The sequence below is a fragment of the Pteronotus mesoamericanus genome, unplaced genomic scaffold, assembly GCF_021234165.1.
Source record: "Pteronotus mesoamericanus isolate MK-2021 breed Mesoamerican mustached bat unplaced genomic scaffold, CSHL_Meso_final scaffold_54, whole genome shotgun sequence".
Classification (NCBI taxonomy): Eukaryota; Metazoa; Chordata; class Mammalia; order Chiroptera; family Mormoopidae; genus Pteronotus; species Pteronotus mesoamericanus.
This window is the reverse complement of record NW_026555321.1, coordinates 71,203,310-71,275,398: the sequence shown is the minus strand read 5'-3', so window position 1 is coordinate 71,275,398 and position 72,089 is coordinate 71,203,310. Positions and strand designations below refer to the sequence as shown.

The 72,089-nt window shown below is 34.6% G+C and overlaps 1 protein-coding gene across 2 annotated transcripts; it reads left to right on the top strand.

Moving 5' to 3' along the window:
• Positions 1–28,591: 28,591 nt before the first annotated feature.
• Positions 28,592–59,446, top strand: CRISPLD1 (cysteine rich secretory protein LCCL domain containing 1). Of its 2 annotated transcripts, XM_054595907.1 has the most exons (14): positions 28,592–28,852; positions 43,983–44,101; positions 44,452–44,584; positions 45,578–45,693; positions 46,396–46,496; positions 48,169–48,309; positions 48,477–48,537; positions 48,647–48,713; positions 48,915–49,045; positions 50,937–50,980; positions 51,075–51,147; positions 54,593–54,668; positions 56,831–56,961; positions 59,395–59,446. In XM_054595907.1, exons 1-14 carry the CDS (start codon positions 28,592–28,594, stop codon positions 59,444–59,446), a joined length of 1,506 nt encoding a protein of 501 aa, XP_054451882.1. The 2 variants fall into 2 exon arrangements, with proteins under 2 accessions (XP_054451882.1, XP_054451883.1); XM_054595908.1 differs by lacking the exons at positions 28,592–28,852; positions 43,983–44,101; positions 45,578–45,693 and having other exon boundaries at positions 44,517–44,584.
• Positions 59,447–72,089: the final 12,643 nt, after the last annotated feature.

Here is a 72,089-nt window from a genome sequence, read left to right as displayed (position 1 = left end):
AACGTGTATAAAGGACTCAGGTACAAAGCCAAAGTGGGGATGGATTAAGGGTGGGGGAGGTGGGGATGGGGGAGGTAGGGGAAAGTGGTGGGGGGGAAATGGTGACAAATGTATTGGAACAATGTAAACAAACAAACAAATATGACAGATTGGGATAAAATATTTGCTGTATTTCTTTAATCAGTCAAAGTATTACCATTTTAATATACACAACAAATTCCTAAACATCATTCAGGAGGGCGTAAGCCTCAATAGAACAATGCCAAAAGTCATATATACATATATGCTTAACCTTACTAATAATTAAATTTTCAAAAATAAGGAACCAAGAGTTTGGCAATTCTAAATGTTGGTATTCTTGTGAGGAAAGAAAGCCATTACTGCTGATGGGTGTGTAAATTGCTAAAGCTTTTCAGAAATTAATTTGTTCAATTATAGAAGTGTTGAACACTCTAAAATGAAGCTATTCCACTTGTAGAGTTTATCTTGGAAAATCCATGCTCATGCTCAGAAGACATGTGAAAGAATGGTCATTGTTTTATGCCTTATAAGAAAAAAATCTGGAAAGAATATAAATGTCTATCAAGAGAATAAGGAAGAAGTATATGGATATTCCTGAAATGGGAAGCAATATATCAATTAAAATGAGTGACATAGAGCAGCAGATGTTAGTATGGAGAGATGTTAAAATACAATACATGAGGAGAGTTGATTGTTAAAAGATATGTGCACTGAAGTCTTACTTATGAAAAATTTTATATAATGAAACAATTATTTAAATGCATTGATAAGTGTCAAAAATCTTGGATTTGAGGGTTATGCGTTAGAATATGGTTGCCCTTGAGGAATGAAGGAGGGCAACAGAGTTAGTGAGACTAAGAAGAGAACTTCATAAAAGTTCTGTTTAATTTTTCCAATAAAAAAGAAGAAAGGAATTCTTATTTTAATAAAAGTGATTTTAATTGCCTAGTGAAGCAGTGCTCTTTTATTTTTCACTGGAACAGAGTAAACAGTGAAATCAGAGGCAAAACTGCTAATAAGAAATCTCACAAGGCAAACTAAGGTCATGTATGTCTTTTGATAATTTGAGCAACACAAGCAGATCACTATGAGGAGTTGAGAGCTCTGATTTAACATAATCATTACTAAATGAAGGGGAAAAATAAACGTTATGAGTCATGTATAGCCTCCTGGTGTTTAAAGTTGAAATGGGAACTCAAATTTCTGCCCAAGAAAATAACATTGGCATAAATGATGTTTTTACACTTATGCCATTAGATAAATGTTCTATAGTTTTCAGATACAAAATCTTTGTAAGAGGCTAAAGAGTTCAGTGAATTATTAAATGTTTGCAGTTTGTTACATCTGTAGCAAAATCCTGTAGATTATTTGAGATTATCTTCAATTGGTTAGTGTCAGCCAATGACATGCTATCGTCTTTATTCTCCCCTCTCCTTTTAGAGGGCCCCGGCCAAGATCTCCCAGCCGGCTCAAGATTCTCCTTTTGGGATCAGCCTTGGTAGTAATGATTCAAAATTAGACTGTTTACTCCTTTACAGGTAAGAATCACACCCTGGAGCCATTTATTATATAATCCTATTGTGTTAACTCAGCATGCTGTCTAGATTACATTTACTACTGTAAGATTATCTTTGAGTAATGTGCCCATGTAGCTTAATTTTTGGTAACCTCTTTTCTGTATCCATGGAGACAGAATGGTATCCACACTTTCTGCCTTGATGATCTCATCACATACAGATAGAAAGAAATATCATCTATATTCTAATAGACTCAAAATCTACATATATCTTAATCTTAGAATGTTTTCCTGAACTCTTATTTATCCAGCTACCTTCACTTGGATGTGACATCTGATCTTTAATATTTCTATAACTGAACTCTAATATGTCCCCCCAACTGCCCCACTTTTCTCCTTTCTAGTCTTAGTGGACTCCCCATCATCAAAGCTGTTCAGAACAGAAAACTTGGGATTCTTTTGGACTCCTCTTTCTCATACATCCTACATCCAAACTGCCACGGTCATCTCATGATTCTGCCATTAAAATACAGGGTGGGGCAAAAGTAGATTTCAATTGCTCATAATGGATAATACAATAATTAATAAATCAAAATACAGGAATAAACTGTTTTTTGCATACTCACAACCATATATATACACACATATATGTGTATATATAGTTACTTACAGGTATATTTGCCACTTTTTTGAGGAAGCTATTATCTAGCCATGTCATGTAATGAAAGAAGAAAATCAACGACAACACCTGTGGCATGACAGGTGTTTTGGCACATTATTTCTCACCACAAATCATGGAGATTTGATTTATTTTACCTGTTTTATAAGAGGGACATGAGGTACAGAAAACCCAGGTCGTTAATCTCACAGGGTGCAGCGGTCTTAGGTCAAAAGTCCTGACCCCGAGACCAGTGTCAGAGATGCTCCACCGCCATCCCCCCATCAGGCCCCTAGTTCTTCTCGCACCCCCACTAGAATGGTACCACAGTAGAAAGGAATAAATGCTTACTCTGCTCTTTTGTTATCCCTTGTCAACCTTACTAACAATAAAACCTTTCATGAAATGTTAAATCTGTTAACTTTGGGACTTTTGGGTTTCCCACTATAATTAACAAATCACCCTCTAAGGGAATTTGCACTGAAATAAATATTAGCTCATGCATAATTTAAAAACATACCAGAGAATATGATAAAGAAAGTAATATAATATCTAAGATGGAAATGACGTTCCTTCAAGTTTTGGGATACATTTCTAAATAAACACCAGCAAGTCTTGAACTGAGAAAAAAGAACCAAAGCCAAGTAAAATTTGTGATCAAAATAGAAATGTAGAATGATAATTTCAAGGGGAAAATCCTGCTCTTTTGTTATTCACTAATAACACAGTTTTCCTAGAAATAATTTTTGGATGATACTCTTCAAAATTTAAGTTATAAAAAGGTAAATTAGAGAGCTTATTATCTTAATCAGTTTCCAGAAATTTCCTCAGTCATATCTGAATGACAATGAATTTCTGCCTCACTCTCTTGGATGAAGCAAAAAATAAATAAACGATCTGCCTTGCTTACTGAACTTGAAGACATTTCAAAACATCTATTAAGTATTTTACACTTTGTCTAAACAAATCTTCCATACAGTTTCCCTGAGTCCTGCCCACTATCTTCCAAGGTTCTGACCAGTCATTCAGATCATTTTAGAGCTTTCTTTAAACACTTCTGGTTTTTAATTTTTAACATTAGCATAAGTCTAAAAATTAATAAGATAATTTTTCTAATATTTAGAATCATTTGATAATTAAAAATATAGTTTAGAGTATATTATCAAAGAATTTATCAAACATCATTTACTCAGGTGATCCTAAAAAATTAAGTTCAACAGTTTTTTAAATGAATTTAAAGACATTTTTAAACATACTAGGATTGGCAGGGTCTTTTTGACTGAAAAGCTGATCTGTCAGAGGTTCAACCTAAAATTACCATACAATCCAGTACATACCTGACATTAGGTATCAAAAACCCAAGAAAAAGAAACATGTTCCCTAGAAGATGTGTACATAAATATTCATAGTAGCATAATTCACAATCACCAAAAACTAGAAACAGCCTACATGCCCATCAGCTAATGAATAGATAAAAGTTGATATATGTATTGTATGATCTCTAATAGATTTTCAGTTGACTTTTAGTCTTTTCATATGTTATCAGTAAATAATTATAATTTTTTCTACCTCTTACCAATATGTTTATCATTCTGTAAGTGTACGAGATGGTTGTATTAGCTAACGTTTCTTGAATGATGGTTCAAAAAAAGTGACAGGCGGCAGCCTTGGCTTGCTTATCCTAAGGGCTGAGACTTCTATGTATTTACCAAGGCCAATTTCCTTATCTTTTTCTGTATATAAACTGTATTTTCCATCCTTCTTGACCATCAAGTGAGACCATATAATTGGATGGGGGATGGGCAGAAGTAACATACATCACTCCCAAGCTTGTTCCCTAAAATCTTCCAAATTATCTTCCTACTTTTTGTCTTTTCTCATCTGAGGCTAAAGACCAAAAGTAAAGATTCCTTGGTGGATGGTGGATGTTGTGACCAAAAAAGGGAGGAGCCTGACTTTTTTATTGGGAAAGCCACTTCAATTTGAGGGCTGTTCATTTCAGTAATGACCTTACCCTGATTCCTACACTTACTTCAATGGGAATGATGCTAATCTGAACTCCCAAAAAATCTTGGCTATTAGTCTGAAGTGAATAGAATTTTCAAAACCGTCCTCTGATTCCTATTACATTAATAACTTTAAGTCTAAAGTCAATCTGAAAACTTATTAAATAACTTTTGAATTGTATAAGATTATCAAACAATTTTAGCTGTCTTTTTTTGTAATGAATTATAACCATAGATTACCCAATGTTCAATCACACTGGGTTCTTAGAATAACACTCTCCTGATCACACTGAATGATTTCATGTTAGCATATTGCCGAATTCCATTTGCCGAATTTCATTTTTGATTTTGAGTCTTAACCAGTGATATTGACCTGTTGTTTTTAATTTTGCCATTATTTTTCTTTATTTTCATTATACTTTTTTGAGGTAATTCAATAATACTTTTCAGAGTTTTAACTTTGTATATATCTTCAGGGAAATATATTTTCTGTGGATCACTTTCAATAGTATAGGTACATTTATTGCTGGAAAGTTTGAACAAATTTTACGTTAAAGTCATCCTGGCTTAGTGTCTTTTGTGGGATTATTTGGTAACTATTTCAGTTTCTTCCATGGTCACTTGACATTTAAATATTCTAACTCTGGTCAATTTTAGACATTGTGATTCTTTTGAAAATTACCCATTTTTATAATTAATATATTTATCAATTCTACCTTTTTCTTCCATATTTTAAGTTATGATTTGAAATCAAAACAATTCCATTGCCAGGTCCCAACCACATGCACAAAGTCATAAAAAACAACACATTCTAAACTAAACATGTTTAGACCTCTTTTTCCTAAATGAGACAATCGTAAATAGTATTCATTTGGACATTCCTCCTAACAAGCTGACTCCTATTCTCTAAGGTGAGGCAATAATAAACAAGACTTGGAAATATTCTTAAACACTTTTGGAGCAGAAACTAACTGGAATTACACTCACATGAATATGAGAGAATAGGTGTCGACAGATCAGTTGACACCAAATCTGAAAATCAAGTACTCATCAGCTGAGTATATAGATGCTCAATAATTATCTGCGGAATAAATAAATGAATGAGAGCCCATTCACTATTGCCCATACTCTTTTGGATATTTCTGCCCACTGGTTGGAAATTGGAAAAAAAGCAGTTTTAGTTTTTAAACTTAAATATATTAAAAAGTGACAAAACATGGTTCTTATAGAATATGTAAGTTCTACAGGAGAAGATTAGCTCAAATGGAGAGGGTCAACTGTTTAATTCTGCCCCAAACTTAGGATTTGTTTTAAAAGGTTCTACTTGTTTAACTTTTATCAAATTATCAAATGTGATCTATATATATTTACTAATATTTCATTAGAAAATACAGCTTTTCAAAATACCTCTATCCTAGTAAAATGTCCTTTTATATGAAAAAAAAAATGGATTCCCATCTGTCCAGTGACCTAAGGGGAGAAAAAATTTCCTAAAATATCCCCTAGATATCCCTGATGCAATTTGGGAAAATAAAATCTTACTTAAACATACTTTGGAAAATTAAGCAATTAGAGATATTGACATGAAGAATGAATCACAATCTTCAAAGCTTTCTAGCAATACAAGCTTTTCATTCACACCATTCCATCATTTAACATCCATGAGCTAAGCAGATGGTGGCAATTATAACAAAGGAAATGTAATATTTGTAACACAAAGAAATCTGTTGTCTCAACTTTTCTTGCTAAGGACATCCCTTTGTAATACTTTTAACATGTGTACCAATTCTGATTGGGATCACAGTGGTGAAAGATTGGGTCCTGTTGATTTACTATATGCCCCAGTTTCAACTGTTCCCATTACTATCCCTCAGCCTAGAATTAGCAAGTCAGCCTTTTATTGACAAAACAGAGTGCATCAGGGCTGACTTTCCTTGCACCCTCTGAGTAAAGGCAGGCCAACCACCTCCTGTTATGCACGGGAGGCAATTCTCCACACTCATAGGTCAAGGTGTGTTTGATCCTTTCCTGACGAAGACACAATGAGAGAGAGAATATGCCACACATATCTGTAAGTTAATGTCCAATTTTAATACATGGTTCAGCAGTGGCAAGATAGCATTAGGTTTCCATCTTTCTGAAAAAAATATTCAACATATGTCCTGCTACAAATTTCTTGCTTTCTCTGTAAAAAGGTAAAGCTTTATTCCAGTGGTTGCCTATAAATTTGTGGGTCTAATTTCATATTTCACATCTTTTAAGTTTTCTCTAAGTGATCCTGTCAAAACAATTCCCTAAAGTGATGATTAATTTAGGAAAGGACAACAAATGGGATTTGGAAATATGTACTATTTGAAAAGCAGTGATAAGACAATTATGCATGAGAGCATATGACCTGGCTTGAGGCTGTGGGTGTTTGTACAATGCATAAAAGATATTGAAATCTGTATTTATACTAACTGTGAATGAACAGGAAATCTTACATGTTCTTTGTTCATACTCTTTGATAGCTAAGTACATCTAAGTGTAGAATTGATTAGTCTACTGGAAAATTAAAACTATACTAACTTTTTGAGGTAATAATATATAGAGTGTTCTAGAAATCATATTTTGTTGTTATTATTTTTAGAAGAAAGTGCTTCCTTACATTCTGGAAAAACAAATACTCCAAAGTCATGCTACATTTACCTTCTTAGAGCCTTTGATATGACATTTTTCCAAGCCCTGATTCTTCTTACTGGATTATGTTACTTGAAAAGCAAGATCTATGATTTAATATCTTTCAAAGTACACATTTTAGCCCAGGCTGGTGTGGCTCAGTGGATTGAGTGCTGGCTTGAGAACCAAAATATTACTGGTTTGATTACCAGTCAGGATATGTGCCTGGGTTGCAGGCCAGGTCCTTAGTAAGGGGTTCGTGAGAGACAACAACACATTGATGTTTCCCTCTCTCTCATTCTCCTTCCCCACTCGCCCTCTAAAAATAAATAAGTAAAATATTTTTTAAAAATAAAATACACATTGTATTTATGAATAGTTTGAGATTTTTTTAAAATTGTAAAAGTAGTACCAAGTTACCATATACACCATAGTTTCTAATATTTTTAACATTTTATATTAACATGAGACACTTGTTAAAATCAGTAAACAAATATTTATACACTACAATTAATTAAATCAGCACTTAATTCTGATTTTCTGAGTTTTGACATAATGTCCTTTCTCTGTTCTGAAATCCCATCTGAGATACCACATTGCATTCAGCATTATGTCTTCTTAGGCTCCTACTTAGGCTGTGATATTTTCTCAGACTTCCTTTATTTTTAGTGACCTTGAGAGATTTGAAGAGTACTGGTCAAGTCTTTTTTAGAATGTTCTTATTTAATATTTGTCTGATATTTTTATTATGATTAGACAGGGGTCAGACAATTTGGGGTGGAAGACCACAGAGGAAATGTGCCATTTTTATCACATCATATCAAGGATACATACTCTCAACATGATTTATCAGTGTTGATGTTGCCATTGATTACCTGACTGAAGTAGTATTTGTCAAGTTTGTCCACTGAAGAGTCACTCTGTTTATGCTTCTTTCCACACTTGTGCATATTGGAAGATGACCACTATGCATGAACTGACATGAAAGGAATGGGGAGTTCTGTCCCGCCTCCCTGAAGGAGTATTATCTACAGACATTATTTAGAATTCTTCTACATGAGACATCTGTCTACTCGCACCCATTTATTTATTTATTCAAGCAATTCTATCAGTATAGACTCAAGGATACTTACTTTATATGTTGAGTTACAGTCAAATCTACTTTATTTCCTTGCTCAAACAGTTCTGGCTTTGGGCAAATAAAAAATTATTTCACTCAACATGTCAATAGAGTTTAAAAATAAATCCTCTAAAATGAATTGTCATAATAATTAGCTACTATCGATTGTGTCTTTCTATAAGTCGGTCACTGTAATTAATATTTTAAGCATAGTTTATTCCTCAAAACACTGCAGGGCACCTTAAAATAAGCAAATAAGGCTCTTGCTGACTCATCTCTAACGGTTTATGTACATGTGCAGGTTCACCCAGCTATGTAAGGCATGTTTCAAAAGGAAGTGTGAAAAAGGAAAAAAGAAAAAATATTAGCTTTTATAGATTTTTTTGTATGAAACCAAACTGATAGCCAGGGAATTTCACAACAATTTTTTTTTGGTAATATTGCTAGTATTTTAGTTCTGAAGATAATAACTACAACTTTAAGTTACTATATCATAATTATATCAAATATAGACCCTTTAAATTAAGCATAACAAGTATAAAAATTAATTATAAAGTGGAAAAAAGTTTGATGTAATTTAGCAGTTTACTAGGCCAATTTGCAGGATCTTCCACCACATTAAAGAATTTTTCCAGATCATGCATATCTTTCAAATATACATGATCTGAAATATAGACTTTTAGAGAGGTAAGCAATCCATTTATATTTATGTGAACTAGAGACTTTCTTTTTTATGAAAACACAGAATACTTGTGCACAGTTTAGTATAACTGAATTTTCCAGAAATGTGACTACTATATAAAATGAGGAAAAGTTTGGTCTGAATTTAAAGAAGAGTTGTTTACATGTTACTTTTAAACCATGTTTTTGCTATTATTTTCATTGTTGCTTAGTATCCCACATCATTTAACTAACTATTTAATGACTAAAAGCTAAATAAGGTATCCTCATTATAACAGTAAGAAGTAATAAAAGGAAAGTAATTTATAATAAAACTGTGTTATCTGTCTGTCAGTCTGCCAACCTATGTATCAATCTAAAGGAAGAAGGTCACAACTAGTGTTAAGTTTCTTAATCCAGGTTTAAAAGTATAATTCACATGTAGAGGTAGTAAATGTAGCTGATTGAAGAAATCAATATTGTAGCACCTGGAAAAAGAGGTATATTTTGTTTAGAAAAGTACTTTGAGAACTCAGTTTGAATAAGGGCATTCATGGCTGTCTAGCAACCCTGGCCATTGGCCACACCAGGAGCTTCTTCCCCACCCCCAAATAAGCCGTGGAAACTAAATTCTCAAACTCCAAGCCCTAACAAATTTCAAGAACAGTCCTCTAGAGGGTGCCAGCTACCTCACTACTTCAGAACAAAGCTAGAGAAGTCAAAGGGGTTTTACAAAATAAGATTAGCCAAAGAACATAAAGTACACAACCCATAGACACAGAGAACAATGTGGTGATGGCCAGAGGGAAGGGGGAGGGGGAGGGGGAGGGGGAGGGGGGCAGGCAAGGGAAGGGTGGAGGTGGGCGGGGGGGGGGGGGGGGGGAATGGCAACAATGTAATAGTGTAACAACAAAAGCAAAGTTAAAAAAATCAATTAAAAAAAGAAAAAGAAAGAAATCACTTTCTTTGAAGTCCCTTATTCTGCTGACTCTGGGGCAGTTGCTTTCATCAACCTTTCTCCAAGGCTATGTCTGGTCTTCTGCTATGTAGCATGGGCTAGCACACAGCACACAGCACACAGCACACTTCTGATCTGGTGCTTTTTCACACACTCAATTCTCAGGACCACAGCTTTTCCTCCTGCAAAGAAGCTTCTCAAGGTACTTTCCTATCTCCATACCAGGTGGCAAAATAATAATTTCTCTTTTCTTTTGCATTTCCTGTTCTTCAGATTTTTAACCAGCTAAACTCAACCAACTAGTTGAGACCCTAACCATCATTTACAGCCTTGATTATCTAGGGGTGGGGGAAATTTACAAATTCTAAATCAATGATTTATACAAATTGACTTTAGGCTCAACCCACATAAATAAATGCCTCTCTGTAATGATAATGACCAAGAGTCAAACTAAACAGAGAAAGAAAAAGATAACAAAAAGCTCACTTTCATAGTTTGTTCCAAAGTGCTGGGTTTGCTTTATTTTAATTTTAAACTTGTTCTGTCACATGATCCTCATTCCCTAATTTGTCCTGCTGAGCAAGAGTCAAAATTAAATGAATAAGACCTCCAGCAAGAGTGAGTCCTGGTAATAACTTCTTTGGGGCCTCTTTGTAAAGGAGCCAAAAAGCACATTTCTGCTTCAGCGGGTTCTCTCTCATCCACCTCAAGAGAGTCTCACCAGATATCTCGAGTTTAATCTGAATCAACATTATATACAAGAGTAATGGTCAGAGAATACTTCAATGTGCTTTTAGGGTAAAATTTTTTCATGGATTATCAAAGATTAAAAAAAAAACACCTTACTGTTAGCCCTCAGATATCCTATCTTAAAGCACCCTTGAAAGTCTCAGTTTGGGGGCTCTTCTAATTAATTCTAATCTATTTTAAATAATTTATTATAACATCTATTTCTTTGAATGATTAAAACTTCTCTAACCTAAATAGCACATTCTATTTTTGTTTGAAATTTATTGATTTACCAGAAGAGGGAGCAATCTATCTAGTATCTAAATACTTGATCAGTCTGCACTTCTATAATTTGTATAACATAAAATCTTTGAATACTAGCCACTCTTATGTGAATGTGTTTTGGAACTTTAAATGTATTCTGTTTTGAAATAAAAAGGTAAAAAAAAATTAAAGTTTCTAATTACATTAAGAAACTGTAATAAATTTTGAGTAACAAGTCACTTTTTAATTACCTCCCTTTCCTGAAGAAATTAAACAAGCTATTGATATAGTTAGAATGGAATCAAAGAAAAAAGAGAATGTCAAAAGATAGTTTAATTACCCCTTGGTAGTTATTGCTACTCATTTCTTTATTCCATTGCTCTGATGACATTTTTACCAATTAACTGCTAACAGATTAAGTGATGTTGGATGATGTTTTCAATTTACTTCTTGTTGTTACAATACCTTAATAAATTTAACAGGTGGAAATGGATTAATAGCTGACACAAAATTATTATGAACTACTCAAAAGATTGGAAGGAAGGGATAATATTAGATATAAGTATTTCTTATGTTTTTGCCTTTCATTGCCAATTATAATGTTCAACATATTATCTCAGCTGACATTGTTAAAAATGTGTCAATGATTATTTTTTTAGCTAAAATGATAAAAATATTTCAGTCTGGTTTTCCTCATGCCTAGATAAGATGCTTTTGAAATTAAATTTCTCTGTATTTGTTCAAAAATAATGAATTACTTGACTGTATTAAGTATTAGAATTATGGGAAATACATCAAACATAGAATCATGAATATACAGGTGTAATACAAAGTGCACTTATTATACTCAAATACAGAACTGATTTTTCCAAAGGCATATGGAGGGAAGGTGAATTCTGATATTATCATCCTGAGATCTGTAAATCATGAAGAATTAATGTGCTCTTCCAAGCTGTTCACCTGGTTTCTCTGCCCGCAAGAACCAAGAGCTTTGCTATGTTGCTGAATCTGTTCTTCAGTGTCTCTTTTGAGCAAAAAGGCACTCCTCAGCTCATTCTGTCTTGGGAGAGAGCCTTGGGAAAAGTGGATAAGATCCAAGGGTGTTACTGGAATTAGGGCTCCACAGGGCCAGGTTAGTGTGAGCATGGTTGTGGTTTGGTTTTCGGAGGGTTTTTTTCTACTTGCCTTGTGAAGCTGTCCCCATTTGAACCTCCAGTTGCCTTTTTCTCCTGACCCAGATGGAAAGGCAAAGGGAGCTGGATTTTACATTGAGCCTTATTTTCCTCTATGCCTAGTATACCCTCTGGTTACAATAGCATGTATGTTATGTCACTCTATGACAGGTGACCTAGGCTGGCAGTCATGCTTTAAATGGTTAGGGTTCCATGTGGCACATGGAAAGAAACATTCATGGTGACCCCACAGGCAATCAAATTCGCACATGTCATATCCGTTTCTTGCCGTCAGTGCACAGGTTAGTGACACAGGGCTGGAGCAGGGCCTCTCAGACCTTTCTAGCATCAGACTGTTGCAGCATCTTCCTAATACATTAGCATGGAGTAATAAAATTCTCTCCAAAGGTAATAAAAGCCATTTCTGTCAGGCTAAGTTACTTTAAACATCAATGAAATAGCCTTTTGATTTTAATTTCTTTAACAGTAGAAGAACATAAGCTTTGGCAGGAAGGTGATGTTCTTTTCTACAATTTCCACTGCAGAGGAGACTTGAAATTCTGGCTGGTTTTCAGGAAGGCTTGAAAACTAAGATTATTATAATGCCAACAGGAATGAGCAGCACAAGGAGGCATGCTCTTCCTCTTCCCAATCTTTTATCACTGACTTCCCCACTTGGCACTCTGTGGGCCTAGCTTCCTGGATTGGGCACGAACTGAAAAGAGAGGCAGATTAACCCTGAGGTTGATGAAGATCAAGCTTCAGGGCCCATCCTTTGCACAGCCCTTCCAGGATCTCAGGAAAAGTACTAGCAATATGTTCACATGGTCTTACGTTTGTAAAATTTTCAAAGTATTGTATTTTGACAACTAGTTAAGAACACTTCTCCATCACATTTTGCCCTCTGCAGGGTGATGTTTAAGTGGTCCCAGGGATTCTTAAGGAAATAAGAGTTGAACTGGGCAGTTATCCATCCAGTTTGGAATAGATGAAATATATTTACATAGTTCACAATCTATTCTAGGTATAGTTAAGTTAGTGCTGGCTGTCTGACTTAGAAATGTCTTCTTTGATCAACCAAGCTGGTGGGAAGACTAACTCTCTTTAGGAAATAGTGTAAGATTGTTGTATGATGAGGTAAGCAGAGACTATTCATTCAAAGATGAAAAGATTAAATATTATAGAAGCATTTCATGTAGTAATTAATAAATGCATTGTTACTTCTCCAGATTTTATGATGTTAGTGGTGTTTGTTAGCTTTTTTTAAAAACTAGCATTTTGTGGTGATTCCTAATGTATTTTCTCATTTTAAATCAGTATTCACCATTGAATTATTTTTGTTTCATAACATTGTTTACTTTTTCTTAAAGAAAGTTCTGAGATTTGTCCAAGCTGACAGAGTTGTCACAGAAGCGAACTTGGGCCCTGACTCTGGGTAAACTCCTGATCACACCTGGTGACTTGCTGTTTCCTGTCAGAACTTGGGCACCATATACCATGCAGCTTACCACACCTTGGTAGTTTTCTCCTGCCTACAACTTCATGTACTTCCCAGTGTTTCTGCATTAACTCTAATTATGAATAGGCAAGGAAGAAAGCAAATCTAAGTGTATGATACAAACATTTTCCCAGTCTTATTTTTTCCTTTCTCCCTGGGACCTTAGTAGTGTCCCAGAAAGACACCCTTAGAGTGTTTCTACTTTCTTTCCAGAATGACTTTCAACAAACCCACAAATGTCAACCTGAGATCCTTTACTCTTTTGTAGGGTAATGTATTTTCATGGGACTTTGATGGACAGTGCTGGCTCTCCTTGACTTCTAGGTTCCTGTGTGGACTGGGTCAACATAACCATCACGAAATATTTATTTAAAGGCTTACTATGTTCAAGTACTGTGCTAGGCAATGGGAGTTTGAGGATTGCTAACTGCTAATGAGAAGAAAAATTTTCTTTTTCTTTACATTGATAAAGTACTCTATGTTTAGCGTCATGTTTGACCCACACGAATCTTTGCAGCAGGTGTTATTGGAGTCCTTTCAGAGATGATGAGTGAACTAAGGCTCAGGGAGTCTCAGGGAATTTGTGATTTTTCCAGATTCATGCTGTTCATAAATGGCAGAGCTTGGGCTGGATGTCCTCTCTGGACTCCCCACCATGGCCCTCCATCTGTGACACAGGTCCTACCTCCCAGAGTATTCCCTGGTTCAGTGTTAGTGATGGCTGGCAAAGAGCTTGCCAGAAAATTTTCTTGGCGCATATTAGATCTGGACTCAAATTCTGATTCCTTCAATTGCTATCTTTGAGCAAGTTGATTAACATCTCCACTTAACATTGTTAAGTGGAATAATAATTATTATTTTAACTTACTGTGAACATTTATGGAGATACTAAAAGCCTGAGTTCTGGAGTAAATTTGCAAAGGGCAGCAGTGAGAAGGCTGAAGGTCATGGGTTTGATTCCAGGTCAGGGCACATACCCAATCTAACAATTACCTTCTTGGCTTAGATGGATCTCTACCTGTCTCTCTCTCTCAATTTAAAGGTGTCAGATGCAGACAAAACTTCTTTGGTGCAGTATTATATAATTACATTCCTCTATCATCCTTGTTAAAGACAACACTTATTCTAAGCTGGTGAATATCATTCCCATGCATGCTATATAATTTATTTGCCCATATTTAAAATTGTATCAGTAATGCTATATACTTAGCAGAGCTTCTGGGATATAGTAATTCCCAATAATGTTAATGTAAGTCTCTCTTTTTCTATATCCTGGTCAAATATTAATATAGCCAGTATGATACATTTAAAATGTATTTATCATTTTAATTTGCATTCTCATTACTAATGAAGTAATGCATTTCATAAGTTTATTAGCCATTCAATTTTCTTCTTCTATTCTTTGATCACTTCCCTTGGTTTTTCTTTTGTGTTTTACTTAATAATTATTGAGGTTCTGTGTTTATTTTGAAAGGAAATCTGTGAATTATGGAAGTTATAAAAGTGTTCTTTTAATATCTGATTTGTCTTTTAATTTTGTTAATACTTAATTTATCATATTTCAACAAAATTTTTATCCTCACCTGAGGACATTTTTTCCTTGCTTTTAGTGAGAGAGGAAAGGAGAGGGAGAGAGAAACATCGATGTGAGAGAGAAACATTGTTTGGCTGCCTTCTCATACGTACCCCAGCTGGGGATGGGACGTGAAATCTGCATATGTGCCCTGACCTGGAATCAAACCCATGACCTTTCAATCTACAGGATGACGCTTCAACCAACTAAGCCACACGGCCAGGGCCAAAGTTATTAATTTTTATCACAGTTAAGTATATCAAGCTTTCTTTCAGATATTGTAGTTTTTCCATCTTGTTCAATAAATTCTTTCTTCAAACCTGGTATTAAGATGTTCCACCTATATTTATTCCACAAGTTACAAGTTCTCCCCTTCTTTAATGAAACTGACATAGTCTCTGTTGGTGATGTGAAATAGGTACACAAATTTATTTTTCCAAGCCACTTTTCACAGCAAGATTTATTGAATGGTCTAGTCCCATTTCTGTACATATAATGACACACTTGTTACGTACCATATTTCCAAATATGTAAGTTTATTATTTTCTGACCCAATGGTCAAATTCCTATACCTGCAAGTATTTTTAATGATGGGTAGAGAGAAATTTGTTAATGGAATATAACTAACAAGAAACTCTATAGCCAAGCACATAGATAGCACTGGTTATTTTTCCGTTGGGTTACACTTCAAGATCTTTTGCTACCTCGCTTCTCTTATGCAGACATCATCATGGGGTACTAGTGACAAAAAATGGCTCTCTGCCAACTTAGTGCTGCCTTCTTGTCTTGATGACCAACTTAATGGATATTAAAATCCTTTAAAAAGACACAGACAATGATTCAGTTGAGCTTCCACATAACTGATCATGGTGCTCAGTATAGATGCGCCCTGGACAAAAGATAAACTTGGAAAGACAGAATCATAGAAAACCTGCTGTAAGTGTTACTTATTAAAACACATGTCCACCAAGAGTTGTCAGCCATGGTGTTCCCACCTGTGGGAGTAAACACTAATGTCTAATCTTTCTGTGAGTGTCTTGACCGGGAGGGTAGGACTCACTCACATTATCTTCTTTGGTCATGACTAGAATTTTTTCTATGTTTTCTAAAATCCAAAAATTCTAAAAATCTTAGAAAGCTACAGCTTGAATCATTCTATTGCTTTAAGGTTTATCCTTGGGAGAACTGGCATCTGTGTAGATGAACTTGATTCTGCTTTGGGCTCAGAAGTTTAAAAGACTATAACTTTTCTATGTGGAAGGAATTAAAACCCTCATACATTTATGAAATGCTTACCTCCATTAATAAGGTTCAATAAAAAACAATTAAAATATATCTGAAGACCTTCCCTAGATGTAGTAATAGAGTGCTACCCATTGGCTCTAGTTTTGTAAATAGACATTTCACCCATCAACCTAATCAAAAAGCATGCTTTCCTCCCTTCCTTGTGCCAGGTGAAGTATCTGGTGAAGTGCTGATAATGGTCAAAAGCCATCACTCTGTGAAATCATGCCCAAGAACCTCAGCGGATGCAGCCTCAAGGACTAATACTCAGATTTCATCCAAAGCAATGTAATGATTCCACTAGAAGCTCCATCAAGTGGCAGGTGCCTTGACCAGAGTCTTAAACATTGAACTTTTAGACAGAATAAATACAAAGTTGCTTGGTTGGGTTATTTGTAAATTATTCTTCTCTGTAGAAAAAGAATACATTAGCTACAGAAAATAAAAATGGGCATAGAATCCATGTGTGCCTAGTCCTCCATTCTTTTGAATTCATTCAGTTATATTAGTTCAATTATGGTTCTACCATACTTGAATCCATTAGCAAGGTTATTTCTTATACTCAAAATCTAGAAATAGCTATTAACTAAATAGAAAGTGCCAGTAAAGTTGGCAAATTAAGTGAAAATGTTGTCTTATACTATGGAATCAATGTTGATACTTGTCCTTAACATGTGTGATGGCTTTGAGTTTGCCAATTTAATTAAATGCATATAATAATAAAACTGATATCTTGAACACTTGTCTTTTGAGATATTATCCGCAGTGGTTAAATCCAAAGACTACAGTGACCTTTGAATTTTACTATTTTCTCATAGTCCTGAAAGACATGATTCTTACATTTGAAAACAGACCAAGTCAAACCAAATCATGACACTTTCCTGGAAGAAAATTTTTAAAATAGTGAAGTATTACTTTGTAAAAGCCGATAATTTGGCATAGCAAATGTATATGCATAAACAACAGCGAATGGTGATTTCTTTTACTTGAACTTACTGGTTAATAAACATAAAGAAAACTTTTTAATGTGTCTTTTTACATATACTTATGCCAATAATTAAAAGTTGTTTATTTTTATAATCACCCAAAGGTATTTACCATGTTATTACAAAATGAATGTGTAGGTGAGAGTGAAACTCATGAATACAATACATCTCCAAGGGTGATTGAAGCTCTCTGTAGGGATTTTCATGGTGTTGATTACCAAAGGAAACCAGTCAGTCATGCAGACTTTTGAATCAGGAAGTCAAAAATACTGAGTATTCATGAAATGCCAAGAAAGAGATACCTCTGTTTAAGGATATTATATTCTCCCTTAGATGGCTGCAGTAGTACATCATGCCAGGTTTATGTCTCAAACTGAAGGTCAATAGCAAGGTATATTGTATCAAACTAAATATCTAAAAAAAAATTCCAGAATGTGCTTCTTAATCAAATGCATATTTAAAAGCTAAACATGTCCATATTAAAAGTAGAATGAAATGTTATAAAAAGAAGTTGTCTTTTAAAAGAGAGAGTAAAAAAATGAAATAGCAGATAGAATAGTAAAAAAGGAACCAATGAAAGAAATAGTACATTATATAACTTGGAATTATTTTTCTTTGTGTTTGCACTCCTTTAATTCTATTCCTATCCTTGGTTTAACAAAGCAAGCCAAGGACAGACTTCAAACAAGGTGGGAGATGATGCCAAAAGTGTAACAGGAAACCTGGTTTGTTAAGATAAGGGCAATTTGTTTAACATATGGGAGCTTCATCTTGTTCATATATGGTCTGTGAGCTGAATTGTTACTAAGAGATAAGCTATTAATTTCAAATAGAAATTGAATCCATCTTATGGGATTTGCAGAGTAATGGTTTTTCTTACATATTCCTTTCCAGATGTTCTTTTTATAACTACAGATGATCTTAATTTTCAAATATTCCAAATGTATAATTAAAGTTACAGTTTCACCTCAATTTTAAAGTATTAAATCTTGTATAAACTTGGATACACTTCTGCCTTGGCAAAACGAGAACTGTGTCTTGAATTCCTCTGATTCCTCCGTCAGCCGCCCTGTCTGCCATCTGGACAAGAACCATTCTTCACATTTCAAAACATACACACCTACTTCTTCCTCCCTGGCACAAGCAGGGCCCTACTTTCAGAACATAACTTCTCTTATATAATAGTGTCAAGGGCAGAAAGCCTTTGTACTTCATTTTCCCTTTTTCAATATCAAAAAATGTGTATCCCCTTGGATTTGAGCCTATACATTTCCTGTTGTTTATTTCTTCAGTCAAGTGAACATACTTTTTGCACCATAAGACCCTTTCAAACTGAAGATTCCTGCTCAGGATGGAACCAGTCTTTCAAGGCCATTTTTCCATCATGTAGAAAAACATAGTATTATAAAAAGTATAACATCTTCATTTCTTAAAATATGAAATTATCCTGGGATTGGCTAAAAAAAATTCACTTAACAAATTTTTAAAGCAAGAAAATCTTTAGAGAAGTGATACAATTCTTCAAAAGTTCCTCTTTTGAAGAATTAAAGATCCTAATTCTTCAATTAGAGGAAGCCTCTAATTCTAGATAATTGTGGAGTGTTGTGACAAAACCTTTCATCCTGTTACTCTAGTTAGTTAGATCATGTAGACTTCATTACTTACAAATATTTATTTTAAGATAGATCAATCAGCATTTTTCCAAGGCTCACAAAAAAAATTCTCATGTGTTAAAGTCACAAATGAAGGTATTCAGCCATTAGTGAGATTTAGAGACTTCAAAACAGAATGCTTGACACATATGTTTTCTGTTAACCTACTGCTTCTTATCTCTTGCTCCCTACTTCCAATTTTTGCATTTTCAAAAGATTATTTGCTACACATAAAAAAATAAATACAAGGAGCAGTAGGATTGGAGCAGATGTGGTGGCAGGGAGAAGGATGTCACGTAGGCTCCTTAGCCTTGAGGAAAAGATTTATCATCAGACTCTGTGCAGGTCACTTAATCTTTCTGAACCTCAGTAACATATATTTCACAAGATTTTTACATTTATACATTTAATATAAAAGTATTTATCAGACAGCCTTTTGTGGTAATCATTTTGTGAAGTACACAACATTAAACTCTTAGAGGGCTATAAAAATATTAATTGGGTATTCAGAGATCTGACAGGGTGGCTCTGGTCTTGGCTGGCCCCAGCAGGACTAGGCTGGACTCCTGGGTTTAGATTGGTTCTGTCCTATCACATCTAAAGGAGTTACAGCCCCCAAAGAAAGCTCCTCTCGTGACAGAAGGCAGAAGCTCCAAGTAGTGGATGAAAATTCCCAAGCCTCCAAAGGCCTAAGCTTCACCCACATTTTTTGAGTAAAGCAAGTCACATGACCAAGGCCAAAGTCAAGGACAAGAGATAGATTTGTTGACAAATAATTCAAACTAAGACCAATTATAATATTCTTGATTTTCAATGAATGCTTAAAAAAAATGAAAAGCCACTTCCTTTAAAACGTCATGTTTTGAGACCTAAAACTTCAAATTGTATACATAAATTCTAGCAAGTACATGTTAAATTTAATTTTGTTATGAGTTTATTATGGGTTTAGATTGGTGAGTATTTCTTTTCTATAAGAGTTTGTATTTTAAAGATCCTAATATCTGAATCAACAGTGTGAATAACCCTTCAACTTACAGACCAGGGTTTATTCAAGTCTAAAATAATGTCTTACTCTTAACCTTGGATTTTCCGCAGTGTTTCAGGGTTTATGGAAATTTCAGAGTATAGATAAAATGCTTTTATATGAGGACTATGAGGATGATTTCTTGGAAGAATTAGGATTTGAGACAAAACCTTGAAAGAGAGGAGCAGAGAGATACATGTAGCAACTGAGCACAATATTATAACCTGGGGAAGAACTAAGGCAAAGGGCACGAAGAGAGGACTATTTAGGAGGCAGTGAAATGCCAAGAATAGGTACCTCAGGTAAGGGAACAAGGGCACTTTCTGTGGGCATCACAGTTACACAATGTTGAAGTTTCGAATGTTTCAGATCTGTTTATAAAAGCTGTTTATTTAAACATTTTTCTTATTTGTCCATGTGCTCTGTTTATTATTTATAAATTATTTACTAAAGCCATTATTGTTTAGTTATTTCATTTTTCTAGACCAAAATATTTCTAAAATCTCTGTCAATTCCTGGGCTTATTCTCAGGAGAACAGCTAGAAGTAACGTACAGCAAATGAAAAGTTTCACATTTTCTTCCAAATTTGCAGTGTCTTCACCTATAATTTATCTAATTAAAATGAAATGTTCTTACTCTCTCTCGTTATTAAGGGAAATGATGTCTTTAATATTCAAATACTGCCCACATATATACATATAAATATTTTCATATGTTTATAATTTTAAATTGTCGAGCATAGGTATTTGTAGGAAAACACCAGGGATTTTAATTGTTTCACTTTTGCTAAAAATAATTCTTTAACATGCCATTAAAGATGGGCTGCAGTTTTTTGCCAACTATTTCTGCATAGGTTAGCTAATGGTAGTTCCTCTTCCTTATATGAGGATGAAAAGCCTGTCTGTGACATTAATTCTATAGATTAAAGAGTAAATACTTTTCCTTTGATAGTGCTCGCCTTTCAACAACCCTGGTAAATGTGAAAGGCACCCTCTAACCTGGGCACATGGTGCAGCTCTTCTGCGGATCCAGGGACAATGTCATCATTAAAGCGTGAACTGCAGCCAGACTTCCCATGCCACCCTGGGTGTGCTTCAGAGATGCTTATTTAATTATAAAAGCTTTTACATTACCTACTGCTGATTTAGGTACATTCTGACTTAAAGAAATTAAATACAGTGTTTCAACCATGATGAGCAGTAGGTATCAAGAAACACCTCTTTTCAAGTTTACAGCTGCAATTCCTGCTGTGATGGACAGTTCTGCCAAGCTAACACTGCACACCTGCCAGGCTTTCGTCTGTGCTATAAACAAACTTCCAGAAATATAAGCCATTGGTAGAATGTACATAGCAGTACATAGCTCAAGCAGAGCATCATTATGAAATACAATTTTTGATAAATATTTGACTTACCTTTTTTACCTTAGAGAACGCCATTTTCCCTGACTAGTGTAGCACAGTGGATTGGGTGTCATCCTGCAGACAGACAGGTCACCAGTTTGATTCCTGGTCAGGACACATGCCTGAGTTGTGGGCCAGGTCCCTGGTTGGGGGCGTGCGAGAGGCAACAGATCAATGTTTCTCTAGGACATTGATGTTTCTCTCCCTCTCTTTCTCCATCCCTTTCCTTCTCTCTAAAAATAAGTAAATAAAATATTTTTAAAAACACCATTTTCCTATGTCTATTTAGAAATGATATACTGAATAGGTGTTGTTTACAACTAAATTGCATTTTTCTTTTTAAAAAGAGTTCAAATATATAAATTCTTGCAATAAATGGCTTAGGGTAGTGCTACTCAGGCTTTTCCAGTGAAGAACCATTACTGGTAGTGGGTCTGGAGACAGTGTAGAGAACAGTTATGCCATGCCTTATTTTCACTTAGAATTAATGTGAATTGCCAGTATGCTTTATAGATAGATCATTTATGACCTAAGTGTTTGCTTCAATATAAGATACTGCCCCTCCCCTCCAATGAAAGAAAAAGAAAACAATTTCCAGGTGCTAGTCATCTCTAGCATGACATGCTTTGTTTAATTTGTGAATTCTGGTGTTCCTGACCATGGGCTTATATGTCAAGGGGCATGCATGTACTTTTCTGAGAAGTATAGAATATTGCAAAAATCTAAATTCAATTTTTTCATTTAGCACACACTGTAAGTAATATGAAGATCACATAAACATGATTTCTTTTCTTTAAGAGCTTTTAGCATTGGAGAGATAAGACAGGTAATGAATAGCTATAATACATATAATAAAAAACTAATGAGATTTAGAGGAAAATTAAATAGAGATAAAGGCTGGCTAGACTGGTGAAAATCTTTGTGGAAAAAAATGGTTAGAGTGTGGATATCCAGAAAAGAATGAGTGGAAAAGACTTCAAGTAGTGAAAACAATATCAAGAAAGGCACAGGAGCATGTACAGAAATTGTTGCATTCTTTTTTTCAAATGCAAAGAGGGCAGCATTGGTAGTAGAAGATAACTTAAAGATAAATCATTGCATTTAGTGATTGCAGATTATTCATTCTTTAATGACAAAATAGGTCCTCTGCAAATTTAAGAATAAGCTTAAAATAATCACTTCCCCATATATCAGGAAACATATTAAAGAGTTTGCAGGTATTGGCATCAACATGGATCTCAGCATTCATATATTTTTTTAAATAGCCTAATTGCAGTGTCATAACAACTCTAGATTAAAGAACAAAGACATATTTCCATCTCTCAACTCTGAAATTTGTACCCTCTCTGGGAAAAATTCATAGAATTTAATAAAGATGACTATAAGACGTGCAGGCTTCTAATATAATTTTTTCAATCTTTCTTTAAAAATTCACTTACTCCCTTGTTGTAACATAACACAAAAATCTCTTCCAGGTGGATGAAAAACCTGATTGTAGAATGTAAAAAAAATAAAGCTATAAGATAACATGGAAGATTTTTCTTCATGGCTATGGGATAGGCAAATATTTCTCCAACAGGTCACACATATCATTAACTGTAAAGAAAAAGACTACAAAATTGGAATTCATTAAAATTAGGACAGTCGGCTCATCAAGAGACACGATTAAGAAAGTGAAAAGGCAAAGAAAGAAGAGGAATAAGGAATTTATAATGTACTTTATATCTGAAAATAACATGGTCCCAATGCTTAAAAAACATTCTTACAAATCAATAAATATATTTGTATATGTTAACTCCCAGTCCTACTCCCAGATAAAAGCCAATTTTAAAAAAGTATAAATATAGAGTGGGGCAAAAGTAGGTTTTCCGTTGTTCCTATGAAAAAGAATACAATAATTAATAAAAAAACAATACAAGAATAAACTGTTTTACATACTCACAACTGTAAACCTACTTTTGCCCCACCTTGTATATGTACACAAAGACATGCTACAGGAGTGTTCTTAGCAGTATTATTTGCAACAGTCCTAAACTGGAAACAGAGTCTAACACTGAACAACAGAATGGGTAAATAAATTGCGGTATGTTCATCAAAGAAAAAGAACAAATCACTGCTATATACAACAACATGGATAAATATTGAATAAAAGAAACAAGACACAAAGGAAGACAAACAATACAAGTGTCCACTGTATGATTCCATTTCTGTAAAGATTAAAAAAGGCAAACTAATTTTAGATAAGAAGTTGATATATTACTTACTTATGGAGAGCATGCACCATGCAGGAAACACAAAGGAGGCTTCTCAGAGATCTCTTTCTGGATCCCAGTGGTTTTTACACAGATGTGTTAACTTTGTAAAATTTCACTGAGCTGTACACTCGAGAGAAAGGCTATGGGTTTCCACTTTATTTCCCAACTACAGTTTGAAAACAGTATTTTCACATTTCAAACCACAAATTAGCAACTATGGATTCCCACTCGCAAATTAAAAATACTGATTTCAAACTTCACTTGGTTGAATCTGTGGGTGCAAAGGGCAGACTATAGCTAAGTTTTCAGAGTCAAAAGCTATGCTTGGATTTTTGACTATGTGGAGGTAGGCATTTTTAACCCTTTATTGTTCAAGCCTTAACTTTATTTTTAGACCTTGAGGCAGAGAGAAATAGCTGCTATGGATAAAAATGGAAACTGTCCTGTAGTAAGAGGAATAATTGAAAACTGTATCACCTGAGAATGGAAAATCCACTTTGCATTGCCAGATATATTATAGTTTGTTTTCTGTCATGTATATAGCCAGTTAGTTCTATCTTCTGTTCAAAAAAGAATGGTACTTTAAACTGAATGGTACTTTGATTAAAGCCCATTAAATTTATAAAATTGAACTATAAACCCTCTACTTTATTACTTATAATAATAATATTTAACTCTTCTCAAGTAACTTCTGTTTAAGTACTTTTATGTATTAACTCATCCTAACTCACAAAGTCAAAGTGACAAAGTAAGATAGAAACCATTATTATTTCACTTAAAAGAGGAAGAGTCTAGGGCTCAGAGAGGATGAATAGCATAATCAAAATCCCATGAATAGTGACACAGCATGAAATGAATTTGGACATTTTAATTTAAAATTACATGCTTTAAAACCATTGCTCTACATTGATTCCCCCTCCCCAAACAACACAAATTCTATTTTTGCATTCTCTAATGGAGGATGTAGCCACTAGCAAAGAGGTCAAAGAGCACTCATAGGACAGGCTTGAGACTGAGATTTGGGGTGAACATACAGTTGATGAAATGGCTAAAGGTAAATACATAGCCACTTTTGCAAGTACACAGATAGACAATACACCTGTGAAAATATTTGAAGATAACTGCTAAGTATGCACAGGAGCAGAAAATAATAGCAACAGCAGCATGGAGAAAATATGACATATCCAGAGAAAAGTATTGTCTTTGTAAAAAATATATCAGTTAGAAATTTTTGAGCTACAGGTAACTGAATACCCAAGTCATTGTGGCTTGAACAATACATTTACTGTCCTTGAAACCAGAAAAATGGAAGTTGCTGCTCAATGACTTGTCAGTGGCAGGAAGATTCAGACACTGTCTTCCTGCTCAGCCAAAGTGATAGGGTTCTTTGCACAGCAAAACGTGCATTTTTAAATTTCACATACTTACACATCAGCACCTAAAGGGACATTTTCTCATTTTGCATCTCTTTTTATAACAAAAGAAAATCCTTGTCAACCCTCCTCCTCACGCTCGAGTTCATTTCTGCCTTTCAGTGGTTAGGGTTGCACGGCTTGTCCATGCTAAGTCAGTCACTGGTAGAGAGGATAAATTGTGATGACTGGCTTTGACCTAACCAACTTTCACCTTCTATGGATGCCGGTTTGAAGGCCCATGCAAAAGTGAACACCCCCAGCAAACTGGGGACTATGGGCTTAGAAGAATGGTATGGAAGGCGGGTTTGGGTTAGGCAACCAACCAGTGGCTGCCACAAGAAAGTAGTAATGCTAAAACAACCATGGCTTTACAACTAAGAGCCTTAGTCACAAACCAAAGTGCCACCTTTACATGAATTCTGTGTGGAGATGTTTTCTTCTGTCTACATACATATTTCTCAACAACAAATAAAAATGTGAACAGTATCATCTTTGAGAATTTGAGAATATTGTGCTTGATTACTCTTCAAAGTGGCATTTCCAGAATACATATCAAATCAAGTATATCAATGTTTAATTTAGTGAATGTTTAAATCATTCATTTACTTGGAAGTATGACCATATTGGAATCCAATAGAAACACTAAGACAAGAAATATGAACTTTTTTTAATTCTTGCTTAGGGGAAGGTTTAGAATTAATCAAATCTTATTTTCTTTAATGTAAGCCTGTAGGTGTCTGATGTATAATGTATATATAATATACACAAAGTTTATAATGGAAATGTTTAAGAGTCAATGCACTTAATTTCATTTATCATCTTAATTGCCTTCTCCTGAAATTCTGTTCTCTTTGAAAATGTTTCAAGTAATATTACTACTTTTAACAGTTTTGTTACTCAGCATACTTTAAAAATACCTCATTATAACTGTAGCGTGAAAACATGTTCTTCATATTCTACGATAAATGATAGGTCTTACATCACAAACTTTGGGATCTTCCATCACTTTTCAAGTGGGAAAGTCAGTTTTCTGAATCCTGTGCAGGAGGACTATTAATAATTATTTGTAAAGTACAAATGAAACAGTCTTCTTGTGTGTACACTGCTATGAAATTTCAAAATTACACTTCCTCTGAAAGTACTATGTTACCAAAACCTTTTACCTCTGTGCCCTTCTGATAGATGACACTATCCCTTTCTTTATTTTGGGAAGCAAGTTCTCATAGTCACCAGATGCTTAGATCTGAATTTTTAGATTTGACAAAAGCGTAGTTGGATGGTGGAGACAGGCGACAGTTTGGAATGATTTGGGAGTGACTATTAGAATGTTTTACTTTGTTTGATCACACTCAAGCATTTGGAGATGAAGAAAATTCAGATCCTGGCTCACTACAGAAGGGAAGCAAAGGCAAATTAATTAAATGCTTCTTAAATTAAAAAAAAAATGTACCTATAGAAGCCATACCACACTCAGTAGGGTGAGTCTTTGTGAACTTAAAATTAGTAATTTTCCTGCTTCAGATTATAGCATGAACAACAAGGAAACTCACTCACTGATTTCACCATCAATTCTAGGTTTGGGTTTTGAATACCTGTCCACATAGCTCTGAGAAATAAATTGAGGGTACACTTTATATCGATTCCGTGAATGTCTATATCATCAGAAAGGAAAAAGTACTGTGGTCACCTTAGGAAGCTAATGCCATATATTTTGTGGATGAAGTGAGGCTCTCAACTGTCTGACAATCCAGGCTCACAGATTACTCCTCATTCTATGAAAACCCTTCCCCATCTGGTCACCATCAAGGTTTTAAGAAGCCAAAAACAAAAACTTTTGAATTCTAGACAATAGCTCTTGGAAACAAAAGCGATCCCTTGGGGAAAATACAAGGAAAAGTCCTTCTCTGCCCATTCCCCTCTCCCTCTCCCTCTCGCCACTCCTCTCTTAACAACCCTGAGTTCCCCTCCCGCATTTGCACACGCGAAAGTGCCAAAAGGCCACCCCACTCCCTCCGCAAGCTCTTCGGGAGCAGCTCCTTTTCTGTAACGGTTGTTAAGACCATTTTAGCATCTCATCTGGAAGAAACTGGAAGGAGGGGAGTCGCGAGAGGCGGGAGAAATTGAGGTTCTCCTTGTAGACACCTCCCACCGGGTCCCCCACAGAGCACGCGTCCTGGCTGCGCGGGGCCCTCGAAAGGCAGGTGGCTGCTCCTCGCTCCCACAGACAGCGCCGGTCCAGGGCAGGGAGAGGTGGGGGTAGGAGAGGAGGGCGCCCGAGTCACGTGAGCGCGCAGGGACCTTATTAAATGCCCGGGGCAGGAGCGAGCGGCGGAAGCTCTGGGCGCCTGTTTCTGTGCACCCCGGCCACACAGCGCAGAAACTCCAGGTCGCTTCCAGCCTTAGCCGGCGGGTCGATGCTGTCCCCGCCCCCAGCTCCTGCAGAAAGCGTTCAGAGAGGCTCGGGTGCGCACACTGTCCAGTTAACTAGGCGGCCCCCACTGCGCTCCAACTGCAGGCTCCAACTTTGGAGCGCTTTGCCTGCTCCTGGGGGCAAGTCCTAGGGGAACTCAGAGGCCCAGACTCGCGTCTCGCTGCAGTCGGCGCCCTGGTCGCCGTGGACGCGGGGTGCCCGGTCCTTCCCGAAGAGGGCTCCCTGAGTGCGGTGGCTTGTGGAGTGGGGGCGGGAGGCAGGCCGGCCGCCCCGGCTCGCTGGGCTCCGCTCTCGAAGGGAACTTCACACTGGAGAGGTAAGGATATTTCTAAAACTCGTAGCCGAGTGGTCACGGATCCTCCTTTTCCTAGCTACCTTTTGCTAATTAACCCCTACTTTTAAATAAAGTCAATTTGCAGAGCAGGGTGGGCTGCTCGGAAAGGAGCGGTGATGGAGACTACTGGGAGCTGGTTCTCGTAGGTGACGGAGTTTCACCCTTTTCTGAGGCGCGCTTCTTTTTGGGTGAAGTGAGCAGTGGGCGCATGTGGCGTGTGGCCGGAAAAGCTCTGTAGTTGCCGGTGAATTGTCCCGTCTGTCGGGTGCGGGCCACAGATTAGACACACTCCCAGCAATACTGACTGAGTTCTTTTCGGCTTGCATCTGGGAGAGGAGACTTCCCCCAGTGACTCGAACCATTCATTCGCATTCATTCACTGGGCCCTCTGGTCTTACCAACGGGTATATGTACGGGTAACGTTTTGTTCTTCTTTATAATAGTCATCTGAATTTCAGAATGGTGCGGACATTCTGAATGTCTGTGAACTGGAGATAGGACGCTGGGATAAAAATAATGTTTTAGAACACAGAATAACATGGACCTCTGATTGATATAAAACATTCTAGGTGTGTAATGCCCTTTGCGGGCTGTATGTAATTATAGCCATTTAAAGCCTTGTAATTCAGGAATTATTTTCAAGCTTTGACTATTTTGAGCTACTTTTGCCATTTCCTTTTGACCTCATGCATATTATCTTGGAAAATATATTGTCTGTTTTGTGGAAACAATACATTGCATTCAGTGCTCTGGAAAAAAAAGGGGGGATTAATTGTTTAAGAAGTCCATGTTTATGTGCTGGCATTATATATAGACAAACCAGACTGACAAATTCCCTTTGTAACCCTTTTATTACTAGAAAATTAATATCTGCCTAGATTTTCGCGTTAATTACAGTGCATGTCGTTATAGCCAAAAGGAGTGGAAGAGCCTGTCTTGGAGGTTTTCCCAGGGAAATCCTGAGATCATTCATTATGAAGCGCACCACACGGGAGTGGCTCAGAGTGACCACAGTGCTGCTATTCATGGCGAGAGCCATTCCGGCCATGGTAGTTCCTAATGCCACTTTATTGGAAAAACTTTTGGAAAAGTACATGGATGAGGATGGTGAGTGGTGGACGGCCAAGCAAAGAGGGAAAAGGGCCATCACAGACAATGACATGCAGAGTATCTTGGACCTTCATAATAAATTACGAAGTCAGGTGTACCCAACAGCATCGAATATGGAGTATATGGTAAGAACATTTTTCTAATGATAAGTATGAAGAAATGTTTTTTGATGCTTTTGGCCTCTTGGTTAAATTCTCTTGTGCTATTATATAATCTTTTACCCCTTGTCCTGAAATTTTTTAAAAAAGATTTTCTTCAATAGTATCTTCCTATTCATATTCTTTTATTAGCGTTCACTTTATTCTAAGTGCTTTTGAATCTCAGAGGAGAATTAAATACCTTGAGATGTCAATGCTTCTACTAAGTGCTCTAAATTCTGCTCTTACCAAGAACATTCCAATTTGAAAATGTGAACAGCTGGTTTATTTGCTTTTAAATGACTTAGTAGAACAATTACTTTCTAATTCTTAACTATTGGAATCTTCTTATGAATGGTGTATCTGAAAAATCAGGGACCAGTAATTTGAAGAAGCTTTCTGGATTTCTGGTTATACAAAGTAGGGGAAAAGTAGGTTTATGGTTGCTTGTATGGAAAATATAATAATTAATAAATAATAACACAAGAATATACTCTGTGTTTTGTGTACTCACAACTGTAAACCTACTTCTGCTCCATCCTGTATGTATGTATGTGTGTGTGCATATGTAATTTTTTTCAAATGGGTCCTTGTTTCTAACTTGAAAATGACATATTGTAAAGGGTACAATATGTACCCTCTGGTGGTTTTTTATTGAGTGCTTGGCAATGGCATTTTTTCCTTCTGGATTTATTTGTGACCTTTGAAGTGTGAAAATCAGCCTAGGAAAAGGATTAAATAAAAATATGTGACATATCCTTAATAACCTTATATTTACTTTTACAGTAAAATAGCAAGTTTGGGATACAAATTATTTTTTAAGGTTACTAGCATGTAAATTATTAACATACTACTTCATACCCTAAATACTTAGAAAAATTTTCAAAAATCCATTACTACTACTTGCATGAATTAAGAAAGTATTATCAAAGACTGACAAACAACCATTGTTGGTAGCAAACTTATTAATAAATATTGGGAATAACATTTTTCCTTGGATACATTGCAAGGTACAGTTAATTTCAGTGCATTCTAGTTTTTCTTTTTTCTGCATTTACATTAGTTTTGATGGGTTCTCTGTTTAGGTTACTTTCATTGAATATGGAAGTTTAAATTTCACATTACCCATTACAAAATATGGCATTATATTATTTTAACTTTCACTGGAAAAAAAATATTTTACCCTAAAGAAAGCAAGTAGTAATCAGGCTGTCTGGATTTAAATTCTGGCACTGATACCCATTAGCTGTGTGACTGTGGACAGCTTACTAATTTCTCTCTCCTTTAGTTTCCTCATGTCATTCTACAATTACATGTGCATTCACCTCTGAGGTTTGTTGTGAGGGCTGAATGAGATAACTGGTGTAAAATTTAGCTCATTATCAGGCATATTGTAAAGTCTCATGAAGTGTTACTAAGACGTGTAACTAATTTTATGTCTTCACATACTGTTTAAATAGAATATCTGAGGAAATACTTAGCTCTTTTCAAACTTTTGTGCAGGAAATGACATAGGTAATGTCTGACATTTCTGCTTTTGGTGTATTTTAAAGTGTTGGTCCAAAGTATAAAAAAATCCTATGACTTCACCTGTGAGCTTTCAAACAGAAAGAGCTAATTATGGATCTTTTCCAAGTCAGTCACTGTATGCTCATTCCACATGGATAGGTATTCAGTTACTTTTTAGTTAAAATAAAGAAGAACTTGGAAGTTCAAACCCACAAGAAGAAATTTGAGAATATTTGTGTGTGTTGTAGTAACATGGAAATAATGAAAGAACAGTTCTGTGATTCGTTTTTATGTCTGACTTCCAAAGGAAATAACTGTCTATTGTCTGATGTCTGGTCTGGGCTGTTTATCTGACTTTCTTTTCAGTTTCATTGGTTTGCTTCTATTCTTGAAATGCTGGTTGAGAAAGCAGCCAGGACGCTGTGACTTAGAATTGAACTGGGCTGTTCAGTGTCCAGCTGTGACACTGGCATGTGTTTTCTAGAGCACATATTTAAGGGGAAGTTAAAAGAACAATATTTTATTCAAAATACTGTTGATGTGTGTATTACATGATGTATAAGAACAGATGTTTATCAACCTTGTAAAAACATTATTTATTCAAATAGTTATTTAAAGGGAATTTATTTTGAGAAAAATTAAAAACTGGCTAGAGTTGTTTCTTATAAAGTCTGTTGGCCACTTTTACTCTATACGTCATATTACATTAAAAGTTTCAATAGATAGTTAACTTATTTACACTTGGTTCTTATTTTAGTCTATTCTTTGTCCTTGAACCTATGGTAGCCAAGCCACATTCACACTTTTTAACATCACAGCCCTAACCCTGCTCTTAGATGCATATACTCTGGAAAGCCACATCTTCCTTAAAGAGTTTACAGGCTGCTTGAGAAGAAAGAATAGATACATTTGAAAGCTTTCAAGTAAGCAAAGAAAACCAAATTGATGGATTCTGTCTCATCCACACCAGCTCAATAAGTCCTTTCTAAGCAAACAACAACCACCCAGAAAATCAGGCACATTCTCAACTCCTGCCTTCTCTCCACCCATTTTCACCCAACATACACACGGAAGCATAAATACACAATTACGTGCCCATTCTGTAGCTTCTGTTCCAGAAATGTCTTTTGAATCTATCTCTTTTATTTCATCCTAACTTTTGCTCACCCCAAGATTGGTACCATAGCTTCCATCTAGCAAACTATACCAGTCTATTCCTACTTTATTTCTACTTTAGTCCACTGTCCTCACTCTTGTTAAATCTTTGCTTTCCCTCAAACAAATCTGGAATGGTTACTCGGCTGCACAAAACTTGTGTTAGCTCCTTGCTGCTCACAGTGAAAGCCCATGCTGATTAGTTTAGGAAAGGAAGCATGGCCAGTCTACTATGTCCTTATATCAATGTCCTTGCATATATATATGAAGCTGTGTTCACACTGAACTCGCTGTTCCTAAAGATGGTGGTCTTCTCTTATGCTCTGTGCCTCCTTGCTCAGTGTCCTCTGTGCCCAGAATGCCTTCCTGTCCCTTTCCAAAATCTCCCTCAAGACTAAGAACAACTTTCTGTGATGCACCCATTCTCCTGGCCCACTCCTTCTGTGCTCCTAAGTGTTTTATTTGAGCCTAATTTAGTATTAAAATTTTGTACAATTAAATATTTACATATCTGCTTTCCTTTCCAAGTTATTGAATTCCTAGAAAGGTAAAGATCCTTATAAACCTATGCCTGATGCATAGAAGAAGTACTCAGTAAATATATGTTGATTAAATATTGTCGAGTGCTCAATAAATAAATATTGAATGAAGTAGTGGATGGAACAAGAGGCGAGATTATATATGAGATAAATATGGGGGGTAGGTAAGAGAGAAGAATATCATAAAAGATCTAGAAGGTAGAATATTACCAACGCCAGAGATACTTATATAGATTTTGGAAACACTAGAGATGAAGGAATACATGCTTCAAATAATTCAGAATTTTTCCTACTTTTTAAAATATTCATGGTATACTATAAATTGTCCAGTAATATAAAGCCACTGAGATAAAGTAAAAATATTCAAGTGTTCTGGAACTTAAATAATAAAATGAATGAATGGGTATTACCTCTTGCTACAAATGTTTAACATAGATGGCTAAAATCCAAAATAGTTCACTGTGATACACAATGTACCTATGTCTATAATGTGCTTTAGCAACCAGGATACTTTACCTAAAAATGACACATGGGCCAATTACATGAGCCATTTTCCACTATGATAACTATTTCCATGTCTTTTAAGGAACTATTTATTGATAGACTGTGAGGGAGGGCGGATGGCTGTGCCTCCTTCCTTTACCCTCACAAGTGGGTGAGACTAGGGAAAACCTTGGTGCACATTTGTTCTACATTTCCAAGTGCAGAACAAAGTGCAGCTGGGTACCTCTCCTTTTGCTAGGCAACAGGAGGCTCTGCGCCAACCCACCAGTCGTCCTCTTGGTCCGTGGTGCATGTTGATGGCTTGGTTCCAGTTTGTCACTTACATTCTTGCTAAGGCCATGCTTAATGCTGGAAATCAAGTTTCTACTTCTGTGCTTCAGTACAACAGATAATTCTAGAAAGTGGACACAAGACAACTTAGTTTGCTAAACAGGGTGATGCTTGTCTGGGTTTTGCCTTATTTCTAACTATCTGTATCCTCAATCCAAGCCTAAAAAAGTATTCTTTAGCATGTGAGTTTCTTTATTTACTCTTGTAAATCTGTATCTTCCGTTGTTATCTGGCACTAATGACCTATATTGAGAATAAATTCAGATAATGAAATGATGATGGTCTCAGGACTCATTTACTTAAGGTTCAGTGTTTATTCATTTCTTGTCTTGCTAGAAGTGGCAGGAATTCATTGCAATTAAGGTTTTATTGAAATTTGATTTCTAAAATGATAGTTTTCTCTCTGTATACTGTCACTTGCCTGGTAATTATAAAAAATTCAAAAATTTAAAAAATATCTGCATCTATTGATATGTAATAAAATCTACATCTACTGAAAGATACATGAAATATTTCTCTTAAGTTCAAAGAATATTATCATTATTTAAAATTATAAAGGCTTTTTAAATTCTCTGTTTGAAATAGCTTATCTCACTTTCCTAATATAATTTCATTTTAATAATATTGTTTAGATAAAATAAAGTTATGTTTTAAATATCTTGGTCTACAGATTTAGAAGTTTACAAAACTTAATTTGAATAGATAGTTATTTTTTCAAAACACTAACACTTCAAATGAATGTAATTTTCTTTTCGAATGTTGCACTGTAGATGACAATACATATAAAAGAAAGTGACATTGCAATTCCAGTTCTATGGAATTTAGTAATTACGCTGGAGCTCTGGGAGATGAAAGATTCTTCCTTAAATGTAAGCAACAAATCTAGGGTCTTAGTAAGGCAGGGGGAAAAAAAGTAGTTTTAACAGAAGAATGGAACACTCAGAGCCAGAAAAATGTCACAGAATTTTGAAATTGCCATTGTTACTTATTCCTTCCAGGCATTAGGAGTTTACGATACTCCAGACACCATCTAGGGCCTCTTAGTACACAACAAAACACTATTCATTGCGTGGAATAGGTATGAAAGACATTGACTCTCCAGACTCAGAAAGGGGGCCCAGGTGGCTGACAGAGAGAGGGGTTCAAGTGATGGTAGGAAACAGGGGCAGGGATTTAAGTGAGGAGGAGGACATCGATCACTGCAAAGGCTCACTGAGTGGTGAAATGACGTTTAAGCTATTTGAACAGACAAATAGCATGGTCTTATTCAGAATCACTCTGGATTTATTGACAACAGATTTTAGGTGGTAGAAGGTAGGGCAAGGGTGTGAGCCGGAAGACAGACTATTGCAATAATCCACTTAACAGCTGATAGTGGTTAGGAGTGGGGAGGTATCTATAAACGTGATGAGAAGTGGCAAGAGTGAATACACACTAAACCCCCTTTGTAATCACAACATCAGTCTTGGAAAATTCAAGGAGGCCTTTTTGCAGGACTCATGAAATTTGTTAGCCAGTAGCCAGTAGCCTGGGAGTTCCTAGTCAGGTACAAGTCTAAATCCACCTGAACCCTGGCTGCAGTTTTTTGAAAACTGGTGCAAGTTTCCACTCTGGTTTAAATATCACTGGGGAAGATTCTGGATCTTTCAACTTAGATTCCAGAATAGTTAGAGAGGTTCCATAAATCGCCCTCTTCATACCCATTTTGCCAACCTAATTTCAAGAGATCAGAGGAGTTGAAACCAGCCTCTGCCTCACCACTTCCCAGGATAAGGATGCCTGCTGTTTCCTCATGTGATCTGCCCTTTCCTTCCCTCCCAAAAGCTGGTCTACCCTTACTGCCTCCATAAACAACAGAAGATGAGAACTTTAGCCTGAGAAACAGAACAAGACAGTGGCCCAATTCCTGTTCAGTGATTCCCATATTCCACATAAGGGGCCTAGGCTCAGCTATGATGCTAAGTAGGTTAGTTGTATTCATTCATTGAATTTTTGACAACATTTTCAACTTACAAAGTGTTTATTGGGATGTAAGTAACAATCCTAAATCAAGGAGCTCCTGTACCCAAAGGAGATGAGTGGGATCGAAAAGCGGGGAGTACACACTTAAATTCACCTCCCACCCCTGACTTCCTGTCAATGTCTTCCATTGGTCAAATCCAACTGGGATCCAGAGCTCAGAGCTCAGTGCATAGTGTTGCGCCTTTTGAGACAGAGAGGATAGCACTTAGTGGCTGAGAAAGACTATGTGGGAACAAATGAAGAATATTTAACACAATATCCTTTTCAGATTTTCAAATAAGAACTTTTGAAAAACATATTTTTTTAAAACTATCACCTTAGTCATTGTTTAATTGTTGAAGAAGACAAAGCTAAGGGATACCTAAAAATCTGATCAGGAATGCCATGGTTATTAAACCAGCTTTGAGCTTCCTAGCAGCAGGGGAAAATAGGAAACCATATGACTTACACAGTTTCCATGACTGTTTGGAAGCATAACAATTTGTCATTCTTGAGGCAGGAATTATTAGTGAAAAGTTAACACAGATTTCTCAATATAGGACGAAATGAGCAACTTAATATAGCAGTTTTATTAAAAGTGTGTGAATATATGCATTTTAATGTTTGGTTTTTTTTGTATATTAGTCTTTGGTTTAAATTGAGTTATAGTGTTAAATCATAGGTTTCAGTTTCTCTGGGTCCTTAAACTTTTTCCTGTACTAATCTGTCCCAAGAAGTCTTTCATTTGCTAAACCATCCTTTTTTCTTTTTGAAAATTAGGAAAGCATTCCCTAGTTGTTACTATTTTGTTATTCAAATGTAAAATATAAACTAATACATACGTAGATACTATAGAGTAATTTATTATGAGAGCTTATCTTTTCTTTCATATATTTTTCTGGGCTTGACTCTCATATCAGTCTTGAATCTATCTAAAATTAACGGCTATCAATAAACTAAAATACAGGTGTTCAGTCTAATAAATTGAGCCACTGATTAATGAACTGATTGATGGTACTTTCTCAGTTCCTAAAGGATTTCCTTGAATACTGTGGTCTCCTCAAGCACCCAGAACATAGTCTTGAAGATTACTTACTGCTCCTATCTTAAATGACAAGAAAAATAAGACATCATAGCCCTGAATTTCTCACAAAGACTACACAAAGATATGGCATTTACAAAAATAATCCAAGTTCAGCTTTTCGGAGGTTTCTGTACTTTGGGAATTAAGAAGCCCTGCATTAGATGCAGCTCTGTCCTGTGATTGGTAAATTATGTGATTGAGAAGGGTGAGATAAGTGGGGTATTGTCATTGGAATGACTTCCGAGAGGAGAAAGAATGTCAATAGGATTCCTGTGAAAGGATAAACTTTAAGTAACTATAGAGATGAAGAGAGGATGAACAGTTCCTTTAGGCCCTAGGGGAATATCTCTGATGCACTTTAGTGGCCAACAAATATGAATGGCCAGGTGCTAGAACATCACTCCTCAAAGCATTGGTATGTAGTGTGCAGTCCTAACACCAAGTCTTAGAAATGTCGTAGTTTGCATTTCTCTGCTGACCTACCAAATCAGAATCTGCATTTTAAAAAGATCTCTTGGTGATTTGTAAACTCTTTAAAGGTCCAGAGAGACAGCTTGGAGGTGGGGTTGGAGGGAGAGGTCTTTATGTTGAAGAGGGGTGGGATATAAGAGCCTTAGGTAAGTTATGGCCAGACTATGGAGGGCCTTGGCAATGAGATGAATTAGCAGACATTCAGTAGAAATGTAAGGGCTATGACCAAGTAATGGCTCTGCTGACTCACTAGGACAGCCTACCCAATATCATGCATTCTGTCTATTTGTATAATAATGAAATAATGGGTTTAACTGAAATCATCTTGTGAGGGTATCTACACGTTAAATTTCCATGTCAAGAATTCTTTTAATTTTAATAAAATGAAGAGACAGTTTCTTAAAATTTTAGATTGCTACATTTTTAAAGATTTTTAGGCCTTGTTTTTAAGTGGATTTTAAATACAATATTGCCACATCTGTCTCACATCTCTAATTTCCAGGAGACCCTAATAAGTGCATTGCCCCAGGTAGTGCTACTTTCTCAGTACCTGGCAAGACCTGTCTGCCTAGTAACACAGGTGTTCCCTTTGAAATCTGAATCTTGTGCATTTTCCCTGTAACAACAAAGGCTGTTCAAAACAGGTGAAGCAGAGTAGTTAAACACCTGAGGTTATTTCTGAGTTGTCAGGAATGTACTGCTGCTGTTTTCCATAGTGCTTTTCATACCAGATGACTTGGTGCACAAAATCATCATCGTGCACTCTGTCAGTGTGGATGGACTGACCTTTTTCATTGATGTCAGTTTCTTTGCAGTTCTAATACTACCACAACAGAGGGAAAAAAAGTTGGCTTTAAAGATTTTATATTGAGGCACTGTATTTAAAAATTAAATCTGAACTCTCATGAATTGTCAAATGTGTTGCTTCCACAAAATAACACATTGGTTCTTGAAGGTCAAGTTATTGCTCTTGAGAGGATTACATTGAGATTCTCCATTTGATTTTTTAATTGTACTTTCTGATTCAAATAGGAAAACACAACAGTGGTTTGGGAATGTTTTCCTTTTGACAGAGAATTGAAAATTTGCAAACCTATTTTTTCCGAAGCTGTGGCCCAGCGAGAATTATCTTTTTAAAGGTGGTATTTAGATAGAGATAACTCTGTATGTCTGATTTTCTCCAGCTGCTTCTATTCATGAATTGGCTGAAAAATCCCGCTGTTCTTTTTTGCTGTGGGGGAAAATTACTTTTCCACCCCATGTAGAAAACTGCTTTATTTCACAGATTTTTCCATTGGGTTTTTAGGACTAAACTGAAGAGAGGATTGGTGTTAATTTTTTACTACGAATATTTTCTTGTCTTATTCAATCAAGTTTCCATTGTGTTTATCAGTTTTGGATAATATTAAAACTTTCTCAAATAGAGATGATTCAGAAATAATTGAGCTCTACTCTAGACATATGATTGGATGATATGAAATGTTCTTGGTTTTATAGCCCTGAAAACCACAAAACAGCTTTTTCTTCTTAGTTAATAAATGCCTTTAATTATAAAAATAAAGATTGTTTTACAGTTTGTATTGTTTTACAAGCAATGCAGGACATTTTATGAGACTGTAAGTACAAATAATGGAATTTTAAAGCTAAAAGAAATTGAAGAGACTTTTTCCAGCTCATAATGTTACAGATAAGGAAACAAACCAAACTTGACATAATCAATGAGATAAATTTGAAAATATACAATAGTAATGAAAACTATTGCAGGATGTAACATGTTTTTATCTACAATTTAAACAATTGCAAGCGTACTTTAATGGCTGTCTATATAAGAAGAGGAAAGGAAAATTTATCATTAATGACCTCACCTGAAAATGTCAAGAAAACATAGCCCTAAGGCAGGGGACTCTCAATGCCATTGACAGCTGGAGCACGGAAGTAGGCTTGGAGCTGGAGGGGGGTATTCTGAGTAAAATGTGCAGATGTGTATATAGAGCAAAAGAACGATGCTTGTGGAATTCATTTTTAAGAATTTATTTCAAATACTTAGATAATTTTGAAAAGTTTTTATCATGCTACTTATAGTTTTCAGTGGTAGGAAGGTAAGAACAGAGCTTCCAGTCTAGATTTGGACTCCCAGAGAAATTGCCTTTTTAACACCACTGTGATTTCATGTTATTACTTTGACAGAGAGCAGTGCATATTTTAAAAGTCCACATTAAGTAGCAAATTGTATCATGGACTGGTGTTGTCACTAATTAGGCTGCTTAATGGCATGACAGTGAAAGGCCAATTATTTTTTGGATTTATCTTGGAAATGCATTAAAATTATATCAGTTTTGCAAAAAGGTATAATGAATTAAAACATCATTTCTATGTTACTTAGATATTCTTTCAAATTGTTAGATAATTAATTACATTAATTACTATTTTCCTTTTTTTTTTTGAGAAAAGGGTATCTTAGTTACTTAAAGACATTTTTCTCAGCATGTCTTTGAAAAGTCCTGTTGTAGTTTTATCCACTTGGGTGGGTTTTCTAGAATGGTAAAAGTCTTGCAATCTTATATTTCCTTACTTAGAATGATATTTAAATTATGGAATTATATGAGAGTTTCCATTCAGTAGATTATTTCTGTGTGCATTTAAAGGTGTCAGACCAAGCCAGGCAACTTCCCATTAAAATTTCTTTATTCATTTGTACATTTTTTCCATCGGTGAATCTAATTCTATAAAATAAACTATTTAATAATCTCATTGTCACCTAGGATATTCTTTTTGGTAGGGTAATTATCATGATAACTTCACTATTAAGTGCTTTCTAGTAACTTTGTGGAATAATTGATACCCATTATCTTTTCCCCTATTTTCAACCTTTGGGATAATTTATGTATGAAGAGTCTTAATTACACGAATGTGCATCAAACACATAATCTCACAAAACTTTACTCCGTGTTCTTTAATACAGTCTAAAATGATAATGATTAAAAAGTGCTTTAACATTAGCTATTGTGTGAATTAATGTTTGATTTTTATTTGAAAAATAGTCCACCTTTCACTTTAGTTTTTACTAATATTTTTGAAGCATAAATTACAAGAAAATGCTCATCTTTAGACAAATTCTTAGTCACTAATTAACATTGGCTTTCAACTCTTATTTAATGCACTATAATAATAATTTTGAAGCTATAAAGATTAAACAGTTCCCAAGACAGGAATTTTCAAATGATGTAAATTTGGAAAAAGCTGTAAATTTACTCTAGTCAAGAAGATGTATTTGAAAATACTTAATCATTTTTAAGAGAGAAAACTATTCCCATGTCAAAGAGAAAGAAAAGTTAATTTTTCTAATCACTGTTTTGCCTAGTATACCATACTGTTTTTTTAATTGAGTTTATGTAGTACAAGTTTCAGTGTACAACTCAATAAACATTACCTCCAGACTGCATCGAGTACCCATTGCCCCAAGCAGAGTATTTGTTTTACCTAATGTATTGGCAAGCTGGCAATACGGGATCTAGGGGGGGCCAAAAAACCAGAATTACCTTATGGAGGGTGGGCCCGTTGTAGTACAGGCTTCCCCTGATAAGCGAGTGTTCTAGGAACCCATCTGTATTGGTGTTCCAGCTGGTGGTGGTGTGAGAGGCTGCATTCAGCTTCGGTGAATATTTTTGAAGACTCAAAGCATTGGCCCCCTTCGTGATGGATGATTTACGAGCATACCTGCCCATATCACACTCAGTGTTCAACAGTTTTTGACGAAAAATGGTATGACCTACACTCCCTGCTCACCTGATATCATCCCCAGTGAGACTTTTTTTGTTTCTCCAAATGAAAAAAGTCCTCAAAGGGAAACGTTTTACCAGTGTGGAAGAGGTGAAACAAAAATGGCAGAAGCACTAAAGGCATCAAAATCGACGAGTTCATAAACTGTTTTGAGTAGTGGAAAAAGTGTCTTGTTAGGTGTATTGCATCAGATGGAGAGGAAGTTTAAACATATAAGAATATGTGTAAATACACAATTTTTTAATAAGTGAATTCCATTTTGTTTTTATTTTTTTTAGTCCCTCTTCATATTAACTTTCTTTCAAACTACATTGCTGAGTGATTTCCAGTCTTCATTGATTGTCTGTTATCAAAGCAAGCTAGCAGTTATTCTGGTAGGAATCAGAATTGTATATACTCATTCATACTTTCCAAAGTATAGCAGTCAGTGGAATTGTCTGTACATGTCTAGATAACTACATAATTTCCAATTCTACAAGTATATTTTAGTACTAAAATTATTATGTACTAGGTTTACTTTCGAAAAGTCCTTTGGTTAATATTTAAGATTTCTTATACACACAAACACACACAAGGATAGAGCCTCCATGTGGAACTAGCTCAAAAATATCATTGGAGACAAAGAATGTCAGTCGCTTTCTAACTGTTTCTTTTAGTAATAAAACTTCATCGAACTCTTTTCTGTGCTCTGAGAAGGAACAACTTCGGATGTAGGTGGAAAATAGAGTGCTTTTTTATTTCTATATACCTCAAGTATCCATCTTTTGAAGAAATGGTAATTTTAAGTGTGGTTTGGCTTTAAATTACTGCTGGGTGAGTAGTTCAGAGTGGATAAAAAGAAGTCCTTTAGGCCATCTTGATTTAATTTACAAACCTGAATTTAAATAGAAATGTATAGAGACTAACCTACACTTAAATGGGATTGGTATGAATTACTAGTGGTTTTAAAACCTGAAATATAATGTTGTAGCATAAAATATACATTCCATGCAGTTACGTTATGGTAATATTTTTTCTAGGACAGTTACACGTTTAGTAAGTATTTTTTTAAAGAATCTTCTTGATTTGTATTATTGAATTTGACCTAAACACCTATTCTTGATTAGATTTTAAGTAGATAATCACTTTTAAAATTGTCACTAATTAATATTTATTAAATAGTGATAGTAAATTTTAGTTGCAGTCTCTTGTGCCTCAGTTCTTATATTAAAGTATGTCCCCATTTTAGCCTTTAGTTCATTTGATATGTTCCCCTGCACCTATAACCAAAGTACTATGCAAGAACCTGATTTCCAAGTTTGAGTCCAAGAATTTTTTTGTCTCTTACGGACAAACTACTTTTAAGAAAGTTTTGCCTGGAAACCTGCTAGCTTTTGAGGGATGACTCTCTCTGCAGCCTACTGGATACAAAAGGAAATCAGCATCTTGCTCATTTTCTGGGATTTTATAGCCAAATTATTTTTTTCTTACCTAATTTGTTTGGGTAATAATGACAGCAACTGGAATTGTATTTTTGCCTAATTACATAAAATATTTAATTATGTATAATGAATTTAAGAAATAGTATGCCCATGTTTGGAAGATAAAGGACTGTTTATATCACAAAGCCTTCATCTTGAATATTTGATATTAATTCAAAGTAAAATTAAAGCTTTTAGTGAATATCAGCTAGTTTTGCTACTTTTAAGTTTTTAGGTACATGTAAATATATATTTTTGTATTTTTGCTAGATAATAAAGATGTACTATATTAAGAGTATATTCTAATTTTTGGCTTTAAAACAGGAATTTGTATATTTCAGATTCACAACTGAATAAGAATGTTTATTTATAAAAAATTATATGAACAAATAAACAAACTTCCCACCTACCCCCACATTCTTTCTTTCTCACCCAAGTGTCTTTTCTTTTCAGCCTAGTCATGATCAGGCTTCTGCCATCCTTTAAAAATGAAAGCCCACAAACAATTCTCCCTAAACCCTGGCATCTTATCTTTTTAAGCTTCTGTCCCCTCTCTTTTCTTTTTCTCTAAAGTATTATTAACAAAGAAGTCATACTTGCTGTCCTGCTTTCTCTTTCCTGTCACTTTAACCCTCTGTGTTCCTGTTTCTCTATTTAGCATTGAGCGGAAATTGCTCTTAATCATGGATGAGTACTTAGCAGACCTCATCTTACTTGACTGTTCTCTGCCATTGACCTCGTGGCCCGCTGTCACTGAAATCTCTTGTCCATTCACTTCTATAATTTAATCCTTCTTCAGTTTTCCCCGAATGTATTTGATTCCATTTTTCCTAGTTTATTTTACTAACTCATTGTTTTTACTCCCCTTCAATTTTGATATTCCAGAGTTTTCTTTTAATTTCTTTTCTCATTCTCTGTCATCTTCCTGAAGAAATCTATCTCTGAATGAGTAACTTCAAAATTCATATGTTCTAAGCATAACCCAGAACCCAGTCATGTACTTTTACTCTCTATTTGACATGTCTAGTGCATGTAACACAGACACCTCACCCCTACCCCTTGAAATGTGCATAGAAATACATAAACATTTTCACTACAACCTATTTCTCTTACTGTATTTTCTTTTTTCTGAATTTGGTAAACTCATCAAGTCTACACGTTTTTCCCCCTTCACCACCTACCAAATTCTGTCATCCATCAAGTTCTAGGAATTTAAATTCATAAACTGCAGTTTAGTCTGTCTGTCCTTTCAGTCTCCTTGCTGTCACATTAGGTTGTGTTCTCACATTCTTGTTCCAGGACTGTTTTCCTCTCCTCTTCACATGCCCAGCATCCTGTATTGTGCCAAGACCAAACCCCATTCTACTTAACTCTGTGTTTTTACCACCACACCAATACATTGTCTCTTTATCAGATTAATAAATTGAATATTAAACCCAAGGTAGGCAAAGTCACTTCAGTAATAATTTTGGAATTTTAAATATTTCTTTACAAATTATTTTTAAAGTATAGTTCATTGAATTTGTATAGAAAATGCATATATATTTTTACAGGATTCAGACTCATTAATCATTTAGGTATTCAACAAACATTTATAAACTGCCTTGTGTGTACCACACAGAAAATAGGCCAAAGACACCATCATGACTGAAATAATTGCTCCAAGCAACTCACAGTCTCAAGAAAGAGATAAACATGTACACAAATACTAACACTGCAGTGTAATAACTACTAAACAAAGGAGTATAACAAAGCTTCAGGAGCCCCAAGGAGGGAACAGCTGGCATCTGAGAGAATTGAAAAAGGTGTCAAGAATGTGTTACATAAAGCTGGTCTGTGAAGGAAGAGTAGGAGTCTGTCTGACAAATAATTGGGAGAAGGATGTTCTGGGTAAAGGAAACACTGCTAGTGAAAACAAGGAATAGCAGTTTGGGATAGGGAACAGTGGGACCAAGGATCTTGGAATTCACATATATGGGCATTTGTTGCATGTGTTCAGACAGAAGAATCACTTTAAGTATACTTGTATTCACTTACATAATTCTAAACACTTGTTATAGCAGATTGAAGGGGATGAGAGATGAAGCAAGGAGATTAGGTAGGAGGCAAGTCCAAAAATCTTGGTGAGAGATGGTAGGAACCCAGACTAAGATCTTCTCTTTATAAATAAGTAAGAAGGGAGAAAAACATAAGAACTGAGAAACACTGTATTTCAAAGAAATTTCCAAACTCTGCACATACATTAAATGTTTGTATCTGTATTTTGTTTTTGTTTTAAACTATAGACATGGGATGTCGAGCTAGAAAGATCTGCAGAATCCTGGGCTGAAACTTGTTTGTGGGAACATGGACCTGCAAGCTTGCTTCCGTCAATTGGACAGAATTTGGGAGCACATTGGGGAAGGTAGCATAAAATGTAACACTTTGTTTTTGAAAACATGTTTGAAATGAAATGCTTATTTATTCATGTTGTACATTTTCAAAGGCTCAGTGCCTGAAATTTATTTTGTAATTTTAAATATTGAGAACAAGCAATCATACCAACATGAACAATAAAAAATAACTATACAAGAATGATAAGCAGTATTAGAGGCTTTTTTTGTTTTCAATCATTGATATAATAGTAATGGACATAAGTATTTAAGATTAATAACCTACACAAAAATACCTCTACCCTTCGTTATCAATCTATTTGCAATATTTGGTTTTAAATTTTCTCCAACTTGTTCTTTTTGGTTATTTTATTTCAAATAGGTATAGGCCCCCAACATTTCATGTACAAGCATGGTATGATGAAGTGAGAGACTTTAGCTACCCATATGAACACGAATGCAACCCATATTGCCCATTCAGATGTTCTGGTCCTGTATGTACTCATTATACACAGGTATATTTTGGGTATCTTATACTTCATTTCTCTAAGTTGAGTTTCTGTAACTATGGGAAAACTTAGGCTACTGAACTTGTATGTCTTTTATTATGGTTACTAATTATTTAGTTTTGGTTTATGTAGAATAAGCTTAGAAATGTCTATAAACAGTAAAAGTAATGATCAGAAAAAAAGTCCAAATATATATACTTAAATGGTATCATTGCAATGATTTTACACATGAAACTTTTTTAATATAACCCCGATAAATGCAAATGGGGAGAAATGTACTATTTTCAAAATCAAGTGTCATTATTTTTTATTTTCCAGACAATAAAAATATAGTTTTATTTGCCAATGATATGCAATGTATTTACATGTATGCAGCACTTTTTTAAATTTAATGTTTAAATTTGGTATTGGCTATGTTTTAACTTTGAAATCACACAACTGAAGGCAGATTCAATGAGATAAAGCTCACCACAGACCTGAGTTTCCAAAACATCTATGACTGAGTATTAGGGAATACAAAGCAGACAGATTGTTCTACATGTCTTTGAGTGTGACAAGATTAAGGTTATTTTTGAACTCCCTAATGACAATTGGAACAATGAAAATATCACATTGTATGAGGAATTTGAACACCTAAATTTTTGTTCCAAAAGCTTTCTGTTCAAGATGAGAAATTCTGTACCTTTGTTATGTAAATTTCTTTGTAGAAATATGAACACAAAATTTAGGTTAGTAAGGTGATAACTTTGAATTATTGAGTAAATTTGTATTTTGAAGATGCTTACATTTTATAGCTAGGCCAAGTTATTGAGCTGTAGATCTATGATTTTAATTGAATTAAGCACTTCCCAAAGTCTCAGGAAAAGTATCCTCTTTCACATTGCCTCGTTTCAACATGTGTATTTCTCAAGTTCAGTTTTATACATTTTTCTCTTCAATATATTGTGCCTTACTTCATCTCAACTTCCATTTTCTGAGCCTTTCTTTTTTCTAATGTAGGTTGTGTGGGCCACAAGTAGCAGAATAGGCTGTGCCATTAACTTGTGTCATAACATGAATATCTGGGGCCAGATATGGCCCAAAGCTGTCTACTTGGTGTGTAACTATTCCCCAAAGTAAGTAGATAAAACACTACTTTCACATGTAAATTTTTCTTATTAATATAAAAATTACTTTACAATTCTGATTTTTTCTAATTTTCAATGTGTATTGTTGAATAAAGGATATGGTTTTTACCTAGTTTATGTAATAGACAATAATTATGATTGCCTGATGCATAAAATCAGTACTTAAAATGAATTAAAAATATGATCTTTTTAAAGACAGGAATACTATGTATGCCTTCAGTTTTACTCGATGCACTATTATATTGCATAAATATGCAATAATTTTGATTTATTAGATATAAACAACTATACATTAATTGAGAAATTCATTTTACCTATGTAAATACCAGTCAAATGGTTACATTGAAAATATTACTCAATCATATGTCGGGTCAAAGCTAAGTCTAAAATCTGTTTTTATTAAAAAACATGGAACATGAATGAATATCCCATAGCAGTGTTTGGTGCTCTGCAAAAGTTTGGTCTGGTAATTTTTAACAGTATGAATAACAAATTATTTAGTATATTACAAAAGAATGAGGCAACAATTTATACTTAAACCTAGTAAACAAAAAATTAAAGATATAAATTTCTTAAATCTATGCCTCAAAACTCATCACTTAGGAGATTCTTATACAGTAATATTTTGCAACATCTTAATAAATGATGCTGTTAGACTATCTCTTAAAAGAGTGCTCGTTTTTCTTTGAGGGGGAACTGGTGGGGCCACGCTCCCTACAAACATGGAAGACCCTGTTCCGCTTGCCCACCCAGCTTTGGAGGAGGCTGTAGAGAAAATCTATGCTACAAAGGTATGTGCTATTGTGCCATGCTATTTAGTTTGATTAATATTTTAATCTAACTCATGCACTTCTGTTTTAAAAAACATGTGCATTTAATTATCTGAAAACTCTCTAGAGCTCTATTTCAAATATTCTGAAGAAACCATTTAGAATATTTAAAAATATATTTACACTTTTAATGCCTTTTAGACCAATATGTATTTAAAGGAAAATTTCATCATTATTCCATATAACTTCTAATTGTACTTGGAATTTATCCCAGAGTGACAACTATATTTACATTCTTAAAGGCCATCTTCATATATTGTTTACTGGAGTTATTTCTAAAACCAATCGTTGTTGAAGGATTTAGCAATTTAACACAATTTAGTTTTAGAACTTTAAAAGTTTAAAATAAAATATATTATTTTAAAAGTCAAAATAATATAATGCTTACTTGAACCATGCTGAATGAATTGTACTGATTCTCTGCCTCTCACTGTAGAGTATACAATTTCTCACACCAAAATAATAAAAAAGTATAATAGTGTTGTAAAACTGTTGTAAAGGTAGTATTCTCAAATGCATTTGATGTCCTAAAGGTAAATACAAATATGGTGTCCTATCTATAGCACATGAAGTTAAAATGTATGTGACAGAGCTTTGTGAAAGTCATCAAGCTTCTGTTGGGCATCCATCCATATGAACATTTTTTACTTTCTTGTACTTTTTTTGTTAATGATGTTTAAATGAAGATTAATGCAGGCCACGTATATTAGAAACTCTAAGAATTAATGTATTCTTTTTTCAGAACTCATAAGGCAATGGGCCTTTTTCCCCCCTTAGTGACTCAGTGCTCATTAAGACAAGAACTGACCATATATTTCACTCTGTTACCTGAGCCACTTTTAATTCCTGGAAGCATTTTTCATTGTGTGTGAGTCTCTTTTCATCCTCTTTACACCCAAACCTCCAACTTACTTGCCCCATTCACCAATGGCCCCTGTGTTTTACTTTAACCTGACTTGATTCTGACTTCCTTTTTCTAGGTTCTGCATCCTCAGACACGCATGAAAATAACACAACTCCCCAACACATGCCAGTGTCAAGCTCTTGATATAGTTCAACCTGGAAATAATGTTAAATTCAAAATTTAAAATTATTTTTCATTGTCAAGTTTAAATTTCTGTGCATTGAATTTCCTTCTGAAAAGGAAAAACCTTTTCAGGAAAATTGACATTGTAATAAATAACAAAGACGTGTCAACCTTTCCTTAGGCTGAATTTCCTTATGGGAGAATTTTAAATGTGATTCTCCCAAAAATATTAAGGATATGATTTCATTTGGGAAAACAGATTCAAATTCACTAAACCTTGACTTGATTAGATCACTGTGGAGACTTCATGTTGTCATTCTGAAAACCAACCATTGATAACGTTAAAATACAAGCAAAGTTTAGATATGACTCAGTTTAACATTAGCCAAAGGGTAGCATCAATAAACCAAGGACTCGAAGCTTATGTGTTTTTCACTTGCTCCAATGTAGTGCATAAGAGCACCTCCTTAAAACTGATGCCAAAAAACAATTCTGATTTTTTTTCTAGTTTTAAATGTTAAACAGGAATATAAAGATTTGGCATTAGTTGACAATTTGTGTGCATTTAAATAGATTCATATTTTTTAACTCCATTTTCTCTAACAGAAGGATCAGACAGGTATTACACTCCTCGAGAGGAAGAAACCAATGAAATTGAACGGCAGCAGTCACAAGTCCACGATACCCATGTCCGGACAAGAGCAGATGATATTAACACAAATGAAGTCATAAGCACGCAGCAAATGTGTAAGACTTCTGCATTATTTACAAAAATGTTAAGGCTAACATAGGTGGGATATCCATCTATATTTTATTAGCTTTAATATTTTTAGAATGGCAAAAGCTTGGCATTAGACTGAATGTGAAGAATTATACAGCTTTTACATTACCTAAATTAACTTTTTTTCTTTTAGCCCAAATTGTTTCTTGTGAAGTAAGATTAAGAGATCAGTGCAAAGGAACAACCTGCAATCGGTAATATTTATTATCATTCTCAAAATTAACTGACAAAATATAGGAAATATTTTTAGTTTATGTTGACATTCAGAGAAAGTAAATTTTGTCCCCATTTCCTTTCACTTAGATATGAATGCCCTGCTGGCTGTCTGGATAGTAAAGCCAAAGTTATTGGCAGTGTATACTATGAAATGGTAAGTATTATAAATACAATTATTTAGGGATAGTTATTTCACATTATACTTGATGCTTTTAGTTTGAAAAATAATTTATTTAAGTATAGATATTTTGCTCAGAAATGTTTGTCTAATTTAAAGTCATATAAATAGCAACTAGCTGTATTTTATGCAGAACTCTAATATTGTAATGTCTTTTCCCCCCTCTTTTTCACCAAGCAATCCAGTATTTGTAGAGCTGCAATTCATTATGGTATAGTAGACAATGATGGTGGTTGGGTAGATATCACCAGACAAGGAAGAAAACATTATTTCATCAAATCCAATAGAAATGGTGTTCAGACAATAGGGTAAGTACCCAAATGATCTTTTGGACTAGATGATTTCAAATTGTAACAATGAGATAGGTTCTTTTGGGGCAAAGAATAGAATTTATAAAGAGAGAAGGTGGTAATTTTCAAGGCTCATTTTGGCTACATTTCCATAAACAAAAAGAAGAAAAAGCACCTAAATTAAAGAGGTTGCTGAAACTCCAAATTTTCTAGAGTTTCCTCAAGAATTTACAAATTTTCCGTTATTTCCAATGTGAACCAATAAACTTTTCAGCTGTAACAGAAAATACTGCAGAGAAGATTAATTGATTTGTGTATTCTACTTGTCCTGTTAAGGGAGAAGAGCTTATTTCCTGCAACAGTAACTTTATTAATAAACTCAGATTAGTGAGTAAAAGAGCATTTTGAAAAGTCACTAAGCATGTAGTACATCACCTTTCTTTTGTTCATTTAAATGTAATTTAATCCAACATAAAAGCATTGATTACCTTTAAAATGTTCTCATGTTAAAAATACTAAATATTTTATGGAATATATATATAGATGTATATTTTGATGTATACTCTATTAAAAGTAGAAAAATGAGGATTTTTGAAATATTTTGTAGTGTCTCTTCTGTGTGAAAACATAAACATCACTGAACTTCATTTGGAATGCTTTTTCTTAGGAAATGTGACATAGTTTCTTTAGTAAATATACAGTTACATGAAAATTCACAGTAAAGCTGGAACTCATAATGATAATAATTTATTAAAAACTCTTGCAAATTTGTGGAATCATCTCCTTTACATACAGTTTTGATCAAAGGCTTGACATATGGTTTTCAGCTGTTAGTCATTACTCTCAAGTAAAAGCTTCATAGACACACTATTAACTGATTCATTTAGCAAATATTTATTAACTTCTTTGAATAAATAATAAATATTAGTTATCAGTTTCAGTAAGCCAAACACTGAATTTTAGATTAAAAAACAGTTATCTTATTATTTATTTTTTCGCTTTCTTTTTGATTATGTTCATTATGGAAATTCTCTTGAAATGAGAAAGGTGTGTCATATTAAAGTACCATCAGAAATAAGCCTTACCTTGTGCAATAAATGACTTTCTGAAAATCTGGAAATAGATAAACCAATGAAATTTTTGATAGTCCTACTTTCCTGTTTTTTACTAATGCGTATAATGAAGAAGTGTTCACTCATCTATTGTAGACATTTTACTACACACTAGGGGAATTAAATAATGCACACTGCTATGAGGTACTTATTATTTAGTATTTTTACATTACCTTCTATTTACTAATTGTAAAAGATTAAGTCATCTGGTTCTATGGTGTCAGGGAATTAGTATATTAAGAGTTTTAACTTTAATAGGAAACAAATGTATAGATATAAATATGTACTGTTTTATGTTATCCATAAGTTTTTGAGATTGATAATGAAGAGATCATCCTCTTATATTATGAATGGTATTGCTCTGGCCAGGTGGCTCAGCTATTTGGAGCATGGTCCCATGCACCAAGAGGCTGTGAGTTCAATTCCTGGTCAGGGCACATACCTAGGTTATGGGTTAGATCCTTGGCCTGTCTCTATTTCTGTCTCTGTCTCTCTCTCTCTCCCCCCCCCTCCCCATTCCCCTTTTCCCTCTCTCTAAAATCAATAGGCATATTCTTGTGTGAGTATTAAAAAATAATAAAATAAAATAAGAGAATGGTATTGATTTGGGTCATACTTGAAGGTAATATGGATGTAGCATAAAGTAGACTATGTATTATTATATTACTGCTTATTTAGACATTTAAATAAGAATGTTTAAGAAAAAAAAGTGTTCCTAGATGTAAAAAAATACCAGAAATTATGTAGACGATGATACTTAGAAGAAAACAGTTGACAATTTTTGTTTTCATCTGCAGCAAATATCATTCTGCTAATTCCTTCACAGTCTCTAAAGTAACAGGTTAGCACTTTTTTTCATCTTACATTCTTACTACTGTGTTGCATGTTATTGTTTCCAAAGAACTTGCCCCTTGTTTTCTGCTTGAATTCTGTAGTTCAGGCTGTCACTTGTGAGACAACTGTGGAACAACTCTGCCCGTTCCATAAGCCAGCTTCACACTGCCCAAGGTAATATTTTCTATGTTATTACTCTCTTACCAGTGAACATGTAAGGGGTTCTTATCCTGTGATAACTGGTTTTGCCTGAAATTCTAGTGTCTCTAGGGTTCATAGGGATGTAATCTCAAATTATTAAGCAACAGGGAGTCGTGGCCATCACAAACTCCAGGCGGTCCAGGCATTGTTAGTGTTCTTTCTCCAAATGCCAAGGACCCTCTGCTGCTCCATGGTAGCTGGGCTCATGCCTATAATCTGTATATTCACGTGGGCTGTGCGAGTTCCGTCTTCATCTGCTCGGGATGCTATAAGCACAGACCAAATATCTTTTATTATAACAGTGTAATCTGTTACCACAGCTTCACTCACTATGCTCTTACTAGGTTTACAGATTTAATTAAAATCAAGGTGTGTTTTATAATCTTAGAAAATTATGCGGAAGTGTTTTCAGATAACTCAAACCCCTATACTTACAGATTATATTTTTATGTAGAGAAAAACATATTGCTCGCTGAAGCTGGGAAATTTTAGCATTGTGATACAATAAAAAAAAGAAAAATTTTAAATTTTTCATTTATACATTTATCAAATACCTACAATACCAGTATTATGCTAGACCCTATGCCAGCCATGTGACACGGTTTATGAGAACCAACTAGTAAGAATCACACTGAAACATATCTGTAGAACAGTAGCAATCTTGTTTCAAAAGGAACAGATCATTCAAGTAAAATATTAGTAAATAAGTTTCTCTTTCTCTGCTTACTTCAGGAACAGAAATATGAGTACCTACCCCCAAAAGGGAAGTGATACAACTTTTTAAAATTTGACTTTCACTGTCACCAATTTAACAAATCAGTGGAAATAATGATTTATACATAATTTTGACCTTAATTAGTTTGGAAAGCTCCCTCCTCCCATTTTTTTATAGACCAATGAAGCAAAGGTTTTCTTTTCTTTCCCTCATATAAATTTTTTAATAGTTTCATAAATTAGTTCATAATGGTATTTATATGACATTTTATGACTTTTAAGGAACTATATTGTCAGTGCATTTGTTTTAGAATTTTATATCACTTAATAAGTTGAGGAATAAATCTATTCAGGGGATTAAATGCCAAGAGCAGATAAATTAAAGGATATTAAATGATGATGAGGATGAAGAAACAAGATTCACCTGGACATCGTGTTCTTGAGAAACTGGTTCTATAGCTAGCAGATCAGCCCAAAGTAAACTGTTTCTCATATTTAGTATCATAATGTTGTAAATAATGTATGCCTGTGCCTGTGTGTTCATTATTGGCAATCTTATCCTGTTTTACCTGTATCTATAAACAATTATGTTTTTCAAACGTATTGCATGTTCACAGTGTATTAAAATCCTCCCATCAGCATGTTCATTAAAAACTTAAAAGCAATTTGTAGATAAAAGAACATTTTTATTAGATCGCTATCTACATTCTAAGTAGCAGCAAGGTGTTAAAACCAGAGATTAGAATACAAACAAGCAAAAACTTCCTTCAGTTTTTCTTTGTCTAGAAATCACAAAAGTAAAAACTAACCCATTTTGAAGCTACTGATCTTGGCCTTCCACAAACCAACTATTAAATAAGGTCAAAGTAGAACCCCATGCAGTGTGATCCTAAGGGTAGAGCAGGTAGCTTTTCCACCATGGGGTGGTCACTGAACATTCAACAGTTCTCAAATACAAGGAGAAAACTTTACAGTCAATGGGGACACCCTTCCTCTTACAGAAACACCCAATAGCATATTTACAGAACTCAAATGTTTAGTTCAAAGTTATCATTTATTACTTATATGTAAACGGTTCTGGTTTAGATTTATAGGAAGTATATAAGCATTCTAGGTTGTCCAGTATTATACATATTTTAGAAAAAACTTTTAAATAAGAAATGTAGTCATTTCTTAAATGTTTCGATTGGTAAATGTAGTTGCCATTGAAGTTTTTAGAGGAGTTTTCGGAAAATCATCAATGCCTTCATGAAAGAATGGTTTTAATCATTTTGTTGATATATAAAGTGAATTGTGTTTTCTCCACTTTTATGTATGAAAGAGAGACAGAGAGAAGGGAAGGGAAAATAAGCTCAGAAGAATCAATTGGTTTTAAAAAAGTGGGTGCCATTTGACAGCTTCTTAAACTCTGGGAGTGGGTTGTTTTTAATATCATGAAATTGACTGAACAGTGATATTAGACCCTATTTTTAAACAAAGAAACTTTCGGGCCTTTTTAAAAATGACTAAGCCAATCAGATATTAGTAAGGCAGGCTGTAGGATATCTGGAGAAAGAACATTCCATGCAAAGAGCGTGAAGGCCCAGAGGCATAATCGTTAGACCAATGTGACTGTATCTGGGTGAGAACGTGGAAGAGTAAGATATAAGGCCAGAGAGGAAATGGGAGGAGAAAACATGCAGGGCTTATTGACCACTGCATGGATTTTATTATTCTGAGTGAGATGGAAAGCCCCTGGAGTATTTGGCACAGAGGAATGTTATGACTGGACTTTTGTGCTTCCATATAAGTGTGTAGAAAAAAGTAAATTGGAGGAGGCAAAGTAGAAAGCAGGGAGGTTATAGGAGAACCTTTTGCAGTAAGTCAGACGTCAGGTGACAGAGTCCAGAGTTACAGTGATGAGGTGCCTAGCAGTGATCTGATTTTGAATATATTTTAATTTAGAGTCGGTAGAAATTGCTGGTGAGTGAAATGTAAGGTGTGAGATAAGAGAAAGGATTTTGGATAGAATAAAAATTTTTTGGCTTGAGCACATGGAATGATGGTGCTCATCATTCCATTTATTGCAGGAAGGCTACAGGAAGAACCTATTAGGGGGCTGGGGGTGGAGATTAGGAATTTTCATTCAAACATACTATGTTTGAATTTATTAGATCTAAGTGAAGGCACAGAATAAGCCATAGGATGCACAAATTTATTATTAAATAATAACTTAATTATGATCTCAACTATAGATGTAAAGTTGGAGATCAACAGTTTATAGATGATAATGAAAACCATGAAACTGGATGAGATACCTGAGATGTGAGCACAGAGAAAAGAAACTATGAGATATATGAGCTGAACGGGGATTCAAATTTTCCATGTTACCTGTTCAGTAAATTCTTCACACACATTGGGTACCAAATACCCAGATACTTAAAGTTACTTCCTGCTCCCTCTTTCTGCTTTGAGTCCCTATATTAGAAAGCTTTCTGGTTAAAAGGAAACACATTTGTGCCAAAAGCTGGAAATGGATAGGACAGGCAGAAGCAATTGTGTCCAGTGCGTAGCTTTTACAGTTGACCTATCTGAGAAGAGAAAAAAATCAGGAGGGCTTACAATGCTGAGTTTACTTTTGTGTTTGCATGTCTGTAGTCTTGCTCATAAAAAAGATTGAAATAACCAGCTACTTAGTATTTATAAATATGTGTTTATTTTTCAGAGTATACTGCCCTCGCAACTGTATGCAGGCAAATCCACATTATGCTCGTGTAATTGGAACTCGAGTTTATTCTGATGTAAGTATTCTAATATCTGCATTTCTCAGCACTTGTGTGTGATGCATGTGTGTATGTGCATAAAATCCATAGACTCCATATACACACATTTAAATGTGCATATGTACATTTATATGCAGTAGTCCTCCCTTATCCAGGGTTTTACTTTACATGGTTTCAGTTACCTGCAACCAACCACAGTCTGAAAATAGTAAAAGAAAAATTACAGAAATAAACAATTCATAAGTTTTAAGTTGCATGCTGTTCTGAATAGCGTGATGAAGTCTCGTTATGTCCTGCTGTATCTCATCTGGGACATGATTCATCCCTTTATCCAGCATCTCCATGCTGCAGATGCTGCCCTCCCATTAGTCACTGTTACCACATCAACTGTCATGGTATTATGGTACTTCTGTTCAAGTCACCATTACTTTACTTCATGATGGCCCCAAGGGCGAGAGTAGTAGATGCTGGCTGTTCAGGCATGCCAAAGAGAAGATATAAAGGGCTTCCTTTAAGTGAAACATTGAGTACAGTACAGTAAGAGAGTCTAAAGGGAGGGGAGAAGAGAGAGAAAGAGAGACTGCAACCACATTTACGTAACTTTTATTACAGTATATTGTGATAATTGTTCTATTGTGTTATTATTGCTGTGAATCTCTTACTGTGCCTAATTTATAAATTTAACTTTATCATAGTGTTCATATACAGGAAATATATAAATTATTTAGGGTTTGGTATTGCCTGCTCTTTCAGGCATCTGCTGGAGGTCTTGGAACAGTAGCCTTCGTGGATAAGGGGAAACTACTGTACAGAATAAAGAAACAGATTCTCGCTGATATATGAATTCTCAGAAGAATGAAGAATTCTTGGGAAAAATGCTGATAATATGTTTTTAATGGAGCAAGATAAATACTGAAATGTGTATAAAATTATTTTTAATTTCATTTGTTATGATCCATAATGGATACAAACATTAATTCAGCAAGAGCCTTTAACTGATGAATAAAATGCCTCCTAACAGTAAGGATATGAGGTTTTAGATATATGGCATTTTGTGATAGAGCAAAACACGGAAAGGATAAACCAGCTTAGAATTCTGGCTCTCTGATCTAATAAACACTGGCATTTGGGCTCTCTGATCTAATAAACAGAGCACAGTAATAAAGCAAGGTCATGTAAGATGCATATGCTCATGTGAACCTCCAAGAGCCCGTTAACCCACTTACATGGGCATGGAGATAAGAAAAGAGCACGCCAGTGGGGTCAGAAAAAATTCGTGGGGAAATGAGGCGGATCACTTCGCACTGAAACAGTTCATGTTTCGTTTTATGGAATTTCCTTGGGCTGTACTCAGCTACTGACAAATTTCAGCAGAACATTTGGATTAAGTCAAATGTTAAAATCTAGGGAAGACATTTATGGGCCAAACGGAAAAAGTTGACTTCTAGAAGTCAGTGATTTTAAAAATGTGTCCGTGTTGAACCTGAAACAATAATTTTCTCCTCCATAGAAATTCCATTCAATTCAGATTACATAACTGGCACAATGTAATAATCACAGTAATTTGCCAGTACCTCACGTCAGACCATTCAAACCAGGGTGACGATAGACATTGCAAATCCAGGTGAAAGCCATGACTGTTCTTCATATTTTGGGGAGTAGAGGGAGTTACTCTTTTGGGCAAAATTTCTCTGAGGAGGTTATATTTGTTTAATAGGGAAAAACTCCCAATTTAATATATATTCTTGTATTCTGGAAAAGGGGGCATAGAGATATACAGAGCCATGTTTATCTATTTATAAGTCAAAACTGAACATTAGGTCAGAGTGACTCCAGTAGGGACTAGCAAAGGCTGAAACCTAATAATAACAGGAGCTAATTTGCATTTTATGACTTCAACAACAGAAAAATCCTGCTGTTTGGTTGGGCATGTGTTTGCTAGATTAGATGGTAAGGTGATCTTAGCACTGCAGCCACCCTTACGCCCTGCCGTCATACTTGCTCAGAAGTGGCTTTAACTTAGTGATTTTTGAAACATCTCTTTATGCACAAAACATCATCCTGTGGCTGCTCATTGAGAATCCATGTGGAGACATATCAGAGACTTCAGTCCAACAGAAGACTGAATTCCTGAGTTCAGCAGGAATTTCCTAACAGTAGGCTTTCCCTTGTCCCCTCAGCTGTCCAGTATCTGCAGAGCAGCAGTGCACGCTGGGGTGGTTCGAAACCATGGTGGTTATGTTGACGTTATGCCTGTGGACAAAAGAAAGGCTTACACTGCTTCTTTTCAGAATGGAATCTCCTCAGAAAGGTAAATTTAAAATTATATATATATAATATATATATATACACACACACACACATACACACACGCGCGCGCGCACACACACATATTCTATCCTTTTATGCTTACTTTACCACCAACTCACTTCTGTGTGGGTTTGAGGTTATGTGGCTAAGCTGGTAATTCCCTTGCTGATTGTAATAGTAGGTTTTCCAGGGATGGGAAAGGCTGTAGTACCAGAGGTGCCTGTCTCCTGTAGGCTTATAAAAATCAAAATGAAAATAGGATTACCAGTCAGAACCACTCTTTTGTTCATTGATCTTATAATAAGGAAATATGTTTTATCGTCTTTTGAATGTTTTAGGTTAAGTTTTTATATGTAATTCTTTTTAGGTGAGCAAGGCACTGACTAATTCTCTAATCCAGTTATTTGACAAAGTATTTGACAAAAACAATGAGTCTGATTTTCCCCAGAACCAAATTTTCTTTTTGATTGGATGTTGGGTGGCTAATATGATGTAAATGAACTCTTTCAGGTCATGTCATAGTATCTGGCTCATTAGTATTATATATTCTGTTGGCTTGAGAAAATGCATGTGGCTTACTTTATGAATCATTAATCAATGTTAATAGAAAAGAACCCATAGTGACTTTTTAAATCACTGGAACTTGTGAAAATAATAATAAGTCCCATATATTTCGTATAGATGCAGAAAAATCCCAGGCTTTTAGGTACTGAGTGAGTTCTTCAAATTGCTAATGGAAGGTTTACATTATGGTAAGATTTCTTTAAAGGAAAACAAAGGGTATGCCCTGCAGGGTATGTAGCTTGCCTTCCACATAACTATCCGGGTGTCATCGTCATAAAAAGAGAGATTTGTATTTAGCATCTGTTTTCAGATGAGACTATATTAACATGATTTCTCTACAACCTGGCTTATCTCCTTAAGTAGATATGATATATACAATAGGTTCTTGAGTTATAAGATTCTGATATACAGTTTTATAAGCTACACTGAGTAATGTGCGTTTACTTAAGAAAAGCCTATTTCTTAAATTTATTTTAAAAACAAGATGATAGGTGATAGCCTAAGAAAACAGAATAATTATTTTGAGAATCTGCTATGAATTTTTCAGATGCTCTGGGCACTTTAAGTATATTAGCTCAGCTCCACCAACAACCCTATAAAGTCAATTCTATAAACCCTAATTTATAGACATGTTAACTGAGACCCAAAGAGGTTAAGTGATGTGCTCCGGGCCATAAAAGTAGACAGTCTCAGAACTCAGATTCAAAAATCTGCATCTTCCCAATATTATCACTGTGTACAAAGAAAACACATTTCTAGAACTTAGTGAATCTATATCCTATAAATAAAACACATTTATAGTATTTAATCTGTGTGCTATAAATAAAATGGCTTCTGAGTGGCCATCTATTTGTGTAAAAAATCTGGCATGTATGTTTACTGTGTATGCACATTTGTGATATACTTTCTTCCCTTTAAATTTCTCCCTTTTTCTTGTACATGAATAAATATAGAAAAGGAATTGTACTTTGTCTCCCTCTTAGCATTTATTGTGTTAGTCCCTAATGCCTTTTTTATTATTAAGAAAATAAAACTTTATGCAAAACATGTAGACTTCAAAAGTGTAAATTTGATTAGAATAAATAATGACTAATGACATTAATCTGTTTTAAATTTTAGGCATTTAAACAAAATATACCTTGAATGATATTGCCAAATAACATAAAAGTAATTTAAGAAGGAGTAAAATGTATGATTCTGTATTGTTTTTAATTTGTTTTAAAATACCCCCAAAATAAGATTGAGTGCTGTGTGTGTATGTTTTCATTTTAATGAAAAAATTCTTAGGATCTTTCAGGTTTGACCATTACATTTTCTAAGATTTTTCATTAAATCATAAATGTTAAAAATATTAGTAAGTATGATAGCAAAAAAATGTAAATTTTGCCAGGCTTAGGAAATGATAATGTTAGTGCTCTAGAGTATTGCTTAAATATCACCATCTCTTTAAACTTGCAGTTAATTTTTAACCATGTCAGTCAGGAAGTAAACCTGGGTCTTAATATTGAATAGCAGCATCTCCACATTCCCCATGTAAAACTGAATTGCAGCTGCTAACTATGCTCTATTAGAATCAAAAGTGGTAATATGTGAAAACATGATCTGGAATCAGTGAAGTTTTCTGTAAAATATGATTTTACCACTATGCTCCTTAAGTTTCTTTAGTGAACTTGAAGCTCAGCACACAACCAAGATTTAAAGAACTAAGTTATCCTCACTCAAGCTTTCCAATAACTATAAATTACAGTAGCATAAGAAAGCTGGCCAGCTGGATTCATAGAGCTGCTTTTTTGAATGTAATAAAAAAGCATGAGTTATTTGAGGTATTATATGTGGAGATGACATCAATATACGTTTTGTATTTTTGCAGTTTACAGAATCCTCCAGGAGGAAAGGCATTCAGGGTATTTGCTGTTGTGTGAAATGGAACACTTGGAAGAGGATCGTAAAAACTATTCCAAATGCCATATTTCTGAAGTTTGTATAAAACTGTAACATTACTGTACAGAACATAGCAACTATTTTAAGCTCCCCCCACCCAAAGTGCCAACTACATATAAATCTTGACAGAGAAAGTCTGTAAAATAAAACATGGGACATTATTAGCTTTGGAAAAAGTAATGAATATGTAATGGTTTTAGAAATCCTGTGTTAAATATTGCTATATTTTCTTAGCAGTTATTTCTACAGATAATTACATAGTCATGATTGTTCAGCTTTTTATATGTCATATTACATGGTGCTTTGTATATGCCACTAATAAAATGAATCTAAATATTGGGTGTGAATGGCCCTCAGACAATCATCTGGTATATTTAAAAACAATAATGACAAAAATAATAGTTGTAAAAATGAAAGAAACCATATTATTACATTTTTCCGTGTTTAATATTATTCTGTTACCTACTCCAAATAATCTCAAATTGTTTTCCCCTTATTACCTGTATAGTTTTTGTCTTCCATTAAGATTAGGCATATAGGATATAAGTCCTGGTGCTATACTTCTTAATTTGTATAAAGTAATTCCTTAATATCCGAATGAATATGTTATAATGTTTGATTCCCTAGGAATGGCTTTAATAGTAAATGCAATGAAGTCAGAGCAGTGATAGGATGACATTCCTAGTGATTATGCAGTAAACAGAGAGGTGTGGGTGGGCAGCCAGATCTTTCTGCATATTGTTCATACTGATGTCACATCTTCTTTTGTATCCTGGCAAATACTCCTGCAGGCCAGGAAGTATTATAGCAAACCATTTAACAAAGATGAACTAATGTATTGCATCACCATTGCCACTGATTTTCTTAATGGGAAATGGCTGCATGTATAAATGTTGTCATATTATGGTACCTATAATGGTGACATATTTGTTTCTATGAAAAATGTATTGTGCTTTGAGACTAAAATCTGTAAAATGTTAATTTTTTTTCTGCTGGTGAATTTACTCTTTCTCGATAAACATATTAAAATAATCGTATTTCAAAGTATTATTTTCAGTCTCCTTTGCATCATCATTTTGATTTAGAATTCATTTTAAGTCTACAAAATTATTGCCTTCTAATTTGGGTTATTGACATGAACATAAGTAATGTCTTTAAAACCAAAAGTATGCAAAGTCAATCTGACTATTTGGTGTTTGTATGTGAAATGGAAAGCTGTCTTCTATAAGTTGCCATTACAGTATTTAAGAAAACCAAACTGACAACTCAGTGGCCACAGAAACCCCTCCTGTGTGGAGCCACGTTTTGCCACGAGACCGCTGAGAATTCTGGAGGAAATTCTTTTGCTTCATTTTATACCTCATGGTTATATAGTGCCAGAAAGAATCTGTAAAAATTAACCTAAAGCTTAATGGATTATGTAAGAATGCCTTACTACGAATATGTTGGTGAGGTTATCAAGCTGCACAATTAAACCCCTCCCACTTGATTAAAAAAACAAGAAAACATATACCATCTTATAAAATCATTTAAAGACCTCTGTATTCTTCTGTATTGCTTTTCTATGCTCTTCTACACAAGGTGTGATCTTGAGTGAGTTACTCAACTTCAATGCTTCAATCACCTTACCTGAAAAATGGAACAAATAATACCTCGTAGGATTGCTCTAGGAATTAATTGAGATATGCATAATGTATTTAAAAGAACATCAAACACATAATATGTTGTCAATATGTTAGTTTTTATCAACATCCTTATAATCGTTGTCATTTTTACCTTGGGTAAACTATGCACCTATTATACTACCCTACTTATCCTTCAGCACCTAACTAAATGTGAAATCCTCCAGGAATTTCCCTGTAATTATCCTGGTAATAGTTAAATAATACTCTTTAATAAGCCCTTTAAGTTTGACCATATTAACTTTTTAAACATTGCCTTATATTATGTTTAGTTCCTTAAACTTTAGGTTAAGCTCTATGAGAAGAGTAATTTTCTTTATTGATCTCTCTATTCCAGAGACTGATTTTTACCATCTATGTGTTGGGTCAATATTACCAATGTATATTCAATAATTTCTAATTGTATTCTTGATGACATAAGTAAGTATTATTGCATGTTATAACAGCAAAAGATACATTATTGTAGCTAATGAAAGTAGTAAATTGATAAACATTACAAATGTGTATTTTAAAAGGAGGTCAATACTTATAAAATACTATTGACATCTTTAATTTATTTTTCTTCTTACCAGACCACATTGTAATTATTTCTTTAATGTTTTGTATCTAATAAAAATTATTTGTGAATTTCAAGAAAGCAGAATTTTCCAAAAAATTTTCTCTCCTAATATGTAAGATAATTAGTATATTATAATGTATGCTTTTTTAATTTATATTGTATCTTGAAGTCTTGAATGTTTCTAGCATTTCTAATATTTTTTTAATGTGAATTCTTTTGAAGAGTGGGCTAAGCAAAGAAACAGAGCTATCCTTTGCAAACATAACAAATTTCAAATTGGAATTTAAGCTAATTTATTGCACAAGGAATTACATTGTTTAAGTTAACTTAAAATACTTACCTGAGGTGATACTTCAGCCCTGGCACCATAATATTCAGGAGCTGAAGAAATAGTTTAGCCAAATAATATGATCCTCTTTCACTAATTTGTTAGAATTAAAGGCTAAATCATATCAGTCTGAGATTTTTTGAAGGCAGGCAAACTTTTTAGAGCTCTACTGTTATGGTTGGCAATTAGATACTCTTTTTCTAATATCATCCATTTCCTATGTCATGTTCCACAGCATAATCAAGAGTGTAAAACAATACCGATAAGCCAACATCTTTGCACAAGGCTATTAAGTTATGAATACAAAATTTTCAATAATTACTAAAAATTTCTAATTAAAAACATAATTGTCAATTACATTTGTGACTACTGATGAAGATGAAAAGCAGAGAGCCTCTACAAGGCTGTATTTGACAAGCTCAGTTTTAAGAAGCAACATATATTTAAAAAGGAAGTAGAAATCAAGGATAAATACTTAGAAAAGTGCTAGAAGTGGTTAAAAATAATATTAGAAATGTAAAATTTCTAATTTAGGCTCATTAAACTCTTAAAGAGTTCAGGCTCATTGAACTCTTTACTTGCCTTAAAAGCAATATTTTTAAAATCTGAGTGAGAAAAACTTGGTTGGAAATAATATAATGAAAAACAAATAGCCCCTCCTGAAGCTTTCTGCTTTTATTCATTCCAAAAACACCGAGTTCCTACAATTTGCTTATGGACTGGCTGTTCACTGTAAATATGCTTATAAGCAAAAAATACCCTCTATCTATGAGTCTCTCTCTCTGTTGCTTGTTAGTTCAATTTGTTCATTTGACTTGTAGATAGACAGCAGGCTGACAGCTCTAGAAGGGGATCTGCTTGGGTGGAGGGATTGGACAAAAAAGAAAAAAGGAGAACTCATGAACATGGACAACACGGTGGCAATTGTCGGGGGTAGCAGGGTGGGTGGAGATGGAAGAGGGTTTAGGGAGGACAAAAGGTGATGGAAATGGTGAGACAAGATTATTTTTCCAATCTTATGTATTAGAACACAGATTCCAAAAGGTTAAGCAACATTGTCTAGGGTCTTGAGTTTGTCTAGGGTCTCCATTTACCTAATTCCAATGCCCATGCTCTTGCTATTAGGTCACCCCTGCCAGAAACTTCCCTGGAGACTGAATAAGGTCACTAATTTTTCCTCATGAGGTTGAGAAGTACTATTGTAGAAAATTTTATAATCCCCAACTATGCGAAAAATTTGTTAGATGTGGGAAGATCTACAGAAAAGGAATTAGTTTTCTTTAGAAATGGCCTGTAAGATAAAAAAGAACATTGGTTCAGGGAACACCAGAAATATATGAGGTTTATATTCTATAGATTTTGAGCTATTGGACTATTTTTTCATGACAGTAGATTAAATAGTTCCCCTCCTTCAATTCATTCAAAAGATAACAAAGAGGAAAAAGTATAACATACTCATAAAAGCATGAATATCCTGAAAATGGATGACTGTTGGGATCATAATGATGACTGATTCAGAGCACATGGACCCACAGTTCAGAGCCTGCACAAGAGAAGGCTGCTGTTGACAACAGGGCCTTTCTTAATGGTAGAGCCATAAATAAAAGTGATGGAAGTAAGCTTTCTTGCTTCCATTAAGTTGGCTTCCCCAATTTTATTCTTTACTCTCCAACCCTGGCCTGCCCACCTATCGTTTCTTAAATGAATCCAACTTATCAACATTTCACCACACACAAACCATGTTAAGTAAGACCCTTCTCATTCAGCAAACAGGTTATTAATAAGACATACTTATGTTAATCAAACCAGTTCTTCAAACTTACATGTGAACAGACAACAGGATCATCAGACATATGTCTGATATACACAGATACACAAATATCACATCAACTGACACCAGACAAAAACAAATATTTCAGAGAAAAGAAAAGTATGTCTAAAAAATATCATTAATATCCTCAAGAGGAGTTTGGAAGATATCATACCCATAAAGCAAGAACAGGCTAGCATAGAAAAGAAACAGAACAAGAAAAGTGCCATGTCTTAGAAGAGATTAGAATACCTAAGAGCTATTGAACTCCAGGGAGAAAGAAAGAAGACATGCACCAAAGTTGTTGTGTGGACTAAAAGTAGTAATTTTTAGAGATGTATAGAAATGGAAAACATAATGGAAAATTTGCTAGAGATAATTTTAGCCATTCAAAATGTGTGTAGTGCTATTACACTGTGGTTTTACTTTGCATTTCCCTGATGATTAATCCTTTTGAATATTTTTTCACGTGTCATTTGTATATTTACTCTGTGAAGTGTCTGTTCAAATGTTTTGCCCATTTAAAAATTAGATTCGTTCTTTTTTTATTATTGATTTGTAATAGTAAAACTTTTTAAAATATATTTTTATATAGGCCTTTATGCATACATACAAAAATATGTATGCATATATATTTCAAGATTAATTGTATGATCCATTTGAGTTAATTTTTGTGCATTGTATGAGGTAAGAGTGAAAGTTTATTTTTTTCCATATGGATATCCAATTTTCCAGACACCACTGTGGAAAAAACTTATCCTTTCCGAAATCAACAGACAAGAGGGAAGTGGGGGGCAGGGAAGGGGAAGGGAAGGGGAAAGTCAAGGAACATATAGCAAGGACTCATGGACAAAACCAAAGGGGAAGAGCTGAGGGAGGGAAGGTGGGAGGGGGCAAGGGAAAGAGGTGGGGGGAAGGCAGAGACAAATGTATTTAAAAAGTAAATAAATTAATTAAAAAAATAAAATAAAATATTAAAAAAAAAAAACTTATCCTTTCCTATTGAATTATCATGATACCTTTGTTATAAATCAATGGATCATATATACATGGATCTATTTCTGGACACTTTATTCCAGTAATGTTGAATAAAAATTTATAAGTAAAATACTTATGTGTTTATATAATTATAATAGATATAATTTAAATATATTAATTTATATAATTAGTTAATGATTGGTATAATTATTAAATATAGTAGGTTGGCCAAAAAATACATTTAGTTTTTTCTGTAAAATAAAAGAAAAATTTTTCATTTTTACCAATAACTTTATTGATTTGGATATTTTGAGTATGTCAGCTATCTCCTATATGGTATAATGTTGATTGTTCTCAATTAATGTCTCTATTTGATTACCATCAACTTCAACTGGTCTACATGACCAACCATGAAGCATTGTCCAGGGGGAAACCTCTGGCACAAACCACTTTTGATACATTTGATCAGATAACAGCACCTTCTCCATACACTGCACAAATCTTTTTGGCATTTCACATGCTTTTTTACCTTTCTTGATATAAGAAAACATATTTTCTTCCATCTTCAGCATTAAATAGCTACACAAAAATTCACCAATTTTGATAAGTTCTTATTGAATGCATGCAGCTACAACTGTCACAATACAATCTATCAAAATTGTTTTGAATGAAGTTAAAGACAACTAAGTGCTACTAGAGCAATCTTACCAAAAAAAAAAACAAAACAAAACCCCCAAAAACTAAAAACAAGTGAAATTTTTGGCCAATCCAATACTTATATGATTAAATAATATAAATGATATAAGTTAATATCCAATTTATTTTTTCTCTTTTTCAGCTTTATTAGTATTTTATAATTGACAATAAAAAATTATATATATTTAAGGTGTACAACTTGATGTTTTGATATGTATATAAGTTTTGAAATGATCACTAAAATCAAGCTGGTGAACATATCCATTACCTCATAGTTATTATTTTCTTTTGTGTGTGGATGTGAGAAAACAGTTGAGATCTATCCCATTAGCCCATTTCAAGTATACAATATAATATTTTTAACTCTAATCATCGTGCTATACATTCCGTCTCCATAAAAACATATTCAAGATAATTATATAATTGTTTTTTAAACCAGCTGCATAATTTACTTTCCTGCCAGCAAAGTATAAGGGCTCCAATCTCTCCACATTCTTGCCAACATTTGTTATTATTTACATTTTTCACTATAGTGTTTTAGTGGCCATGAAATCATATCTTGTGGTTTTGACTGGCTTTTTTCTTCCTTTGGAGAAATGTTTATTAAAATCATTTGCTCATTTTTGAATTGGGTTGTCTTTTTATTGTAGATTTGTAAGTGTTCCTCATGTATTCTGGACGTAAGTTCCTTACATGATTTGCAAATATTTTCTCCCATTCTATGGATTGAGTTTTCAATTTCTTGATGGTGCTCTTTCAAGAATAAAAGTTTTAAATTCTATCATTTTTTCTTTTCTTCCTTGTAATTTTAGTTTTATATCTAAGAAGTTGTTTCCTAAACTAAAGTCATAGAGATCAACTCCATTGTTTTTTTCCAAGGATTTTTATAGTGTTAGCTCTCACATTTAAATCTATAATCCACTTCAAGTTAATATTGGTAAGCAGCCCAAATTTATTCTCTTGCTTAGGGATATTCAGTGTCTCAGCACTATTTGTTGAAAATACAGATTCCCCTAATGAATTGTCTGGGATCCTAATAAGTTTTGACATTCTAAATGTTTAAAAAATTTTTCCTTGTATTTTTCCCATTACTATTTAACCCCCTTATACTTTCTCCCACCTGCAATTACCACACTTCTGTCCATGTCCATGAGTACTTTTTCCTTTTTCTCCATCCCTTCACCCCATAACCTGCCCCCCAACCGCGCATACTTAGTAGTTGTCAGCTTGCTGTCTATGAATCTGACTTTATTTTGCTTGTTAGTCAGTTTGTTCATTACAGTCTACAAATAAGTAAAATCATATGGTATTTGTCTTTCTCTGCCTGGCTTACTTCACTTAGCATAATATTCTCCAGGTCCATCCATGCTGTCACAAATGGTAAAATTTTCTTTTTCATGGCATAGTATTCCATTATGTGAATGTCCAATAATTGTCTCATCTACTCATCAATTTGTGGATACCAGGGCTGCTTCCGTATCTTGGCAATTGTAAATATTGCTGCAATGAACATAGGGATGCTTTTGTTCTTTCAAATTAGTGTTGTGGGATTCTGTAGATATATTGCCAGAAGTGGGGTCACTGGATCAAAAGTCAGATCCATTTTTTAATTTTTCATGTATCTCTATACTGCTTTCCACAATGACTGCAGCAATGTGCATTCCCACCAACAATGCACAAGGATTCCATTTCTTCCACACCCTTGCCAGCACTTGCTGTTTGATGTGTTACTGATGATAGCCATTCTGACAGTTGTGAGGTTATATCTCATTGAGGTTTTAATTTGCATTTCTCTGATGATTAGTGACATTGAGTATCTTTTCATATGTCTATTGGTCATCTGTATGTCCTCTTCGGAGAAATGTCTATCAGGTCCTTTGCTCAGTTTTTAATTGAACTGTTTGGGTGGGTGGGTGGGTGGGTGTAGGTGTGTTGGGTGTGTGTGTGTGTGTGTGTGTGTGTGTGTGTGTATGTGTGTTGAGTTTTGTAAGTTCTTCATAATTTTGTATATTAACCCCTTATCAGAAGTATTGGCGAATATGTTCTCCCATTCCGTGAGTTGTCTTTTTCATTGTGTTGATGATTTCCTTTGCTATGCAAAAACTTTTTAGTCTCACGTAGTCCCATTTGTTTTATTTTTTTCCTTTGTTTCCCTTCCATGGGAAGATATATGAGATAAAATATTGCTATGAGTCATGTCCAAGATTTTAACACCTATGTTTTCTTCTAGGATTTTTATGGTTTCCTAACAGTTAAGTCTTTAATCCATTTTGAATTTATTCTCATGTGTTGTATAGAAAGGTGGTCTAGTTTCATTTTTCTGCACATATATGTCCAATATTCCCAACACCACTTATTGAATAAACTATCATTAACCCACTGTATGTGCTTGCTTCCTCTGTTGAATATTAATTGACTGTAAAACTGTAGGTTTATTTCTGGGCTTTATATTCTATTCCATTTATATGTGCCTGTTTTTATGCCAGTACCATACTGTTTTGATTGCTATAGCTTTATAGTATAGTTTGGTATTGGGTACAAGATTTCTCCAACTTTGTTCTTCTCTCTCAAAATTGCTGTTGCTATGCGGGGCTTTTGGTGGTTCCATATAAATTTTTGAAATATTTTTCTAGTTCTGTGAAACACGACATTGAAATCTTGATAAGAATTGTTTTGAAATGGGCGAAGGACCTGGGCAGATGCTTTTCTAAGGAGGAGATACAGAGGGCCCAGAGGCATTTGAAAGGATGCTCTGCATCACTAGCCATCAGAGAAATGCAGATCAAAACCACCATGAGGTATCACCTCACACCGGTCAGAACGGCCATCATAAACAGATCCACAAACAACAGGTGCTGGCGAGGCTGTGGAGAAAAGGGAACTCTAGTCCACTGTTGGTGGGAATGCAGACTGGTGCAGCCACTATGGAAAGCAGTGTGGAATTTCCTCAGAAAGCTGAAAATGGAACTGCCTTTTGATCCAGCGATTCCCCTGCTGGGACTATACCCTGAGAACACCAAAACGCCAATACAAAAGAACCTATGCACCCCAATGTTCATAGCAGCACAATTTACAATAGCCAAGTGTTGGAAGCAACCTAAATGCCCATCAGTAGATGACTGGATCAAAAAATTATGGTACATATACACAATGGAATACTACGCAGCAGAAAGAAAAAAGAAGTACTAAACTTTGCGACAGCATGGATGGAACTGGAGAGCATCATGCTAAGCGAAATAAGCCAGGGGGCAAAAGACAAATACCATATGATCTCACCTATAAGCGGAACCTAACCAACAATGCAAAGAAGCAAGGAAAATATGACCAGCAACACTGAAAGGAAAAGAAATCAACAGAGACAAGAGGGAAGGGGGCAGGGGCAGGGAAAGGGAAGGGAAGGGGAAAGTCAAGGAACATATAGCAAGGACTCATGGACAAAACCAAAGGGGAAGAGCTGAGGGAGGGAAGGTGGGAGGGGGCAAGGGAAAGAGGTGGGGGGAAGGCAGAGACAAATGTATTTAAAAAGTAAATAAATTAATTAAAAAAAAACAATAAAATACTTAAAAAAAAAAGAATTGTTTTGAATCATAGATTGCTTTAGGTAGTATGGCCATTTTAATTATATTAATTCATTCTATGCATGAATATGGTATGTGCTTACACTTATTTGTATCTTCTTCAATTTCTTTCTTCAGTGTCTTATAATTTGCCAATGACAGGTCTTTTACATTGTTGGTTAGATTTATTCCTAGATATTTTATTATTTTTGAAGCAATTGTGAATAGGATTGTCTTCTTAATTTCCCTTTCTGTTAGTTCATTATTGACATAAAAATGCAAATTATTGCTGGATATTAATTTTGTGTGCTACTTTACTGAATTCATTTATCAGTTCTAGTAGTTTCTTGGTGGAATCTTTGGGATTCTCCATGTACAGTATCTTGTCATTTGTAAATAATGAAAGTTTTACTTCTTCCTTTGCAATTTGGATGCCTTTTATCTCTTCTTCTTGTATGATTGGTGTGGTTAGGGCTTGCAATACTATGTTGAAAAAGAGAGGTGAAAGCAGACATGTCTATCTTGTTCCCAGTCTTAAGGGGAACTTAGTAGATTTTGCTTCATAACATCTGTGATGTTGTCAGTGGGTTTGTCATATATGACCTTTATTATGTTTAGGTATGTTCCCCCTATTCTTACTTTGCTGAGAGATTTTATTATTATAAATGGGTGCTAGTTTTTATCAAATGTATTTTCTGCATCTATTGATATGATCATGTGGTTTTTATCCTTCACTTTGTTTATGTGGTGAATCATATTTATTGATGTGCAAATGTTGTACCAATGTTTTGTTCCCAGAATAAATCCCACTTGATCATGTTGTATGGTATTTTGATGCCTTGCTGTATTTGGTTTGCTATACTTTGATAAAAATTTTAGCATACATGTTCATTAAGGATATTGGCCTATAATTTTCTTCTGTTGTAGTGTCTTTATTTGGTTTCGGAATTAGGATAATGCTGGCCTTATAAAGTGAACTTGGGAGCTTTGCCTTCTCTTGAATTTTTTGAAATAGTTGGAGGAGGAGAGGTGTTAGTTCTTCCCAGAATGTTTGGTAAAATTCACCTGTGAAGCCATCTGGTCCAGGGTCTTTGTTGGCTGGGAGTTTTTTGATTACTGCTTCATTTCACTAGGTATAATCTGTCTATTTAGATTCTCTAATTTTCCTGATTTAGCTTTGGAAAGTTGTATGTTTGTAGGAATTTATCCACTTATCCGGATTGTCCAATTTGTTGGTAAACAGTTGTTCAGAACATTTTTTTTTTCGGTCCTCTGTATTTCTTTGGTGCCAGTTGTTATTTCTCCTCTTTCATTTCTGATTTTATTTATTTGGGTCCTCTCTTGTTTTTCTTGATGAGTCTGGATAAAGTTTTATCCATCCTGTTAATCTCTTCAAAGACCCAGCTCTTGGATTCATTGATTTTTTAAATCATTTTTTACATTTTATTTCAGTTATTTCTGCTCTGATCTTTATCATTTCCTCCCTTCTACTAAGTTTAACTTTGTTGCTCTTTTTCAAGTTCCCTTAAGTGTAAAATTAGGTAGTTTGAGTTTTTTCTTGTTTTTTGAGATAGGCCTGTAATGCTATTAATTTCCCTCTTAGGATCATTTTCCCTGTGTCCCACAGATTTTAGATTGTTGTGTTCTCATTTTCTTTTGTTTCAAGGTTTCTTTTGATTTCTTCCTTGATCTAGTTGTTGACCGATTCATATTTTAATAACATTATATTTAGCTTTCATGTCTTTGTGTATTTTTCAGTGTTCTTGTGATTGATTTCTAGTTTCACAGCATTGTCGTCAGAAAAATTCTAGATATGATTTGAATCTTCTAAATTTTATTGAGACTTATTTTTTTGTCCTAAGATGTGGTCTATCCTAGAAAATATTCCATGTGCCCTTGAAAAGTTGTATATTATACTGTGTTGGGATGAAATGCTCTGAAGTTATCAATTAAATTCATTTTATCTAGTGTGTCATTTAAGGCTCCCGACTCCTTGATTTCCTGTCTGGAAGATCTATTCACTGAAGTCAACGGAGTGTTAAAATTGCCCAATATGACTATATTTTTGTCTATCTCCCCTTTTATGTCCATCAAAATTTACTTTACATATTTAGGTGCTCCTGAGTTGGGTGCAAAAATGTTTACTAGGGTTATTTCCTCTTGAATCTTACTATACACTTGGTTATAAAGTTTATTTTGTCAGAAATAAGTATTGGTACCCCAGCTCTTTTTTCCTTTGCCTTTGCATGAAATATTTTTTCATCCCTTTACTTATAGTCTGTTTGTGTCTTTTGATCTGAGCTGGGTCTCTTGGAGGCAGCATAAATATATATATATATATCCTGTTTTCATATCAGTTCATCTATCCTATGTCTTCTGGTTGGAGCATTTAAGCCATTTACATTTAATGTGATTTTTGATAAACATGTTTATTGTCATTTTATTTTTAAAATATTTTCCTTTCTTTTTCTTCTTCTTCTTAAAGCAAGCCCTTTAACATTTGTTGTATTACAGGTTTGATATTAACAAAATCCTTTAGCTTCTTCTTTTCTGGGAAACTATTTTTCCTTCAGTGTTAAATGATAGTCTGGCTGGCTGAAGTAGCTTTAGTTATAGGTCCTTGCTTTTCATTACCATGATATTTCATACCACTTCCTTCTGGTCTTAAGTGTTTCTGTTGAGAAATCTGATGACAGTCTAATTGGAGTTCCTTTGAAGGTAATTGCTTGCTTTTCTCTCGTAGCTTTTAGGATTCTCTACTTGTCTTTAAGCTTTGCCATGTTAATTGTGTGTTTTGGTGTAGGCCACTTTGGATCCATCTTGTTTGTGATTCTTTGCACTTCCTGGACTTGAGTTATTTTTCTTTCACTAGACTAGGGAAGTTCTCAGTCATTGATTCTTCAAATAGGTTATTGAACCCTTGCTTCTTCTCTTCTCCTTCTGATATTCCCATGATGTGGATATTATTATGCTTCATGTTGTCCTAAAGGTTTCTTAATATTCTCTCATTCTTT

Excerpts from the sequence above, each read along its gene's own strand:
- CRISPLD1 (XM_054595907.1), top strand. The coding sequence starts at position 28,592 with ATGAAGCGCACCACACGGGAGTGGCTCAGAGTGACCACAGTGCTGCTA. Across the intron at positions 48,538-48,646 it reads AAAGGAACAACCTGCAATCG|ATATGAATGCCCTGCTGGCT; the intron begins GTAATATTTATT and ends CCTTTCACTTAG. Across the intron at positions 51,148-54,592 it reads CCAGCTTCACACTGCCCAAG|AGTATACTGCCCTCGCAACT; the intron begins GTAATATTTTCT and ends TTTATTTTTCAG.